We start from the raw sequence: 72,089 nt of genomic DNA, 5'->3' as shown, positions 1-72,089 counted from the left end.
TAGCAATCACATCAACATTAAAGTAAACTGCAGATAGAACATAAACATGAATCACAAAAGACAAGCCAAGACAACAGGACACAAGATGTGGTGCTAGCCAGGGACAAACCCCAATGTGGGGAAACCCTTGATCTATTCTTCTTATATGTCCTTCAATAGTTCAGCAGAGAGAGAGATAGTACATTTACAACAGAAGTCAACACTTTGACTTATTTAGATAAGAGCAGAGATCATCCCTAAGAAGATGATACATGAGATCAGTTGAAGACATGCTGCTTCAACTGATTCTCCAAGGTGACTCCTTCACCTATCGTTGTGTTGCATTTCATCATCATGCTACACCTCACCACACTGCACCATGCTGCACCCATCATCACTATGCTGCATCTCATCACACTTCATTAATCATCACTGTACCCATCACTGTATTGCATTATGTGCCATTGTTGCACCATGTTTCCATACTGACCTATGTGTTGGTTGCATCTTGCTTGCTTGTTGTCCCTTGCTTGCTTGTTGTCCTTAGCATGCTTGTTGTTGCATGCTAGTTGTCCCTTGTATGCTAGTTGTAACATTGCATGCTTGGTGTATTTGATGCTAAGTACCATACAATTGCCCCAATGTTAGTTATTTGTCCCTTGCATGCTGCTCTCCTTCGGAGACAGATGCTCTGGTTGTTCCGGCAGTTCCCGGCAATTCCAAAAATTCCAGTTGTTCCCTGCAGTTCCGGAAGTTCTGGTTGTTCCCGGCAATTACGGCTTCTGCCCTCTGTGTCAGCTTTCCCACTTGTTTCGGCAGTTCTGACAGTTCCAGAAATTTCGGAAATTTCGGCAGTTCCTCGCAGTTCCGGCAATTCCAACTATTCCCAGTAATTCCCGCAATTCCGGAAATTCTGGTTGTTCCCTGCAGTTCCGGCTTCTGCCCTCTCCGTCAACTTTCCCGCATGTTCTGGCAGTTCCCGGCAGTTCCGGAAATTCCGGCAATTCCAACAATTCCGGCTATTCCCGGCAGTTTCGACTTTTCTCGACAGTTCCCGGAAATTCTGGCTTCTGCGCTTTGCATCAGCTTTCCTAGTTATTCCGGCTATTCCTGCCAGTTCCAGCTTTTCCCAGCAATTCCTAGCAATTCCATCTATTCTCGACAATTTTGATAGTTCCGGCTCTTCCAGGCAGTTCCAGCAGTTCCTGTCAATTCCCGCTATTTCCGACAGTTATGGCTTCTGCCCTCTGGATTAGGGTAGCATTATCCCTTAGGATCTCTCCTCCTACTAAAACCTAAAGACCAGTAGAGAGGAAGAGATCCCGAGTGTGTTGAAATGACTTGAAGGCCACCTCTATTTATACTGAAACGTTGAGCACAAGTGGGATTTATTTGGTTGTTGGCCGACCTTGACGAATTGTCCCATAACATAAATAAATTCATATCTCCATGAATACTTATCGGAATCGAGTGATCTTTAGATCAATCCTACACCTCTCAATGAGAGTGATCCAAGAAAAATATCAACTTCCATTAATAAGATGACCCACATGGAGTTTGGCACTAGTTTCCAATTTTAACACTCCCTCTCAACTAAGGAGAACTCTATTCGCTGATCCATATGTCTGATTGTACTATCTCTGCCATCAGTGCCCTGCATGGCTTTGCTCTGCTCTACTCCGCTGAACCATGAAGAAGAAGAATTGATCGAGAATGTCTTGTACCATTCTCTACTGACCCGAAGTCAATTTCATCTGAAGAGAGTGTCACATCACTCTTACTGGCCCGAAGTCAATTTTATTAATCCCATATCAATATCACAAGAGAGTGTCTCAAACCACTCATACTGATCCCAGATCAATGGAGGTCATCCAAGCATAGGGAGTACAGTAGATACATCGATGCATCCATCAATAGTACGACTATGGTCCCTAACCCCATTTCTCTGCTCATTGATCAGATGAGAGGTACTTCCCATGAGTTCCAGACTACATGGGTAGGATGCCTCGATGGGAGAACTAATCATCTTGTCTACAGTAGAACAAATCATCCTGCCCCACAGATGCCACGGGAGAACTAATCAGCTTGTTTCACAGTTTCCACGGGAGAACTAATCATCCTGGCCCATAGGAGAACTAATCATCTTGTTCTGTAGTTGCCACGGGAGAACTAATCATCTCGACTCACAGGAGAACTAATCATCTTGTTCCACAGTTGCCACGAGGTATCACAAGGGAAGGTTGAACCAGTCATCTTCTACATAGCGCACCACCAGGGGAGGGTGAGTCACCCTGTGGTTGTATGTTGCTCCAGTAAGTACCCCAAGCCCCCCAGAGCTCCCAGATCTCAATGCATGCAACATGCAGGACCCTTATATGAAGGTATCTCAACGACTCCAAGTCGTTCAAGAAAGTCACAGATTTGACCTTTCCCCGGGGCTTTGACAAAATGTCTGCAACCCGTACATCAGTCTCAATACGATGGAGCCTCCTCGCTCATCGACTTACCATATACCAAATAAGGCAGTATCTGATGTTTATCTGCTGGAGAAATCATCGAATACAGGATTCCTCAATAATCGAATCCCCCCTCTGGTTGTCACAGAGAATCACAGTGGTATTCATCATGTGTACAAACATCTCACTTAAGAGCTTTTGCAACCATGCAGCTTCACACGAGATCATACTCGTAGCTATGTATTTGGTCTCGACGGTGCTTATAGCAACTGACTTTTGCTTCCTGCTCATCCATGATTTCGAAGCAGAATCCAAAGAGAACCAGCACTAAGAAGTGCTCTTGTGATCCTCCACACTACCTGCCCAGTCAGCATTCGAATAATCATGCAGTTTCATATTTCCAGCAATGTATCTCAATCCATGAGAGATTGTGCCCCGCAAATATCTCAGAAGATTCTTGGCACCAATCCAGTTAGGCTCCACCAAATATGAGCTCACCACGCTAACTGAAAAAAAATATTCCTGGACGGAAGTTCACCAAGAACATCAACGCGAATGAGTTTATGAAACTCAGAGGCATTTCCCAAAGCTGGTCCGACATCACTACCATATAACTTCTTAAAGTTAAGATCCTCGAGGTAGTCACGGGGTTGCAGTTTATCATTCCACATCTGCAATCCAACTCCCTCTTACTTCTACAAATGAGAGGGTCTGCACCTATCAAAAATTGGTCGTCCTCATAAGGTGTCGGTATGAGAGGTCTATCATCCACAATCTTCGGGTAATGGTTTGGATCGGTTTCACTCCTAGTGAATCTCAGCTTCATCAAATAGCTATCAATCCTCTCATACTACGTCCGGGGTGTTTTGCTTCAAGCCATAGAGGTATTTCTTCCACCTGTATACATGAGATTCCCGATCATGAATCTCAAACTCCTCGGGTTGTTCCAACCTATGGACATGCTACATGAGGGGAATGGTCCCCTTATAAGATTTTTCTTCGTTACATCTCAGACATGTACCTTCATGCTCTTCTTAAATTCAAGCATTCCTATCCCCATCTGACTCACATCGGGTAGAGCCCCATAGGTAGACCTCCGGTGTTATAGATGCGATATGTCAATTGACATGATCCCAAATGGACAATCCTACAACTTGATACAAATTGCCAACCCTGAACCCATGAGAAAAATCATCTTTGAAAATTCTATTTTTTAACACGTACCTTCCATCGATGAATGCCACCCTGAAACCTTTGACTTTCATTTCCTAGATGGACACCAGGTTCTTCTTATGATTAGGTACATAAAAGAGATTCTTGTAAATGAATAGAGTTACCCTCATTCAATTGAGGGGTAACATTCCCTACACCCTTTCCGGGATAGGTGGCATCAACTCCAAGTATAATCCCACGGTTGTTTCCGTCTCTACCAAATTCGAGAGAGTACCCTTCTATCCCATGAGGTGCCTTGAAGCACAACGATCAATAAGCTAGATGCCCAAAGAATATAAAGAAGAGGGCCAATACAAGATAACGCTTCTTTATCTTATCAGAAACAACATTTGATTCTTCATACCTGGGGTTCCTTGCTTTCTTTGAAGAGTCAGCCATTTCCTTAATGACCTGCATTACTTGTCATTCCTTTGATCATTGAAGATGTCCCTAGAATGATTGTTATCTTCATCAAGAGATGTTTCTCTGCCATTCAGACACTCCTTCGCATAATGGTCGAACTTATTGCAACCAAGGCATTTGCCTTTCCTTCCACCCTTAGATCCGGACTTCCTAATGAAATGATCTTTAGGTAGGCCATCAGAAACTTCCGCTGCACCATTCTGATAATATCCTCTGCTTCGACTTCACCCTTGGTGAATTTGAAGAGGGATGAGGAATCCATTGATCCTTTTTTTTTTCAATTGTCTTCGGTGATTGCTCTTTCACTCTTGCTTGGGCATTGCCTTCACCTTAGCTCCGATACCATGTTAATTTTAGGTATGTTCTATGCTTAGAGCAATTTATTTCAATTTTCATAGTTAGCTCAATATCTTTTCCAGATTAGCAATCACACCAACATTAAAGTAAACTGCAGATAGAACATAAACATAAATCGCAAAAGACAAGCCAAGACAAGAGGACACAAGATGTGGCGCTAGCCGGGGACAAACCCCAATGTGGGAAACCCTTGATCAATTCTTCTTATATGTTCTTCAATAGTTCAGCAGAGAGAGAGAGATAGTAAGTTTACAATAGAAGTCAACACTTTGACTTATCTAGATAAAAGCAGAGATCATCCCTAAGAAGATGATACATGATATCAGTTGAAGACATGCTGCTTCAACTGATTCTCCAAGGTGACTCCTTCGCCTATCGTTGTGTTGCATTTCGTCATCATGTTGCACCTCACTGTGTTGCACCATGCTGCACCCATCATCACTATGCTGCATCTCATCATGCTTTATTAATCATGATTGTACCCATCATTGTATTGCATTATGTGCCATTGTTGCACCATGTTGCCATACTGACCTATGTGTTGGTTGCATCTTGTTTGCTTGTTGTCCCTTGCTTGCTTGTTGTCCCTAGCATGCTTGTTGTCATTAGCATGCTTGTTGTTGCATGCTAGTTGTCCCTTGCATGCTAGTTGTAACATTGCATGCTTGGTGTATTTGCTGCTAAGTACCATACAATTGTCCCAATGTTAGTTAGTTGTCCCTTGCATGTTGCTCTCCTGGGAGATAGATGCTCTAGTTGTTCCGGCAGTTCCCGGTAGTTCTGGCAGTTCTAGTTGTCGCCGGCAGTTCCCGACAGTTCCGGAAATTCCGGCAAGTCTAGCTATTCCTGGCAGTTCCGGAAATTCCGGTTGTTCCTGGCAGTTCTGACTTCTGCCCTCTGCATCAGCTTTCCCGCCTGTTCCGGAAATTGCCGGCAGTTCCAGCTATTCCCAGCAGTTCTAACAATTTTGCCTGTTCCTAGCAGTTCTGGCTTCTGCCCTTTGCATCAGCTTTCCCACCTGTTCTGGTAGTTCCTGGCAGTTCCGGAAATTCTGGCAGTTCTGGCAATTCCGGTTATTCGCAGCAGTTCCGGCGTCTGCCCTCTGCATCAGCTTTCCCAGCTGTTCCGGCAATTCCAGCTATTCCTGACAATTCTGGCAATTCCAGCAATTCCTGGCAGTTCCAGCAGTTCCCGGAAATTCTGGTTATTCCCGACAGTTCCCGGCAATTTCGGCTATTCCCGACAGTTCTGGCTTTTCCCAGCGGTTCCAGTAGTTCCCAGCAATTCCAGTTTCTGCCCTCTAGATTAGGGTAACGTTATCTCTTAGGATCTCTCCTTCTACTAAAACTAAAAGACAAGTAGAGAGGAAGAGATCCCAAGTGTGTTGAAATGACTTGAAGGCCACCTCTGTTTATACTAAAACGTTGAGCACAAGTGGGATTTATTTGGTTGTTGGCTGACCATGACGAATTGTCCCATAACACAAATAAAATCATATCTCCATGAATACTTATCGGAATCGCATGATCTTTAGATCAATCCTACACCTCTTGATGAGAGGGATCCAAGAAAAATATCAGGTTCCATTAAGAAGATGACCCACATGGAGTTTGGCCCTAGTTGCCAATTTTAATAGTCTCTCTCATGAATAGGCCTTAGGAATCAATCCTTATCTCTTCATTCATTCATCCTTCTAGTGATTCTCTTTATATCGGGTATCCTCCCATCAATGAAAGTCTGTAAAGAGCAAGGAGCTTTAACTGAGGTGTCATTGGGCTATTGCTCCATTGTTTCCCTTGACCTAGTAGTTTCCCTTTTAGGACCCCTGTTAGTTTGAGCGGTAATAGGCTCAACCACAACAAACTTTGTCAAATCAGTTTAAATGCAAGCAAATGGTGGGAGGGGGATCTCCCTCCGACATTCTCTTGTTCGCAATTTTCAGTCGTCGGGGTGGTGTCAGAGGAGCATCCACCTCGGCTGCTCCAATCGAGTCGTCGGGGTGGTGTCAGAGGAGCATCCACCTCTCGTCGTTGGCATCTATTCGGTTGGCACGCAGTGGCTTACCGCTTCGACTTTGTCCCCCCATATGTGAGGAATGAGATCCTTCTCTTGGAAGCCAAGGAATTTGGCAATCGAACATATTTTTCCGATATTGAAATCCGTGGCGACACCTTTAGGTGGACTCTGAATCTTGTAAATTTTCGCAAAATGAGACTTCATTTTCTCCACTTAGTGCCTCTACATTGTCAACTAGAAACTTTTCTTCATGGTCATTCGTGACAAGCAAGTCGACCACTACCAGTTCTTTGCAGGACAAGAGGAGATCAAACAGATCCTTTGGGACATCAGATACAATCTTGACGATATTGTCACCAGAGTAACACCGGTGGAATGTTACGTGGTGTCGATTTAGACTCCAGAGCGGACTCGCAACCTCACACATCAATTGTTATCAATGCACTAGCAGAGGATTCACCTCCAAGGCAACTCCAATGCTCTTTCTCCATTCATTATATTAGACTAATAGTCTTTTATGGCACTTGGAACAAAGTTACCATTTAAACAAGAACTGTTACCTCAAAACGAGAACTCTAATGAAAAAAACCCCAAAAAACCATGAAAAAACAACCCGAAAATGAAAAGTGTTGATTCTGCATCGGCACATTTTTTTCAGGGTAAATTTTCAACATTTTCTAAAAATGACAGTAAAAGCCAACAAAAGCCACTTTTTTTTAGTGAAAAAACACCCTAAAAACGAAAAGTGTTGATGCTGGAATAATATCTTTTTTTCGGGGTAAATTTTCAACATTTTCCCCACGATCAACCTCCTCGACTTGTTTAGTGAGCAAAACTACAGTGACCTCGGAACGCTTCTTTCCCTCTTTTTTTATCACAGAAACAAAATTTTAAATAATCTCAATTAACCGCTTCTTTCTTAAGGTTTTATAGACCATATCAGTCTTAGTGGACGTTAATTATCATCATCATCGACAATGGCATTAAAGATAAAATATCATGACTCTGAAAACCCTTAAAATTCTAACAATTTTTAGGAATGGCATTAAAGATAAAATATCATGTCTCTGAAAAGCCCTAAAATTCCAACAATTTTCATCCATAACGTTAAAGATAAAATACTTATAACTATTTTCAAACATAGCATTAAAGATAAAATGTCGTAACTTAGAAAAACCTTAAAATTTTGACAAATCTTCAACCATGGAATTAAAACCAAATATCACGACTACAAAAAACCTTATGTTTTCAATATATTTGAACCATGGCATTATGGAAATATTTTATGACTAAAAAACACTTTAAAATGAACACCTAAATGAAAGAGTCGTTACACCAAGAATAATTTCTTTTTTAAATGCTAAAAGTATAGTTATTTTAAAATCTTAGCCTAAGACCCCATGGAGGCTAGAGTGGGAGGGGTAATTGTTAAACTCGAAAAAAAACCAAAAAGAAAGTTTGCATGGGGACATGGTAACGCGACAAATAATCAAATTGAAGCCCTTTCTCTTTGGCAGGGTCTGAACATCAGTGTGGCTAATGGTATCAAAATATTGACTATAGTTGGTGACTCTATGATGATTATACAAAAATGTGTGAAGCTCTCCAAGAATGAGAACCTTCTCGAAGATGAAACCTCCTCAATCATGGTTAGGATTATATATTATTAAAAAAATTGAAAAGGTGGATTTGTTCCATGTGTTGCGGGCCAACAACCACTTGGCGGATGGTCAGGCCAATGTTAGGGTGGCGCTAGAGCAAGGTAGTTTAAGTATCAATCAAGACATTAAAACATGTCATATCCCCTGAACTGTAGCTCCAGGTCGGTGTTGTATTGTTGGGGTACGGGTCTTCAGAGTATTAAGTCGGCAGTTAAGATGGTTAGTCCCCTGATGGTCCCTTGCAGCGCTTTGGAAGTTGGGATGGTAGGTAAAGAGTTAAGGCACAGGTGTGGCAACATTAGTATGAAGTTCATGTGTGAGGACAGGTGGGCGTCAAGGTCTTGGTTATTCACAGGAGTTGCAATATAGTTACATCTGTAGGAGGTTGGTACCATCGTAAATCATTCCTGGTTCATTTTGGCAATGGATGAAATGGAGGGTCGCTGCTTTGACATGACTCAAATCGTCTAGCATTTATGAAGGATAAGACCGGGAAGAATGTCGGGGTTCAACAGGCCATTATATATTGCAGTTGGCTACAGTTAGTTAACCAAAGGATAGTGATTATTCAGAGCCGAATTGCTGCGAAGATGGCCTCTGCGAGTAATGGCAGTGGTGGAGGCTCAGGGTCAGGAGGCACAGGGTCAAGTCATGGCAGTGGTGGAGGCATCAAGAGCTTGGTAGATAGCTCGTGTAAGCAAGTTATTAAGGAAATTGTAAAGGAAATAAATGAAAATATGGCAGTTCTTTACGCACAGTTATCAGGACTGGGCAAAGATATGGAGTTGTTGCAGAAGACAATGGAAGGCATGTGCACTGATGTGTTGAGCATGCAACAGAAGGTGGAAAACATTGAAATAACAGTGGAAATTTCTACAGTCGGGGTTCTAAAGGAAGTTTTCGGGTTCAGGGAAGCCACAGTCCCCAACGATGTTGGTGTTGCGTCGCTGCTATTGAGCGGGATCTAGATACTGGAGAGGATGATGCCGAAGAATTGGCAACGACAATGGATGAACCTTCGGGAGAAGAAATCGATCCCGGTAGTAGCTGAAAGATTTCTTTTTAATGTTATTTTATGTTATGTTGAAGTATAGAATACTATGGAGTTTTTTGGAGAGTTTATAGTTATAGTTATGTACAAAGCCTTTATGTAAATAAAGTTGGTAGCAAGAAGGTCCTACTTCAATGTAAAATGATGAATATTGCAGAGAGCATACTCTTGAATTTTGTACGGGACCTAGCCCTTTTCCAGTTTACATAATGAAAATATTACCCATTTCTTTAAAAAAAAAAAAAAACTTTAGCCTAAGTCAACTTGACACGTTGCATCGAAAAATTTAAAAATCAACTATCAATTTGACATGCAGTGTAAGCGAACTTGACCTATTACAATGAAATCTTAAAAATTAACCATGAAATTGACACATTGTGGGGGCAAACTTGATCAATTATAACAAAAACTTTAAAATCAACTAGCAAATTGACATGGACCCTCCAAAAAAAATAAAACAAAACAAAATAATAAATAACAATAAAATCTCGGATGTGGGTGTTTAGGCACACAGGTACTTGGGTTGGCAAGTGGCGAGGCCACCTGGCCACCCACGCTTCCACTCAGAAGCATATACAGCAAGCCACCTTCGTTATTAATGGCACATTAATGAACTGCACGGGTCGAGGCTTCATCAATTTGGTTGTTAAGATGCCCTCTTCAGACTGTTTCCCCCTCGCTCCGCCTCCTCTGAACTGCAATTGTCTCCCTGCTACTGCAGAGCCAAGCTCGTGCACAACAACGGGGAGACGCTGCCAAGTTCTGTGCTACATTGAGATGGTGGATAGTGCACATTTCTCGCAAAGTCTTCCATGCTGCCTACGCACTGATTCTTCGGTCTTGAATCTCTGCTCTGAACCGCTGATTATAGGTCTTTCTATTCCCATTGACCACTCATTCTTTGGCACTGCTCCTTCTCGTCCCCGTCCGCTCAATTTTGCCCAGGTGAACATGCCTCATCTGCGTCATCGAATGCGCTGCAGGAGGGGCAGTAGCAGAGGAAAATTGCCCCCCTCCTTGTCCCTCTCTGACTCGTCCCCCTCTGACTTATCCCCCCCTTCGACAGCTCATTTATCTAGACGCTACCCAGCCACTCGCAACGGTCAGGGGCAAGCTCAGACTGCAAGTCCTCAGCCTGTTGACGTCGCTCCCCAGCCTCCTATTACCTCTGTATCATCTTTGCAGCCCAGTCATTCTACACAATTTCAATTTCGCTACTCGCTGGAACGTCCCTGCATAATAGCGACTATCTTGGTGGCATTTAGAGAGGAGCCACAAAACTCTGAAGACCCAGCCCGCAATACTCAGGCAAGAAACACCACCAGCAAGAGAAAAGCCCCTGGAAGCAACTCTGGGACGCACCAATCCAGGCCGCTTCAAGAACATGGAAGAGACTCCGAGAGATAAATAGGATGCAGAGGATGACATGGAGGCGTACAGGTGTCTGATAGTGGAAGAACCTCTTCCTAACGACACCTAGCTGGTCAATGTTTTTCAAGTTCTAAGTTCCCGACTCCCAATACTATGGGTCTATTCTGGTGTTTTTCTATGCAATGTTGTTAATTTTGATGATTGTTCAAAAAATTGTTCCACTTTGGCATTACAGATTGTTACCCCTGCGTGGACAGCAAACTCTTATAATTTTGCACTGGTTTCCCCGATGCGCACAGTCTCTTTCCAGTCTTTTGTTAATAAACATGGCATAATTTGGGGCTTGCTCTGTAGAGGCCGATGCCTCCTTGTATTATTTTTGTCACATTAATAGAATTAGTCTAATTAAAAAAAAAAAACAAAACAAAACAAAACAAAAAACAAACAAACAAACAAACAAACAAACAAAACAAAACAAAAATTGAAAAAACAATTAAAAGTAAAACAAAAACAAAAAGTTAAAAAAATAATAATAAATAAATATATTAAAACATAAAATAAAATAAAAAAGATAAAAAAAATGACAATAAAAAAAAAAATATATATATATATATAGAAATATCTTAAATCACAAAGTAGCTTAATCCCAAAAAAAACCAAAAACAAACAAATCAAGCACAAAAATTGTTTTAAATAAAGTAACTCACAAAAGATACAAATTTGAAAACTACAAAAAAAAAAGGTAACTTATGGGAAAATATTTAAATATTTAAGACTAAAAAAGCAAATTGGAAATTAAAAAATAAACAAACAAAACAAAAAGAAATTAAAAACAATTTAAAAAAAAAAATTAAAAGAAAATATTTAAAGCATAAAATTGAAATTAAAAATACATTTTGAAAAAAAAAATTTAAAATAAAATTAAAATTAAAATTAAAACATTTAAAAAAATATTGTAAAAAAATTAAAATTAAAAACATAAATTAAATTAATTGTTTTTAATTTTCGTCAATTGACCACAAGTTGTTCGGGGGCTTGAGGGTCGCCTTACCCTACAGGTGTGAGGCGTCGCTCAGGCCCCGAAACAGTCGGGGCTCAATTCTAGGAATCAACCCTCGACCATTCAGGGGCATGAGGGACACCTCACACCAACGGTGTGGCCTATTCGAGGGTCTGAGTGTCGCCTCATGGCCAACGAAGGGAAATGTTGGCCCCTCCGTTGGCCATGAGGTGGCCCTCAAGCCCCTGAACAGTAGAGGGTCAATTCCCAAAATCGACCCCTGGCCATTCGAGGGCCCAAGGGCCGCCTCACGACCAACAAAACGAGGGCCTCGAGATCCCTCCAGTGCCCATGAAGCATCCCTTAGGCCTTCGCTTGGCTGGGGGTTGACGGAGAATAGGAAGAATTTTTGTTATTTTTTATTTTAATGCTTTATTTTATTATTTCAAAAAAATGTTTTTATTTTTTTTTCAATGTATTTTTTAATTTTGTTATATTTATAATTTTTTTTATTTTTCAACTTTTAAATAAAAAATTTGTTTTTTTTTAATTGTATGCTTTATTTTTGTTTTACTTCTTCTTTTTTTTTTTTACTTAAAATTTTGTAATCATTTTATTTGGAAGAAAAAAACATCAAATGTCATCATCTTTAATATAAAATTCATAAAATTTTAATAAATTTTGTTATTTTTTAAGTTCTTTTATTTAATTTTATTATAAAAATATTTTATTTAACATATCATTTTTAGGGAAATTATATCTATCTGCAAAATGTGTATTTTTTAGAGTGTTTAAAATTATTAATTTTTAGTGACAATTTTTCTCTGTGTATTGAAGTATTAATGAATGATATATAAACTTATAAAAAATCATAACCTCAACATATTAATTTTATTATTTTTTTTTAACTTTTCCAAAAAAATTAAAAACTTCATCCTATAAAAAAAATATTGAATAAAAAACACACAACACATGTTTGGAAAACACTTAAAAAACAAACATCTTAGTATGAAAAACAAGAAGAATAAGACATCTTGAAAAATAGTTAAATAATAAACATTTTTAAAAAATTATCCACACTTAATACATTAGAAAATTTAAAGTGTCAAAATAAGCCCTCTATATAAAAAGGGGTTGACACTGCATAACACTTTTCAAAATTAGCATGAAAATTATTAACATTTTTAAAAAATATTCATACTTGATATATAAGACAATGTAAAGTGCCAAAACTATGCTCCAAAAAAAAATGTATTCTGAATTACCACTTTTCAAAATTGGATGATTTTTTTGCTACCTCAAAAAAAACAAGTAATCAGTAATTTTCTTGTTTGATCGATAACTATGTTTTCGCTTCTCTTTTTTGTATATGCTATGTCTACTTCTACTATGTTTCTATGGCTCTCAATATGTCTTAGCATGCTATATGTGAACACGGTGTTGTTTTATTGCCCAGCACGCACCAATGCATGTAATTACCAATGGGTTAGACAGTCTGAACGTAAGTAAGTTTTTCTTCTTTTTTTTCTTTGTTAAACCAAAACATGGTTTTTTCTGTCTACTTGTCTATAGGATCCAGCGTTTTTGAGAAACAAAATCTATCAATGTAATACCAGTTGTTTCGTAATATAAATATCTTTATAAAACTTCTAAAAAAAAATGATCAAAATATTGATCTTCTGCTCATATCTTGTTCTAATACTTCACACGTTCCAAAAGAATTAAATTCACTTTCAGAGCTATGAAATTTAAAATCGTGCTTATTTAGGAGATTGTTTATCTTCAAAGAATTGAGATAAAAATAAAAATGCGCTGATGAAGAAATTTCATGCACTACTTCTCACAGTAGCCTAGGGGATTTGGCCATCCAAAAACTCAAGTTTGTTTGAGCATTATTCCTTTGCAATGTGCTATGAAGTGAATGAATACTTTTGATAATTTTGTTCAATGCAAACTAGCCAACCCTATAAGGCAGCACAGGGAAGAGGTAATTGACAAACCTGGGGCTTGGTTTTATTTTGAAAGATCAGCCCAAGGGTACACAGGTTTGTTAAGCTAGGGACACTGCACTTTCAAATAGTCGTTGGTTGAAATTCAAAGCTGGGGTAGGCAAAGATTCCAACAACTTCACTGAGTCGATGGCCCTGAAACTTGCTCTCGAGCTATCTTTGATTAAAGAGCACACAGGTTGCAGGTATTTGGTGATTAACAATTTATTATAAAGTGGTTGGTTGGAAAATTCTCATGCAATAATATCAATCTACATTGTTTATTTGAAGAAATATTGGCATTACAGTCAGCTTTTTACTGCCATGTCTTTTTAACATATTTACAAGGAAAAAAATACTCAAACTGATGGATTTTCCAAAGCACTGGCTCTAACTCCAGGTAGATGACAAATGTAGGACTAAGTTGGACAAGTTCATGGCTTCACACAGCCTTCAACCTTTTAGTTGGGATCTCTGCTTATTATGTTCTGTTTTTATATCAATTTCAAGTTTCAACTACTCTACACGTCATAGCTTTTGAACTATCATCTAAAGTTGGTGATTATCTTTCTATTTTTCTATCAGTTTCAAGTTTTCACTACTCTACAGGTCATAGCTTTTCAACTATCATGTAAAGTTAACGGTATACAGGTTTTTATAAAATCTGGAAGGAGCAATGATTTGTTTCTATGCCAATTCACAACTTAAGGAAATTATAAAGTATCCTTTAAAAAATGTTAATGGAGAAATCAGGATGACAAGATCATATACAACATATGCCTTTGAGAGACTTTTAACAACGCTATTAAAAATCTATTGAATTGATTTTCATTATTTATATTAATAGAATTAAAATATATATATATTAATTTATTGTTTTTGTACTTATCATCATTCTAAATATAAAATTTGAAAATTTAGAAATGAAGATAAATAATCCATTAAAATTAACAAAATTTCCGGACTCAGGACTCGTACATAAAATATATCACTCTTTTTTCTTATTCAGAGAACCATTTAAGGGTGCAGCATTTTGTGTTAGCAAAGAAACATAACTACCACCTTGTCCAAAAGAAATGAAGACTATAATACAAGACCCAACCATTGTAGTCCTAGCAAAGGCCAAATAGCAAACACAACTTGTTCCCAGTATGAAAATTAACATCCAAGCAAATATAAATGTTACAGATAATTTACGTCCTTCAGTTTTATCTTGCTCATCAGATTCCTTTAACAAGCAAAAGACCACAAGTACCTTGATATCAGCACTACCAAATATATTTACAGCGTCTTTTGTACAAATAAAATTACTAACTTATTGCAGTTGCAGATCTGTAAAATGGAAGACTACGAAGATGCATAGCCTTCAGTGCCAGCTGCAGGAACACTTACTAAATTCTTCGTTGAAGGCATGCCTGCGACCACATCTTCTTCTATGCTACATTCATTAGAACCCCTAACAATTTTAAAATAACCATCCTGTCAACACAAGCGAAACGCAATTCTATCAGTCATTGCTCCACAAAACTCTAATTGTTTTCTAGTACAAACATAAAAGGTTAATTGTACTCAAATCTATTCCATAATTCTCTAATCAAATTCTCTGGAAGTAGAGATCTTCATGAAAAAAATGTGCAGTTAATGGGTTAAAACTCGTTCAACCATATCAGAAAACGGAAGTGGAGCTGGCTGAAAATACAGAAACATACCTCACCCCATGCTGTATTCCATGAGTTTGCCACCAGCTGTACAAGTCAATTCAAACAAAAAAATGGGCAAAAGTGCAAACAAACAAACATGAATTGGAACGAGTACGTTAAATAAGCATACATTGATAGATTGTGAAAGATATTCCTTACCCAATAATCAGTTCCATTCTCAGTTCCCCAACCAATCAGCTTCACAGCATGTCCTCCCAGGTAGTCACCCTTGATGTACTTGTAAACACCGGACTTGTAATGAGCGAAGTCCTGGATATACATGCCATCATCAAGCACTCTATCTCAGAAATTGTATATTTAAGAATCACTAAAAATAAACCATAGGAGTTGTTGATTTCTAGCAAAGAGAATATTATCGCCCAAGTATGAAGGTAAAATACAGATATCAAGCGAAATTATTAACAGTGTTTCACAAGGAGGCGACCCCAGGGTCGGGTGCACGCACCCGGGACAGGGGACGTCTAGGCGTGCATTTCTCCACGCACCCATTTTGGGGAGTCGTCAGCCTGTGTGCTAGCAAATGTCATTTCGTAGATTATTAATGCGCAGAATAGCTTTGTAATGGTTTCTAGCCTTTTAGTTGTAATAGTGAAGGGCTGTGGTATGCCTTGCTGGCATGAAATATTGGTTATTTTAATTTTTTGTTATTTCCATGGTATTGTTGTGCACTCTCAGAGGCAGCCTGTAGCTGCATCACTTTTTAATGGTTTGTCGACAATTTACTTTTCACTGTGCTCGGGTCAACCCAGTGTTGATAAATCCTTATGTAGTCAGATATGAACCTATATCTATCATTTTGCAAATCAGAATTTTGGAGGGTGCAACTCTTCTCAATAACTACAACATAAACAAAAGAATAGAGCACACACACATCAGTAAATGACTCGTGAGAAGCTAATTTCTCACCTCGTAAACTTGGAAATCAACCTCCACCGGGCCATTTGTATAGACCTCCGCCATGATATCATATGGCTTGGAGTTAATTCTGTAAGCAGTTGCGCTAAAGCGTTTGGAATTGCCCCAGTCTTGGTTTTCATCTTTGCATTGCTTCACACACTGGGGAGTTGGATATAAAGGCTCGCAGCCTGGATGTTGGCAACCGGCTTCATCAAAGTAGGGGTCACACTACAAATTGACACAAAATTATTAGTCACTAGCCTACTCTAAATTCAGTGAAACACAGAATTCATAACAAGCTGGTGACATGCTGCTTATTAACTGAACACTACACTTGGAATGCCCTAAATGGCCTCTAATTAAAATTATAGCTAATGATAAAAGGGGCCTCTTAGACCTCGGCAGTTACAACACCAGTACTGATGAAGTATTGCCATGCGGATAATGGATAACCACCATCACAGCCGTCCCCACACCGGAATCCACAACATGCCACCAGGTCATTTTCGGAGAGAGTAACGTTCTGAAATGGCATAATAAGGCAAAAGAAAACAGAATAACTAGTGAGCTGGATACACGGCCAGAAATCGATAAAAGATAAAACGCCATAGTCGAAACATGTTTGATATTTATGGAGGCCTACCACTTCATAGTGAATGCAAAACCTATCAGAAAGTGCTTCCACTGCACCAAATGCCCAGCAAGAACCACAGTGCCCCTGTCCAAGATAACACCACTTAGTTATCCACGGTCTGCCAGAGGGTAAATTTCAAAATGATGTTTATAACAAAGAATTACTATGCACAGAAATGGAAGCAAATAGCCTGCATTTACCTGATCTGCTCTCAAGGGGAACAACATCATACCAATGGCCGACATTGGCACATTCCACAAAGATATGGAAAAATAAATAAAAAGAGAACAAGTTAGAATCCTTAGTCATCTCCATTTATGATAAATTTAAAGTATATCATGAAGGAATAGAAATAAGTATTTAATTCTTTTCGAACGAGATTAAAGAAGCAAATTACAAGTCTACTGAAGAGATTACAACGAAGGGTACGGACCTAGGATGGTTCGAACAGAAGTACACTGCGGCCAAGCTTTTCGTGAATCGAATTCCTTTGGCAAGTCCAAACCTTTCGGATAAGTTCTGAGTGGAACACTTTCTAATAATTTCCTGGGGGTAGGAAGTACTCCTAGGAGACGCTTAAATTGTCCTACCTTTAAAAACAGGGAATTTAAAAGTCAATAAAAGTTCTACTTATTTTTTCCTGGGGTTATAAATAAGATTGCACACCACCTGGTACTAGCGCACTTACTGTGTGATTGGAAAACCGAGGATTCATGCCAGCCTTCCATCCAGCATTTGGATGCCTGTTAATTTCTTCTACCATGGGTTCCTGCAATTAGAAGAAGCTTAGTGAATCTTTCCTTCATATCATCATTTTTAAACAACAGGGCAATATTCTTGATGGAATTGAATCTTGATGACCAAAGATACCTTGAGGATTCCATCTTGGCTCTGTGTGAGAAAGGACTCCGGCAGAGATGCCTGTAATATTCAAAAAACACTTGCTTTAGCAATTTTACCAGAAGGAATTACAGATTTGTTGTGACCCCAGATTTCTATAATCAGTTTATAACCACGTATGATGCTTAAATCTTGTAAATTAAAAGGCAATAAAAATCTGTGCGCGAATATTTGAAAAAATGAAAAACACAACAATCTCATGACAAAGATTTCTACAAGACTCTTGAGCCTCTCTGAGTATTAAAGATAAAATCAAATCGTAGCCATAGTCTACTGTTAGACCATATCTGGTACAAATAAATGCAGATTAAAACTGGAAAAAAAGAATAGTTTCCCATTATTTATATTTGAGGTAAAGAGGCACAAAGACCATCAGCATGGATAAGAGAAAGGAAACTGACAGCATGAGAAGATAAAAGGGTGCCTTACCCACTTAAGTTTATAAAATGGGGTGGTGCTATGTAATGTCCCTTTCTATTCCATAGTAGTAGAAGGGAGAAGAGGGGATCAGCTGGTTTAATTCCTAATTGACATTATAATTGAAGGATAGCATTTTAATAATATTGCATAATTAAATAGGAGGATGGTAAAAATGAAGTGATCCATGGTATTTCTAGCCACATGGTATTAAGGAGGAAATTATTACAAAAAGAAAGAAGGGAGATCCAGGAAAATATGAGTTGATGATTTGAGAATTGAACTTGGAATTCAAATAGCCTACTTTGTGAGGGGAAACCCTTGTGTAGAGCCCAGTTTTGGCAGTGTAACTATCCACCCTAGCTGGTGTTGATTAGTTTCGGTGGTGAAACATCCACCCTGGCTAGCATGAAAGGGGAATCATTTCAGGTTTTCCATTGGCAATTAACAGAACAAGGAGGATCAAATCGAAGCAGTTTCGAGGAGTCCGGAGAAACTAAATTGCAGCAACTCGTATCACCAGAAAGGGCCGAATTCTACAGGTTAAGCCGCATCTTTGAGGAGGGCCAAATTATCCTGAATAGAGGTCGAATTGTTTTGGGTCCGAGGAAGTCAAATTAAGGAGGCCAAATTGCATTATAACCAGCCAAAGGAGTGCAAGAATCATGGAGACCAAAATTGCACCCATAAATTCAGGCATTGAATTGAGAAAGCTGAATTGGAACAAACTCAGTTTGCCAGTGAAATTGTGCCAGTGTTTCAAACTGAAAATCTTCCAAGGGTGGGCCAAATTATTTTCCAATGGCCAATCTACCAGGTTTGCCAAAGGAATTCATATAAACCTTGGTATTTTTAATAAAAATTGGTTGGGTTTTTGGCTTTGGCAGTTTCTACAAAAATTTTGTGAATTTATGGTTCCACAATTTATTGTTGGAATTTATAAAAATAATTGGCAAAATTATTTCTGGCAAATTTTTAAGTAATTTGGTAGGAAAATTATAAATTAATCAAAAAGGATATTTCAGTGGTATCAAAGTTGGTGCTCCTGTCAGCGTGAGGGTTTGTATCAATTTATGAAACCAAAACACAGGGAGTTCGTGACATACAAGAAAAAGAAGAAAGGAAAGGAATTTCCCTATCCAGAATCAAAGAAGTAAGAATGGAGGATCGAGAAGATCAACTGTGGGGAAGCATCATGCATGCCTTGAGCAATTTAGCCAGGGGACAACAAGAGTTGGTACAAACGATGGCCAAAGGGCAGCAAGATTTAGTGCAAGGTCTCAATCAGACAATAGCGAGCATCCAAGAAAACTAGCCCAACTTCAATGGTAGCAGTACAGGAGGCTCGAACAGACAGCCAGGAGGGTCAAGTAATCGGGAAGGACATCATGTATAAACTAGTAATAATTCCAGTCTTGTCCCTCCACCATCAAGCAAATTCACGCCTAGACCTTTTTTATCGAAATTTTTGAAGAAACAAGCAGATAATCAAGGCCAACCAAGGCGAGATGAGGATTTTTTTGACTATCTGAGGTAATACAAGAGTTGTCACGCAGCTATTTCTCTTCACAACTACTACACGATCAAGTATTGGAACAAGACCAAGGATTACAATGGACGAATGCAAAATTATGAGATCCCTAAAAAGGTGGGGAAAATAACTATTTCTTCCTTTGATAGCACATCTAGTTGCACAACTCGGCCCTGGGTCCAGAACTTGGATACTTATTTCCAACTTAACCCAATGGAAGAATCAGAGGCTATACAATACGCTACCTTACATTTGGAGTGTGACGCACGCTAATGTTGGTATCATAGATTGACCATTTTGGGTCACTCCAGTATCACTTCCTACTTGGAAAATACAAAGAGGTTGATTAAGCAATTTGACAACAAATATCCCAAACTTCATTTTAGGGGCTTGCACAACTGCGGCAAACGAGTACTCCAGACGCCTATATTTTAGAATTTCAGAAGTTGGAAGTGATGGTTACAGATATATCTGGGAGGAGGTTGGTAATGTTGTTCCTGGAAGGTTTGTTTGAGCCATTACGAGGTTGGGTCAAAGCATTCAACCCAAACACCCTGTAGGATGCCATAAGCCCGAACCAAAGACATGGAGGACGCAATTCCAAAAAGGGCTCCAATAAAATTTACTCCTTCCCATAAATACAAAGAGGATAAACCGTGGCAGGGTAAGGGCAAAGTGGAGGACACTAGGGACAAATTAAGGAGGAAAAAACTTTGCTTCAGCTGCAAGGAACCATGGGTATCAAGACATAGATGCATGGGGAAAGGTAAGGTCCACTATATAGAGGTGCTATCTGACAGTGAAGAAGAGAAGGAATTAGAGGTCATGCCGGATAGTGAGCATAGCAGTGGTGATGAGGAACCACTGCAGACGTTGACAAAGGGACTACTATAGCCCAACTTTCTTGTGTTCCGAAGTATAACACTTTCAAAGTTAGAGAGGGGTTGTGCAAGCCCAATGAGTCATTGTCCTTATCAATGGGGGTTCCACCCACAATTTCGTAGATGAAACTTGGTTAGCCAAAGGTATCTGACTACAAAATAGTTCAAGGGATTTGATGTTGAAGTGGCAGGTGGTGGTCTCCTGGTGTGTACAAGGAGGATCTCATAGATGGGGCTCAAGATGGGGAATTATTCCCTTACTGCCAATTTCTATGTGGTTGACTTATCCGACACCAATCTGGGATTGGGGATCTAGTGGCTTATTTCCATAGGGAGACATTAAAAGGACTACTGAACCATGTAGATCTAGTCATCACAATTGATGGACAGAGAATAATATTGTGGGGAATGACCAATGGTGCCCCAAGGGTTGTCTCAACCACCACGATGGAGGCCATTTTTTGACATGGAGACATATCATGGGTAGCGGAATGCATGGTGACATTGTTATTTTTTGTAGTATTGGATGTGTTCTAGCCTTGAAATTTTGTGGAGAGGCTAGAATACATGAGATCTCTAAAACCCAAAAATCGTTTCAAGAAATTCCGCCTAGAAATGACTTAATTAGATTATTAACCAATTTTTAAATATTTCCTAAGTCTAAACTTAGGGAATATGGTTAATTAATCAGAATTAATTAAGTCAAGGTGAAAATTGAAACTCACATGGATCGACTTCAAGATGATCCTAGCCATCGATTAATATATAATCTTGGCCGTTGGAGTCCCAACAGAGGATTATAGGAAGAAGTCGATGGACACTTGGAGAATACACTTGAGCAGTTCGATTTCATGAGCAGATCAATTTCCTGTGTAGTAGCAGTCAGTTATCGAAGAGAGAGCTAGTGAGATCGAAGCAATGAGAGAGGGGCAAAGACAGTGAAGCCGGAAAAAGGTTTCCAGATCCGATGAGTGCATTTGTAAAGAGGCAGGAGAGCCACAGAGAGGTTGACATTGGGGCAGCGCACAAGCCTCTAGAGGCAGTTTCGATTCTGCTGGGGAAAGACGAGTTTCAGTGCCCGAAGCTAGACAGAGGTTCTGGAGGCTAGGAGAGACATTTTCCCAGACAACAGCAGACCAGACAACTTGAGGAGAAGTTGGTTCGAACTGAGTGCAGAAGGGACTGCGCTAGTGTGACGCAGTAGTTGCGCAGAGCCAGTTTGGACGACTCACCTGGAGCTGAGGTCAAAGCCCGGATTTGCCTACTAAGTGAGGAAATTTCCTCACTAGATCTTTTCCCTGTATTTCTCTGTAGGATTGCCAGTTTCAACACCCAATTGTACTCAGATTATTTCACTGCTGCTTAATATTAAAACCCTCAACTGCTGCATCGGTTTTCCCAAGTTGGATTTTTTCAGGGACATTTGTCCAAAAATAATTGTGTTATTTTATGTGTGTGCTAGCATTTCTTCCGGCGTTTATTCTTCCGCAATTTTATTTGTGAAGGTTGCAGTGTGATTTATTCAATATTTGTTGTAGCAAATAGTAAATAAATTGTTAAATTAAATTAACAATTAGGAGAATAATTTCCAATTGCTGCAATAGGATTCCAGTTTGGAATTTTCACATCGCATCAGAGCACAATTGATCAATCGGAGAGCTCAAAGTCGAAGAGAGAAGGAATTTCGCTACTCATTGTGGGCAGCAGATCGAAATTTCCAAGGGCAGCGTAGTCACTTTGCCGAGAGACCGAGTTACTTGAGGAGATTCAATTTTACTGAGTGGGGCAGAAAAATTTGATCTCTCCAGATCGAGTGATTCCAGAGGCAAAGGGAGCGACTCAATATTTTCGTGGAGCAAATCTCTAGCTGGACGCAATGGTTTTGCAGCAGTTTGCTAGAGCAGCGCCAGCACCGTGTGGAAGGAAGAATAGCACACACTGAGGGAATATTTTCCTCAGGGAATTTCTAGTCTCAAGAAGTTCAATTTTTCCTTCAGATCAGCAGTCGTTGTAAGCAGATTTTCTCAATCCAGAGGGAGTGTGAATAGCTGAGCAGATGGAAAAGAGGAGATTTTCGACATTTGTTGAGATGGCCACTGTTGGGCTTCGTGATCAGGACAGGTTGGTTGGAGCTTCCAACTATGTCATCTAGAAGGCAAGGATGTCCTTCCTTCTGAATAAGTTTGGCTTGAAGATGTATATAGATGCAGTGGTAGCAGTTCCCCAAGACGCAGATCAACTAGACTACAGAAAGGAAATGGCACAGGCGAAGAGCTTGATCCTAGATGGTGTCTGGGATCATGTTGTTTCTCAAATGGATGGCAAAGATACTTCCAAAGAAATGTGGGATACTCTCTCCACGCTATACCAGGGTACTTCCGCGCAACGGAAGATATACTTAGAGGGGAAGTTGAGATACATTAGGATGCAAAAGGGGGGAGGCATAGACCCCTTCCTCACCAGGATTCAGGAGGTCTGGGACCAGTTGTCACCTGTTGGGGCAGCGCCTCAACGCTCAGAACTAGTGTGATTGGCACTTAACAATGTCTCCGAGGAGTGGCAGGTATTCGTCCAAAGTATCTTGGGCCGACATACCTTGCCAAGGTGGAACAAGATGCGAGTTGATTTGCAACAGGAGGAGTTGAGACGAGCTCTATTAAAGAGCTCCATCAGTTGCAACAGCAGCGGATCGAAGAAGGTGAAGGAGGAGGAGAATGTAGCCCTCGCATCGAAGGGTCCCAGTGAAGGACAAGGGGAGCAGAGAAAGAAGAAGGACTTGTCAAAGGTCAAGTGCTTCAAGTGTGGTGAGCTCAGTCACTACAGTACCCAGTGTCCTCTCAGGAAGTAGGACAAGGAGGAGAAGCAAGACCAGCAGGCAGCATCAGCAGAGATGGATAGGCTTTCCTCCAGGGTAGAGGAAGACTATGCCATGTTTGTTGACATACCTCCAAGAGTAAGGTGGGGAGATTTGGTGTTGTAGCCCCAGAGTGCTACAGATGGGCAGGGTCCTTAGGGTTCCACCTCATGGATCAGTGCCTTGATACGAGGGCCCACAATTTTTCAGTGAAGAGATGGATTAGTGAGAGTAGATGCAGACAGAAGCCAAAGTGAGATGCAGAGACTAGTAGCAGTCGGATGCTAGGGAGTGTAGTGCAGAGTTGGTAGAACTTTAGAAGTGCAGTTGGCACAGTGCAGAGTTAGCTGCAGCGCAAATTCCTCAGTGACAGTGCAGATACTAGCAATAGTCAGAGACTCGAGAGACAAATGCATCATACAGATCACAGTTGATTCAGTATTTAGGATGGTTCTCAGTTGCAGTTGTTGCAATTGCAGCAGCAACAGATGAGAGGGAGTTGCAGTGTAGATGCAGTGTTGGCAGCAGTTCAACCGGGTCAGTTGCAACACAGATGCAACGTATATCAAAGTTGCGCAATGGTTGGTGGGCAGATGCCCAGACATGAATAGCGTGACAAGAGATGATGCAGAGATAGGGTACTGCTACAGGGTGAGCAGTAGCACAAGAACACATTCCTCGCTAAGAGGGAGTGTTAGTTTTTGTAGCATCGGATGTGTTCTAGCCTTGAAATTTTGTGAAGAGGATAGAATACATGAGATCTCCAAAACCCAGAAATTGTTTCTAGAAATTCCACCTAGAAATGACTTAATTAGATTATTAACCAATTTTTAAATATTTCCTAAGTCTAAACTTAGGGAATATGGTTAATTGATCAGAATTAATTAAGTCAAGGTGAGAATGATCTAGAAACTCACACAGATCGACTTCAAGATGATCCTAGCCATCGATTAAGATCTAATCTTGGTCGTTGGAGTCCCAACAAAGGATTATAAGAACAAATCGAAGGGCACTTGGAGAATACACTTGAGTAGTTCGATTTCATGAGCAGATCGATTTCCTATGTAGTCAATTACCGAAGAGACAGCTAGTGAGATCGAAGCAGTGAGAGAGGGGCAGAGACAGTGAAGCCGGAGGAAGGTTTCCAAATCAGGTGAGTGCATTTGCAGAGAGGCAGAAGAGCCACAGAAAGGCTGACGTTGGGGCAGTGCAGTAGCCTCTAGAGGCAGTTTCAATTCTGCTGGGGAAAGACGAGTTTCAGTGCCAGAAGTTGGACAGACATTTCGGAGGCCAGGAGAGACATTTTCCTAGATAGCAGCAGACCAGACGGCTTGAGGAGAAGCTGGTTCAAATTGAGTGCAGAAGGGATTGCGCTAGTGTGACATAGTAGTTGCGCAGAGCCAGTTTGGATGGCTCCCCTGGAGCTGAGGTCAGAACCCAGATTTGTATGTGGAGTGAGGAAATTTTCTCACTAGATTTTTTACCAGTATTTCTCTATAGGATTTCCAGTTTTGGAATCCAATTATACTCAAGATAATTTCACTGTTGCTTAATACTAAAACCTTTAGTTGTTGCACCAGTTTTCCCAAGTTGGGTTTTTCCGGAGACATTTGTCCAAAAATAACTATGCTATTTTATGTGTGTGCGCTAGCATTTTTTCTAGCGTTTATTCTTCCACGATTTTATTTGTGTAGGTTGCAGTGTGATTTATTCAATATTTGTTGTAGCAAACAATAAATAAATTGTTAAATTAAATTAACAATGAGGAGAATAATTTCCAGCTGCTGCAATAGGATTCCAATTTGGAATTGTCACAAACAGTACAGAAAACTCCAAATGGCAACAGGTGTTACCTAGAGGATATCCAAGCATTATTAAGCAAGCATCATAAGGTATTTGGATAAATTCCACCAAAAGACCTCCTAACAAGGGATTTGAACACACTGTAGAACTAGAGGAAGGTGTGAAACTAGTTATAACAACCCCTTACAGGCATCCCAAGAGATTTGAGGAAGAGATTGAGAAGACTATCAAGGAGTTATTGGATATGGGGCACATAAGGCCTAGCTCGAGCCCATTCGCTTCTTCAATCATGTTGGTCAAAAAGAAGGATGGGTCTCTAAGGATCTGTATCGACTATAGGGCCCTAAACAAGACGACATTCAAGAACATGTACCCGATACCCCAAATTGAGACCTACTAGATGGAATACACAGGGTTGTTTATTTCTCCAAGATTGATTTATGATCGAGATATCACCAGATCAGGGTACGTGAGCAAGATGTGCATAAGACTACTTTTAGATATGTCATTATGGACATTATGAATTCTTGGTCATGTCGTTCAATTTAACCAACGCACCTGCAACCTTCCAGTCATGCATGAACCATATTTTCAGAAAGTAGCTACAGAAATTTCTATTAGCATTTTTCGATGATCTCCTCATATATAGCAAGTCCTGGGAGCACCTTAAACACTTAGATGAAGAGTTGAACATACAGGAGGAACAATCCATTTTCGCTAAGGAGACCAAATGTGAGTTTGGAATGAAGGAGATTCTATACTCAGGACATATTATCAGTGCGCATGGAGTACAAGTGCACCAAGAAAAGATTTAGGCTATATACTTGATTGGCCAATGCCCAGGAGCATCATGAAGCTACGAGATTTATGGGCATATGCAGCTACTATAGAAGATTTGTCAGAGGATATTCACAGATGGTGGCAGCCTTAACAAATTTAACCAAAAAGGGAGCTTTCAGATGGACTAAGGAGGCACAGTGGGCTTTTGAGAGGTGCAAGGAGGTGATGAGCACTTGCCCAATCCTAGCTCTTCCTGACTTCTCTCACCCCTTTGTACTGGAATGTGATGCATCAAGGGAAGGCATAGGGGTCGTGTTAGAGCAAGATAAGCACCCAATAGCTTTCGAGAGCCAAAAGCTACGGAAGCTAGAGAGACTTTATTCCATCTATGATAATACAATGTTTGCCAACATGCATACATTGGTCAAATTTAGACAATATTTGGTGGGTGGAAAGTTCATGGTCAAAACCGACCACAACAATTTGAGGTACTACTTACTTAGAGCAAAAGAATCTGAACGAGAAGCAGCAAAAATGGATTAGTAAGATGCAAGCCTATGATTTTGACATTGAATATGTCAAGGGGAAAAATAATGTGGTAGCGGGTTCCCTCTCAAGAAAACCAACACCTTGTTCACATATGGTAGTCGCTATTAATTGGAAGGCACTATTGCTAGTAGAGTACTCCAAAAATAAATTTGCATGTGAGTTGATGGATGGAATGATCCAAGATGATAGGTATAGGGTAGTAAATGGCATCATTCTCTACAAATGCAGGATTTATATAGTCCCTAAGTCAAGGGTCAAAGAAAAAATCATGAAGGCTTCCCACGATTCACCTTTAGCAGGTCATCAGTGATATTTCAAAACATATCGACAGGTCAATGATAGGTTCTCTTGTAAGGGCTTCAAAGATAATATACGGAGGCACGTGACGGAATCTACTACTTGTCAGCAATACAAGGCGAAACATACTCATCCTGCAGGATTGTTACAACCATTAACCATCCCAAATAAAAGATGGGAAAGTATTTCCATGGACTTCATTATAGGCTTACAACAGTAAAAGGCAAATATTGCATCCCGGTGATAGTTGACAAATTGGCTAAGTTTGCACACTTCATGGCCATCCCATCAAACTGCATAGTGGGGTAAGTAGCAGAATTTATTTTCAGAGAAATTTTTAGGTTACATGGAGTACCCACACATATTGTGAGTGACAAGGATAATTGATTTCTCAATGCCTTCTAGCAAATATTATTTAGAATGGAACGGATAGAGTTGACCTTGAGCACTAGTTATCATCCACAGATAGATGGCCAGACATAAATCGTAAACAAATGGGTACAAGGTTATTTGCGGAATTATGTGGTGGGTCAACAAAAGACATGGATTTGGTGGTTGCACCTGGGGGAGTGCTGCTACAACACTACTCATCATATGTCCATCGGTATCACACCATTCCAAGAATTATATGGGTATGACACTCCATTCATTGAGATAGATTTCGGGGACAGCTGGGTGCAAAAGGCCAAGGATTGATTGCAAGAGAGCTAAGACATTCTTTCAGTCCTTAAAGAAAACTTGCAAAATGCATAGAATTAGCAAAAGATGTGAGCAAACCGCAACAGGATCGAGCGCAGTTTCCAAGAGGGTGATTTAGTTTACCTGCGCTTGCAACCATACAGAAAATCCTCTCTAACAAGGAGCGGAGCAAAAAAGTTGACGCCTCGTTTTTATGGACCCTATAGACTCAAGTCATATGTACGATTGGGGAGGTGGCTTATAAGATAGAGCCTAGAACTACTTAAGGAGAGCAGGATCCACAATGTGTTTCACCTTACACGGGGACATGGGACACGCAGGACATGCAAATAAGAGAGTCTGACACAGGACATGAAGACCCCCTAGAACAAGACATGTAGGACATGTTATATATATATATATATATATATATATATATATATATATATATATAAAAAATATTATAGATACATCATATATGATATTACACAAAATCTCATGATGATACAAATTCAATCATACATGCACATCATGACATTATGCATATGTTTCATCAATGATACAAGTTTACAACTAGCACTTACTGGTACATCAATGACGATAAATTGGCATTGCACAAACACAATAAATTAACCATAAACTTTAGTTTTCTCATTAAGTCATCAAAATCAAAATGTATTACATAAGAACCGAGTCTTGAGGACTCCTAACTAGGAATGCCAATGGAAAATAGCAAATACAAAACACGATAGGCACTAGAACTCGGAATTGTATAACACAAAGGAAGAATCTAATAGGCTACTCCCAGAAAGCTCTATGTTATGACTATAGCTCATCAACATCAAAATCGACATCAATCCCACCACTGCTCTCTTCTACATCCTCCTCCTTTGTATCCAAAGTAACCTTTGCATCTCTTGGTGTGGAGGATGACCCCTCAAGAGTATCACCATCATTAAAAATGACAAGCTCTAGCATTGGATCATTAAGATCCAAGTTGGCCAATGCCAACTCAACGTTTTTGTCCAAACCCATATCATCAAGAAACGCATCGCACATCTTTGTCTTTCCCTTCAACCACTCCTCCCGTTCCCTGTAAATAAGACGAAGGTTGATGTGCACATATACCATTGTCTCTTCCATAGAATGCTCAAGTATGATCTTCTTCAAACTATATGGATTCTCATATGTGCTCTGATTCCTCTCGCAATAAGAAGATGAAGTAACCTAAGAGGGGAGCCTCATGGCTAACTGCTGTTGAGGAAGGCATGTTGCCCCATGAGTTTCCCACCAAGAATAAGGCTTCTTAGCCCCCCTGCCTCTAATCATGTCATAGCCTACAAATCACCCAGTGCCAGTGGAAAACCATGTAAAGGCATCCTCCACCTCATCAAGGGATACTCCATCCTATAATATTTGTCATAATGCATCCTTCCTCCCCCGTAAATCTCACCATCCATGTGAGGAAGGAATCTGCATGAAGTTCCCCATTCAACCACTCATGGTTGTAGTATTTTGGATTCAATGAGTGAGCCAAGCAATGCAAAGGTGCACAATCCTTGTCCCACATGCTGACAAGAATATCTTGTATGGAGGTGAAGAAGGCCTTTATTGATGTCTCATACTCAGGGCACTCCCTTCAAAAAATAATTGTGCTCACAGTCTCAATCATGGAATCCCATCCCTCATAAACCTCTCCTAGGATGGGTTGGTTTGTATCCCCAAATCGTAACAAAGCAATGAAAGGGTTCATCACCTTAATAGTACGATCTACCCTTTTCCACCAAGCATCATCTAACACTGTGTCCTTGACTCTTTTTGAGGTCGCTTGATTTGTCTTTCTCCAAAAAGACCAAAACTCTGAAATAATTTTGGCCTCAAGAGCAATCTTGAGCTCCCTCAACATCTTAGTATGATGAATGCAAAGGCAAACTATGTATCTACAATCTTCAACAATGACAGATGTGTTTACTCATTGTAGTTTGTGAGGGCATTGGTATGATTTTGTACAAAATTGTGGATATGTCATGCATCCTCAATAAGATTTCCAATCCAAGGCACATCAGAAGCAATAGATTTATTTGCTAAATTCAAGGAATGGACAATGCAAGGTATCCAAAATACTTGTGGATATTTAACTTCCACAATCATGCCAACAACCTTCATTGTTTGTAATGATTTGCACACAAGAATCAACACCTACATCTTCAATAACTTTAACGAACAACTCACCCATATATTGTGCATCCTTGTATTTTCCAAGAGCATCCACTGCTTTCAGGAAAACTGGTCCATTCAAGGAAGACATCATGAAGTTGATGAGTGGATGGCACGCTGCATTTGTCCATCCATCTAAAATAATACTAACCCCGAATGTTGGACATGCTGATTTATTAGGCTCAAGCATTTTATCCACCTCCTTCTTTGCCTTAGTCAACAATGTGGTTCTAAGCCTCTTTGACCCAGGAGGCATATACCTCAATGGAGCCCCTTGAGTTAGAGCTCGGCACATCTCAATAAATAAAGGTGATTGTGCAACATTAAATGATCTAAAGTTGAGATAGAAAAAGAAGGCAACGGTGATATCAATGTCTTCTCGCCTCTCTCGCTAAAATATCTTGTCCATTGGACCAAGTTCCCTCCTTTTTGTTGCTTGACCTGCACCCCCACCAAAACTCCCAAATGGATAATTGCTTTTCTTCAAGAATGTAAGGGGATCCTCCTTCTTGTTTTTCTTAGATGATGCAACCACATTTCCACACCAACATTGGCCTCTCTTTCTAATTCTTTCCTCTTATAGATGCAGTCACTCTAAACATGCTACAATTCCACAAGTGGTATGCCCAACAAATGCGCTTTCACACGAAAATGGGTGCTCTTGAATTGAGTGTTGCAAAAGTTGCATGTACAATGAGCATTGCTTCCCCCTTTAACTTGTTGTTTGAACCTTGATCTCTTGTAACATACTTCCACAAGGGATATTTACTTTCTTGACCCTGTTGTCTTGCTAAATTGATGTTTCTCTCAACATTTGAAGTTGTTGTTGCAGCCCCACTTCCAACAGATGGAACACTAGTAGACCCTGATGAAATTAACAGACGAGGGGCATTACTAATAGGGACATTCCTCCCCTTCTTTTTCCCCTTCCCTGTTGCGCTTGATTGAGCCATGACTGCTGTAAAAATAAAGAAAAATGCACTACTATAAGGTTATGCATGTTGTTGAAGAATGTAACTAGTGTCAATCTTCATAATTGTATTTGAGTCATAATGAAATGTATCTGTCAAAAGAAAAAAAGAAAAAAAAGAAAAATTATATAGTGGTTTCGACCTATTTGGGAGCCAGAAACCACTATATAAATACATCAACTCAACCTCATTTGTAGCACAAGGCAAGAAGTTCGATCTGCAGTAGATGGAGAAGAAAAAGAAGAGCAAAATTCCCAAGAAGTAGAGGAAAACCTTAACGAAGAAGAGGACACTTGTCAAGCAAGAAGAAGCTAAAATTCTCTCTTTTGACTCACACGTGTGAAATTTTGAAGCTGCTGGGGAGGCGAAATTTCAGATCTACAGTAAGGCCAAAACTCTGGAAGTTGGGGGCCGAAATTATTTGTAGTTGGGTTGAAGCTAGTTGACAAGAAGAGACTACTGAAGTTTGCATAATCACCTTGGAAGGCTGACTTGGTGAAGTGAGAAGGTCTTTTGGTCTAGTCAAAGGTCTTGGTTTGTCTCAATTTGATTAGACTCTACTAGTGGAAGAGTTTGACTAGGTTTTCCCCTTCAAAGGGGTTTTTAGCCCTCACTGAGTGCCTACTTTTGGTGCAATTGATTTTCATGCTTTTGATTTGATGACTGCTTGATGAGAAGAAGACAAAGGAGAACATAAAGAAAGTTAATAAGAATACAAGAATATCACAAGTAATTGTCAACATAAGAAAATATTTCTGTCTTTCTAATTTTCTAAAATGGTATCAGAGCTAAGGTGAAGGAGTAAATAAAAGGCAGCTTGAAGATTTGTTGAAGGGGAAAAAGAAAATCACAAGGAGAAGGACCATATAAAGAAGAAGAAAACCTACTATCCATATCAAGTAAAGGAGACATTGTAAAATCTATGGCAACTTCAATGAAGTTTGAAAACAAGCTAGAAGGAGCCTCCAATTATAGAGCATGGAAGAAGTGAATAGATCTCATCCTAGTAAAACACAAAGTATTGGATTTTGTACTAAGAAAAGTCAAAGAACCAGCAAATGATGCAGGAAAAGAAAAGTACAAGGAAACTAACATTTTGGCCATGAATCTAATTATAGATGGAGTGAAGGACAATCTAATTCTCTACATATCCAACATAGATACTGCACAGGGGATGTATGAAGCTCTCTCCAAACTATTTACCATCAAGAACATTGCTCAAATAGCTAGTCTCAAGAATGAACTAAGAACAATAAATATGATGAAAGATCACACTGTATCTTCCTATTTTGTAAGGATCTCTCAAATAAGAGATGAACTCCAAGCCATTGATGAAGCTAAACCAGAAAAAGAGCTTTTGATTGTTGCACTATTAGGTCTACCAAAATCATGGAGCTATTTGCATCAAGTATTAGTAGTTGGAAAGACACACCATCCTTTGAACAAATGTAGAATGCATGCAGTCAAGAAGAAGCTCGCATCTCTTTAGTAAGTAACAAGAAGGAAGAAGGAGAAGACAACACTTCAAATGCCTACTCTACTCATCACAAGAAGAAGGGAGTGTACAAGAAGTTTAAAGGACCAAAGTAGAAGGATGACCTAACCAAAATTGATAGTTACAATTGTCAAAAGATGGGGGACTACAAGAACCAATGTCCAAAGAATCCAAGGAACAAGAAGAGAGAAAGAGAACATGCAACAATTGCTAAAGAAGCCCCACCTAAGAAGAACAAGATTGAAGAATCCGAAGTCAAAGACTTATACTATCAAGTCTTCTCTTACATATCCTTCTAAGTCTACTATTTTAAAGTTTTGTAAAGTTTTTTTTTATGTTTTGATTTATAGAATTCATAGATCTAATATGTCTCGTTAGAAATTCTTGAATTGTTTTTGGTAAGTTGTAGGTATCCCTCAGAAAGATTAGATTAAGAGGGAGCCTTCACATTTGTACCAACAGATATGTATATTGTTCTTTGTTTCCTCTTTCATGGTTTCTCCCTCATATCAAGATTTGTATGTATTGCATACTCATAATCCTTTCATTGTATTTTCCTTGATAGGAAGGGTTATGGAGAAAAACTTCAAAGGAAGGCTTGAATCATGAAAAAAACTCTTCAAAGAAAATGATGTCCTATAAGGTTTGTTAAAGAACAACTCAAGGTATGTCTTAAGACTACATAATTTGTTGCAAGATTTTCTTCATACAAAAGGTATGATCATTCTCATTTGAAATTTGCTTTATATTACTCTTTTATGTCTAGGGTTTTGAATCAAAAAGATTCTTGTTTAGGTGATTAATCTTTAGATTGAATCTACCCTTATCACTCTATCTCTTGTTGTTTGCTCATTTTGGTGAAACCCTAACCTTTAGGGTTCACTGTAAAACCCTAGCCTTTCAATGCTTAGGATATGTTAATGGTGAAACATTAGTCCACTTAGGGTTTGTTGATAAAGTTTGGATCTCATAATGAAATCCTACTCTTTTGATGTTTAGGGTTTTGGTAATGTTATGGTAAAACCCTAGCCCTTTTAGGGTTTGATGAATTAGGGTTTAGGGTTTATGAACAAAACCCTTGTAATAGTTAAAGTAAGGTCCTAGGAATGAAACCCTAAGTGTTTGTGCTACTGTATGATTTCCTAGCCTGATTAAATTTGTTGTATATCTAATTTTGGAATTTGATCTAAGGGTTTACGACAAAACCCTAGTAGAGATTGATATTCTAGGGCATGATAATGAAACCCTAGAAGTATAATGTTTTCACTATGATTAGAATGCTAACTTGATTATTGATATGATTTAGTTTTGATGATGAAATCTAGGGTTTGTGACGAAACCCTAGTAAATGTTGTTGCAAGAAGTCTAATAGATGTAACTCTTGATTAATTATAAAACCTAACTAGGTTTAGGTCTTGAATGTCTAAAATATGATTTATTATGCTCCTATTATAATGACATGCTAACCCTATATTGATAAAGTTGACTTCATGCTCTTGTACATATATATTTGTGTTTGGTTGTACTTGTTATTGAAGGTTTACAGGTACATAGTCTTCAAGATGATGAAGATGCTTACCTCATATTTGATGATAATTTGATGATGATGTTGAGCATGATGGAAAGAGGGAGCTGTGAGAACCTCGATGACATTAAAGTTCGATAGATGATCTTGTTGCCATGTGAAGGAATGATGAAGTTTTGGAAGGTCTAAATTCTCCAATGAATTGTTGATGCAAAAAGGAAGAGCCTGTGTGACTGGAAGAATAAGATAGTTGATGGACTTGTCCCCTAGTTACTTGGATAAAGGAAAGTGTATATCTCCCTAGTTGAGAGGGAGCTTGAAGAGAAGTGAATGACTTGATGAAAAGGCCATGAGGATGTTTGAAATCGGAGAATAGTTGAAGCAATACTAATGGTTATTCGTGATTGATAAAGTTGTGAACAAGACTTGGATGTTTTTGGAAGAAGTGTTGAGGTTGAGTTTGGTGCAGCTAGAAAAGTTGAAGTAAAGCTTACGACTACATGTGTTTGATATGATGATGACCTAAGCAGCATCAATGTATTTGAAGATCCCAAAGGTTTGTGTTAACTTGTATATATATTTGAAAGTTTATTGCTAATTGGGATTGTGATTGTATAGGTTAATCTCTCCATAAAAAAGATTGAACATTTTGAAGCATGTTGGAACTAATGGACATATCTGATTTAGATTATAAGGAGAGATGAAGCTTCTTGGGGCGACAAGACGCTTGGGAGGACATCTGGCCAACCTATGATGATGTCTAGATCCCGAAGTAGGGAGGGTGGCGTTGGTCTTGGAGCTCTGACCTTGGATACGCACCTAGATCCCTAGGTTGGTGTTAGAGCTAAAGCTTGATGGTACCTAGAGTGGTTAAAGTTTGGAACACACCTTAGTCCCACCTGATTAGATACATTGGTCAAGTATCTAATCTATGGCACCGCGTGTGTTGTGACTCTTCATAGAGCACATCATTTTGAGATCTTCCATGTACCTCCCGAGTTAATTATGAATACCTCCCTAGTTAAGAGGGAGTGTTGAGGAATGTAACTAGTGTCGATCTTCAAAATTGTATTTGAGTCATAATGAAATGTATTTGTCAAAAGAAAGAAAAGAAAAATTATTTATTAGCATGGGTTTCATGCTTTATTATTTTATTTCTAGGTCAAAGCCTCCATTGTAGGCTTCTAGGGTTTATGTCAAGAGTCCTTGTCCATGTCATCATGTAATAGACCCTTCTTGGGCTTTATCTATCAAGAAAGAAATATATTTTGATGTAAATTGAGTCATTTAGGCCGCCTCCACCAAGTCGGCTTATTTGGGAGAAAGAAACCACTATACAAAGACAGCAACTCGACCTCATTTGGAGCACAAGACAAGAAGTTCGATCTGCAGTGATGGAGAAGAAAAAGAAGAGTGAAATTCCCAAGATGAAGAAGAAAACTCTAATGAAGAAGAAGGAGACACTTGTCAAGCAAGAAGAAGTTGAAATTCTCTCTCTTTTGACTCACATGTGCAAAATTATGAAGTTGTTAGGGGGCCAAAATTTCAGATCTACAATAGGGCTGAAATTCTAGAAGCTGGGGGCCGAAATTTTATGTTGTAGCTGGATTGAAGCTAGTTGACAAGAAGAGACTATTGAAGTTTGCATAATCATCTTGGATGGTTGACTTGGTGAAGTGAGGAACGTCTTTTGGTCTAGTCAAAGGACTTGGTTTGTCTCAATTTGATTTGAATCTACCAGTGGAAGAGTTTGACTGGGTTTTCCCCTTCGTAGGAGTTTTTAGCCTGGCTGAGTGCCAACTTCTAGTGTCATTGATCTTCATGCTTTTGATTTGATGATTGCTTGATGAGAAGATAAAGAAGAACATAAAGAATGCTAATGAGAATACAAGAATATTTCAAGTAATTGTCAACATAAGAAAATATTTTTGTCTTTCTGATTTTATAACACATGTAAACAAAATGGACAGGTAGACGATTGTAGCAAAACTCTGGAAAAAAATGCAATGGAAATCCACTTACCTGTAGCTTGAATCACCTCCAAAACACACCTATCTCCTTTGTTGGTCGCTCCCACGGTCCCACAGTACCCAAACAGCGAATGCAAATGGACAAATGTGGCCCAATTCTGGCTTTTATCAAACCTGTGGGTCGCTTTTTGGTGGACACGTGCCCGAAAATCACAACTCCTCCTAGGCACAATTTACAAATCAGGTTCCTTGTGGGCACAAATCCCCAAACTCTAACACACATCAAATGAGAATCTAACACATGTCACCAGCGAATCGTGTCCAACATGATGGATTTGCAACACGTTTGGGGGGGGGGAGAATCCAGTGACTTAGTTCCACGCATCGTGCCTCAAGAAGGTGTTAGGGCAGTAGATCACAGCTTCCACAGAATTACTCCAATGGACGAGGAAGAGGAACTCATTTTAACCCCTGAGGAAATTTTGGATACTAGGGAAAAGAGAATAAGGAGAAAATCATCAAGGAGTTCCTAGTCCATTGGAAAGGCTTGTGAATAGAAAGTGCCACATGGGAAGGAGAACAAGTGTTGCAACATCCCAGCTTGCAATTGCTTGAGGACAAGCAATTTTGAGAAGAGAGGACTGTAATGTCCCTTTTCAAGCCATAATAGTAGTAGGGAGTGACTTAGTAGCCTATTCTGATTCCCATAGGCTATAGTTGGAGAAGAGGGGATCAATCGATTTTATTGCTTGATGACATTATAATTAAAAGGTAGCATTTTAATAATATTAAATAATTAAATAGGAGGATGGTAAAAATAAAGTGACCCATGGTATTTCCAACCACCCATGGTATTCTGAGAGGAGGAGATGATTACAAAAAAGGGGTGCTAAAGGAAAATATGAGTTGATGATTTGAGAATTGAACTTGTGGCTCGAGTAGCTTACGTTGTGAGGAGAAACCCTTACGTAGAGCCCAGTTTCGGTGGTGGAACTATCCACCCAAGATGGTGGCAATTAGTTTCGGTGGTGTAACATCCACTCTAGCTAGTCTGCAGGGGGTACCATTTCAAGTTCTCCACTGGCATTTAATAAAGCATGGAGGAACAAATTGCACCAGTTTCTAGGAGTTTGGAGAAATTAAATTGCAGCAACTTGCATCACCAAGAAGTGTTGAATTCTACAGGGTAAGTCGCATCTTTGAGTAGGGTCGAATTATCGTGAATAGAGGCAAATTGTTCTAGATCTAAGGAACCCAAATTAAGGAGGGTGAATTGCATTATAATTAGCTAGATTGCAAGAATCGTGGAGACCAAAATTGCACCTAGAAATTCAGGCATTGATTTGAGAAAGCAGAATTGAAACAAGCCAAGTTTGGAAATGAAATTGTGACTAGGGTTTCAAGATAGAAAATTATCCAAAAAATATAGTGGATATTCCACTGGACAGTTCATCCCAACAGATCTAATAATATTATGCTTAAAATATGAAATTCTACACTATTACAGTTTTATTAAATTTCTAGATCTATAGATTTTACTATCAATAGTGCATGCATGTGAATAGAAATTATGCAGGAAATAGAGAATGGCAAAATAAAAACTCACACACACATAAAACACAATATTTTATCTAGGAAAACCCTTTTAGGAGAAAAACCCAGCTAGAAGGTCAGGTCGCTCCGCTCTCTTTCTCTGTCTAGAAATATGGTTACAAGTACAATGAAGTATGGCTTGTGGCTCGTGGGCTACTACAATGCACAAATCCTTTCTGTGTGCTCTACCTCCTATCCCTCTTGGCTATTTTTGCTCAACTATGCAACAAATGCACTCGAAAGAATGGAAAATCCATTTTCCTCCTAGTGGCTCAGTTATAACATAGCCATATAGCCTACAAGTGGTTAGGTTTGACTACCTCAACTCTTAACCAAAGTTACAATATGGACTCTTCTAAAGTCTTTTACATCATAATCACGTGGCTTGACCCTTTTCTATGAATAATGGGGGCTGAAGCAACATCCTCTCGAACCATGGTGATGAAAACAAGAAGGTCAACTTCTAAGTGGCATAACTTTCGCGTACAGACTCTGATTGATGTGCTTCTTGAGTCGTTGGAAAGATCTTTGTGTGTAGAATAGCATAACAAGATGTTACACTAAAGCAGAAAATTTTACCCCCAAAAAACGTTGTTTAATGCCTCAAAACACTCCTAGAAGGTTTCAGACTCCGTCTTGCCAAACTGGGTCCCACTGGTAAAAATAGTTCCGTGAGTTGATTCTTCCATTTTTTCCACTCTGAATGCATCAAAATGGATGAAAAACAGTATAATGATCCAATCCAGATCAAAAAATATTCTAGGAATGGGCCGAATTATTTTCTAGTGGCCAATCTACCAAGTTTTTCCAAAGAAATTCATGTAAATATTCCTCGGTATTTTTAATAAAAATTGGTTGGGTTTTTAGCTTTTACATTTTCTACAAAATTTTGTGAATTTATGGTTCCCCAATTTATTGTTGGTATTTATAAAAGTTTTCAGCAAAATTATTTCTGCAATTTCTGAAACAATTTTTAGTAGGAAAATTATAAATTAATTAAAAGGGATATTTTAGGCTAAGGTGTTTGTGCTGATGAAATAGTTTTCATGTCAACCGCGGCAAACCCAAAGAAGAAAGCATCAAATGCCTCAATCCAAAAAAGAAATAAAAAAATGTTTCAGTTAACTATTGGAATTTGGAAATTGCACTTACTTTAAAACATTGAAAATCAATTAAAGCGTCCACACTGCGTCAAGGCCACAAGATATACTATGATAATTTAATTTACTAACATTGAAAACATTTACAATGTCAGCACTAGGTCATGGCCACAAAATCTTAAGGATGCATCTTAGGATGCTTTGTTAGGTCCCTATAATACTAGAGTAGCCCCCGTATTGTTATTGTTGTGCTCCATAGAAGCTCGTTATTGTTATTGTTGTGGCCTTATATTATGATTGTTATGTAGGCCCTAATTATATTTTGACCTCTTAAACTCCCATATATATCAAGAAGGTCTTTTCATTTGAATCATCCTAGAATTGTTCATTTATGTGATGTAAAAAGAGGTTGTCCCCTTGAAGAGGCTTATTTTCAAGTCGTTGATCTATCTTTTCTTCTGTCTTGTGATATGGTTACATAACATTTGGTATCAGAGCTCCATATCTTAGGGTTTCGCTACTTCAAACAGGTCATATTGGCATCTAAGTCCACTGACACGGGGACACAAACATGTAGGACACGAAGATTCGAGTGCCCGACACGGACACGTTGACCCCCCCAGAATAGGACATGTTATATATATATATATATATATATATTAAAATTAGATATTTCTTACACAAATTCTCATTCATGATACAAATTCAAACATAGATCTAGATTCTACATTGTAAATTTAAAATTTATCAGTTTTACAAAGTAACATTATGCATACAAATACAATTGTGACAAATTCATCAATAATGATCCAATAGGAGAAAGATAGGAAACTTCAAACTGCAGTTTTCTCATTAAGTCATCAAAATCAAAATGTGTTACATAGGTAGTAGCAATGCCAATGGCAAATAGAAATAGAAAATACAAAACAACTACAAGCCTCGAGGTAGTAGGTAGCTCATGAGTCATCAATCATCATCATCAAAATCAGCATCGTTGTCATCATCATGGTCACCACTGCTCTCCTCCGCTGCATCCTCCTCTTTTGTATACAATGTCATCTATGCATCTACTGGTGTGGAGGATGACCCCTCAACAGTATCATCATCATCAAAAGTGATAGGCTCTAGCATGGATCATTAAGATCCAAGTTGGCCAATGCCAACTCAACACTGTTATCCAAACCCATATCATCAAGAAAGACATCCCACATCTTTGTCTTTCCCTTCAACCACTCATCCCTCTGCTTGTAAATAAGACGAAGGTTGGTGTGCACATACACCATTGTCTCTACCCTAGACTGCCCAAGCCTGCTCTTCTTGACACTATAAAAATTCCCATATGTGCTCCAATTCCTCTCGCAACAAGAGGATGAAGTCACCTGAGAGAGGAGCCTCGTGGCTAACTATTGTAGAGGAGGGCTTGTTGCCCCAAGAGTTGCCCACCAAGAATAGGGCTTCTTAGCCCCCCTATCTCTAATCACATCATATCCTACAAATCGACCAGTTCCAATGGAAAACTCTACAAAGGCATCCTCTGCATCCTCAAGGCATGCTCTATCCTTCAAAATCCGCCTCAATGCATCCTTCCTCCCCTGTGAAATTTCACCATCCATGTGAGGAGTGAATCTGCGAGAAGGTCTACCATTCAGCCACTCATGGTTGTAGTAATTTGGGTTCAATGAGTGAACCAAACAACGGAAAGGTGTGCAATTCTTGTCCCATCTACTGACAAGAATATCTTGTATGGTGGTGAAGATGGCCTCTGATGATGTCTCATACTCAGGGCACTCACTCTGTAAAATAATTGTCCTTATTACCACTCAAACTAGCAAGGGGTCCTAGAGGGGCACTTGCTAGGTCAAGAGCAACAATGAAGCTAAAGCCTACTGTCACCACAGCTAAAGCTTCCTACTCTTTACGAACTTTCACCGATGGGAGGAGACCTAATATATAGAGAATCACTTGGAAATGATAGATCAACTAAGATGGGTGTGAAGTGATCTCGGGGATCCTTTCCTAGGGGAGGCTCAAGAATGGGACTTGCTTGCTTCTTAAGCAAAGTACAATGCTTTCTAAGAGAAGGGGGTGAGGATTTAAGGGCTAGCTTTAAGGAGTGTGAATTGAAAAGAAGATTCCAAAACCCTAAAATCTTTATTGAACTTGGTTTCCCAAATGGTTTTTGAAGTGTTAACCTTGATAGTGCATGGGATCACACGGGACAAATTGGACCCAAGGTTAGGTCAAGAGGATAAGGTTTAGCAACCAATGATATACTTGACCTAATTAGGAAGGGGAAAGGGATCAAGGAATGAATTTTCACTGAAATGCAATGTAGGGATCCCAGTGAGGTTTCTAGCCTAATGGAAACCAAGGGCAAGAATTGGTCTTCGAGCTAGGGCTTGCGATATCTCAAGATCCCATTGTCAGAATCTCATGAAATTTGGATGGCTTCTTGAGGACACACTAACGCAGTTGTGGACCATAAATCGAAGTATTTGGATGGCTAGATTGTGAGATAATTTCCCTAGGTGACCTATGTAGGCTAGGCCTAGAAAAAGAGGGGAAGGTGAAAGAAATAAGTTTTAAAGTGATCACCAGAGGAGGACCAGTGCCTTGTCCTTTGGGAGAGATGGAGTCATGGAAGATTTAGAGTTTGAATTGCTTTCCACTTGTCAAGGAGACCTAAAAGACAACTTCGCTGGCCATTAGGGCTTAATGGAAGTAGCTTCAAGGTCATTTATACTTCATTCAACAATATTTGGTGACTTGTCAAGACAAGGATGTCTCTAGGAACATTCATTCAAACATGGCCCAATCATGATACAACACTATTTAGAGATTTAATTTCCACAATTTCATTCCAAGAAAGAAAGCAAATTAACCCTAGAATAGTGAAAATCCCAATATCATGAATGCAGCAAAATAAAGAATCAAAATAGCATTAACATAGTACTTACATGTAAGAAGAATATATCCAATCACCAAGATATGCCAATCATAGAAGCTCCAAGGCAAAGAAGAATAACCAAACATCGAAATTCATCCATTCATCCAAAAAGTCTCATCCTCAAAAGATAGCGAAAATCTCACAAGAAGATATGATCCAATCCAAGTGATGATGATAAAATGAATTCACATCACTTGTATTTATACACTTCTAATGAGTTTGATTTAGCTAATTAGGCCTACGTTAGCCCCTACAATAAAATAATGTGCAAAATAACTAACTTTTGCTGACAAGCCCACCAAACTAGCTCATAAACAAAAGAATAAACCTCTCAAGAGGTCGAATAATGAATATTGCATGTCGTTGGGCCTTGGAGGAGGCCTAGTGAAGTCCATATGTGACATAATGTGTAGTTGAACTCCCAAACATAGGGGAGAAGGGGTTGGCCCCTTATAATATCTTGTGGTGCTCCAAATGACATGTGGGGGCACACAAGTGTCCTCATGGGTCTCCAAACAAATCGAATATGCTTGTAGATCGCCTGCAAGGGCTAGAATGATGGTGTAGGTGATGTCACATCATCGTGCAAGTCCTAGATCATCTGCCAAGTGTATGGTACAACTCTAGGGCCAGCTGAGCATGATGGATCAGGTGCATCTTCCTCTTCCAATAAAAGAACCACAAGCAATCTTTGAATGGTTGTGGGGATCCATGGAGTGTTGTCTGCTGTTGTGGAGGCCCATGCTTTCTACACACAACCTACATGTGCCAATGTAGCCCTCTAGGGTCAGGACCCTGTATAGTGAGACCAAACCCAAATGGTAACAACTTGCAATCCTACATAAGATCCAATGCATCCCCGTGCCTTCCAACACACCAAGTCATTAAAGAAATAAGGTAAAAGAGTTTATAAACCATGGATAACAAGTGAACACTTCATAATGGCATGCCCTTCCATAGTGGGCTTTGGCATGTGCTAATATCTCCCAGCTCCAAATAGGGTTAACTAGGCATCCTATTAGGTGGTTTCTACCTCTAAAGGGGGTGGTATGTTTGTGGTACATCATTCAAATGGTGGTCGCATGTGGTATAATGATGCAATTGGAGTAGGGAATGAAAGGGGCAACCTTGATCACATGCCATGGTACAAGGGTAACTAATAAAAGGGAAGCCCACACTTGGGTAAATAATGTGTAGGAGGGAGCAATCGTGGTGCATGAGTTACCCCAACCTTGATTTTTCCACCCTTCTTCACATGCCTTTTGCATTTTTATGTTTTTATTTGGTTAACTGCTCGGGGCTTTAAGTAATGAGAGCATGATGCGTAAAGTATAGCAGTGGATACCCCCTTATAAGGTGGGGCATTTCATCACCCACTGGGGGTTGGAACAATCATGGATTCCTGAATGATAAAAAAGACTCATCAAGGGCCATGTAGGAACCAAGGTGATGGCCATGGAATGGGGTAGAGTTCATGTCATGACTTTTTCCCACGTGCTAAATGCTTTTGTCCCGACCATCTTTTACATTTTGTGGTATAATTCCTTGTTGAATGTGGCCAATTATGCTTTTTCTTTTTCTTTTAGCTGCATCAACCTCTGGGCATCATTCCATGCCTGACACAAGATGTAGGGCAAGGGGGGGGATGGCTGACCCTATGTGGACCCAGTTAAGGAATGTGGACCCAAGTGGGAGGAGAGATGATTGGGGGTGTAATGAGCGGAAGGGGAGTAATATATGCGAATCGGGGAGCAGGACCACGTAACCAAAATTAGGGTTTCCCATGTAGTACCATCCCTAAAACCAATAGGTCAATGAAAGAGATCCCACGGGACTAGGGTGCAAGGTTAACATCCCAAAAGAGACCTAGGGGACAAGAGCACAGACCTAGACCACTCTTTCTGCTGAATCCCCCCATTAATCCATGCCCAAAGTTTCCATGATAAATAAACTAGAATACTCAATTACCAAATAACAAGGCATACCTTTAGGTTTGGGAGGCCCACCTTCAAACATACAATCATGACAGATGGGTGAGGGACCACATGGCTGGCTCAGGTGGCAGAGAAATGGCACATCAAGCTAGTTGGTGGTTGCGAGGGGTTGTTGGCTGTCGGCTGAGGACCATCATGGAGAAAAAAATTCTCCTAGGGATATCACCCACAAAATGGTGGGTAACAATCCTCACAGACTCAATCATGGAATCACATCCCTCATAAACCTCTCCTAGGATGGGTTGGTCTGTATTTGCAAATCGTAGCAAAGCAATGATAGGGTCCATGATCTTAATAAGTAGAACTAGCCTCTCCCACCAACCATCATCTAACATTGTGTCCCTCTTTTTGAGGCTGCTTGATCTATCTTTCTCCACCAAAACTCTAAAATAATCATGGCCCCAAGAGCGGTCTTGACCTCCCTCGGCCTCTTCAACATGATGATTGAAGAGACAAACCGTGTATATGCAATCTTCAACAATGATAGATTGGTGTACTCCTTGAAGATTGTGAGGGCATTTGTATGATTTTGTACAAAGTTGCGGATATGTCGTGCATCCTCAATAATACTTCCAATCCAAAGCACATCAGAAGCAATAGATTCAAGTGCTAAATTCAAGGAATGGACAATGCAAGGTGTCCAAAATACTTGTGGATATTTAGCTTCCACGATCATGCCAGCAGCCTTGCAAACAAGTGAATTATCTATAATGATTTGCACACAATAATCAACACCTACGCCTTCAATAGCTTTAATGAACAACTGACCCATATATTGTGCATCCTTATATTGTCCAAGTGCATCCACTGATTTCAAGAAAATTGGTCCATTCAAGGAAGACACCATGAAGTTGATGAGTGGGTGGCACGTTGGATCTATCCATCCATCAAAAACAATACTATCCCCAGACGTTGGCCATGATGATTTAATAGGCTCAAGCATTTTGTCCACCTCTTTCTTTGCCTTTGTCAATAATGTGGTTCTAAGCTTCTTTTACCCAAGAGGCACATACCCTGATGAAGCACGTTGATTTAGAGCTCGGCACATCTCAATAAATAAAGGTGAGCGTGCAACATTAAAGGACATGAAGTTATGATAGAAAAAATAAAGCAATGGTGAAATCAAGCTCTTCTCGTTTCTCTTTTTGAAAAATCTTGTCCATTGGACCAAGTGCCATTGCCTTTCTTTTTGTTGCTTGACCCACACCCCCACCAAAACTCTCAAATCAAAGCAAATTTAAGGGAGGACGCATAGCCCAATTTGAGGGGGGGCACCTAGGCATTCCCCTTTTGGGGAGTCGCGTCATCCACATTGGGGAAACGTCCCCCCTGCGTCTCCCCGCGTCTCCCCAAAAGGGGGACGTAGGGAAACGTTTCCCCAAACGTCCCCCAATCCCGAGTGCGTGGGGTGCGAGGGGTGCGTGCACCCGACCCTAGGGGACGCGTCCCTGTGGAACATTGGATCTTTTTCTAACTAATCCATTCGCATGTTTATGGGACACATGCCATCCTATGTCAATTAATCACCCAATATACAATCAAATTAAGCTCATGGCAAGTCAAGCTGACGGTTTTCTGAATGTCAAGGTCAAGGTTTCCCTTTTATTGGATGCACAAGCATGAACGCCAGGCAATGAGATAAAGCCCACTGCCGAGAAGTATCCTTTCATGAATGTCAGTATCTGTGTTAGACAAAAGTAATACTGAGAGGGGGGGGTGAATCAATATTACAAGAATATTATAAAATTTCTACAATTAAAAACTTATTCAGAAATTCACTTCAACAAATATAATAATATCATGCACATGAAACACATAAGCAATCATCACATGTAGACACATAGATTTTAGGTGGAAAAACCCCCCTCCAAGGAAAAAACACCGAACTATTTGTTGCTTCTTCTTATTATCTATTACTTCAAAATTATTCTCATTTACATTACATCAGCTAGCCACCACTAGCAATGGAGCACCCACCCCGTGACTGAAATGAGAAATGTTGGCTACAACCAACTTGGAGCACCCACTCCTACAATAGACAATCAACATGAACTTAGCTTGAAGCCCCCACTCCAAGTACAAATAATTCTTGTTGCAAAATGATATGATTTAGAAAAATATTGTTGCATAAACAGAACATGCAACAAATAGACACACTCATGCATCAACAATCCACACTCAAATAGAAAGAACAATTCTCTCCATTCACACTCTCCAAACTAATCTTCAACCTTTGCACACAACTCTAAAACACTGCTAAAGAATAATCTTTGAAGCTCACTGCAATTCTAAAACTCTAAACTCACTACATAATTCACTGGATGTGCACTAGTAACACATGCACACTTACTCACACTACAAGAGAACCAACCAAATGAACTTCCTTTCTTATCATATTTGTAGAAAATGGAGATGGTTAAGTCAATTAATTTTTCAAATGATGGAGCTCACACAAAACCTTTTCACACACTTCAGAAATGATTAAGATTGGCATCTTGACCATATCAAACCACTACTTCCACTAGCCCTTTGATAATTTCAAACTTGATCAATTTCTGGAGGCCCCACAACTCGTCCCGACCTTTTTCTGGAAAATTTCGTCAATAAGCTCCACCAAAAACAATTTAATTCCACAGGAACACAAGAAATCTAGAGAAAATCTCATAAAACCTCCTAATTGCACGCACAAGCCTGGACAAATTTGACTAGAAGGCTAATCTCTCGCATGGGTTTGTCCTCCATGCGACCGGGTTGTTCCAATCGCTCTGATGAGCCTCCTTCCATGCGACTGGGGCAAAGCATGGCTTAAAACAAGGATCCAACCCTCAAACTTGCCACAGAGCTTCAGGGGAGTGAAATGACCTGTAAACCATCCTTCCAAACTCATCTTGACATCAAGAACCCAACTGCATAACTTCAACAAGACATCACACTCAACATCAACTAGACCTCTAGAACAAGTGTAGCTCAGCTTCAGGTGAGGCCTTGTTACCTCATGACACCTCTCCTATAGACCTTTTGAGACTTATTACAGCAAGTTACATCAGCATGACAGTCTTCAACAAGTATACAACAGACTCAAGACTTGACATATAGACTCATGAGTACATGACTTCAACAAATGACATCAATGGCAACACAAATAGGCCAACAAACTCCCCCTTTGCCAATGATGTCAACCTGTAGCTTCTCAAAATAAATATTACATTTACATACAACAATCTAAAGCTGAGCACATACACAACTCACTCTCTCTCCCCCTTTGACATCAATGGCAAGGGGTTTTACATGGCAAGATAAAATACATAAAAACAATGTGATACATAGCCAAAAATGAGATCCTCCCCCTAAAGAGGTGCAACAAATACTCCCCCTGAGCTACTAAACATTCTCCCCCTGAATATATATGAGACCACACCATCTTGAAGAAGCAATATACATGAAGAAGCAACCCATCTTGAAATGAAGCAAGAAGAAACAGTTCATAATGCCTTGAATAGCATGCAAACAACCAATCACCACCTATTCTCCAAATTCTGCAGCTGAAAGTGCTCTTGGTGGCAACCATATGATAGCAACAAACTCTGTGAAAAACTCCTCAATGCCTTCGAAAAGGCACAACACCCATCTACTCTCTAATATATTAGAATTGCTCTCTTGGAAGTGGCTTGGTGACGATATTTGCAATTTGTTCATTTGAAGCAATATATTCCAACTTCAAAACTTTGTTGACCACTTGTTCTCTTAGAAAATGATATTTGATTGGTATGTGCTTGGTCTTGGAATGAAGAACCAGATTCTTGGAGATGCTTATTGCACTTGTGTTGTCTACCATGATGGGAAGAGGCTCTTTATACTCAACATGCATGTCTTGAAGAGTTTGCTTCATCCATAATATATGTGTACAACAAGTGGTTGCTGCTATATATTCAGCTTCAATTGTGGACAAAGAGATAAAGCTTTGTTTCTTGCTTGCCCAAGAAACCAAACAATCCCCCAAAAAATGAGCTGCTCCTGAAGTGCTTTTCCTGTCATCAATACTACTAGCCCAATAAGCATCAATAAAAGTAATCAAATTGAAATTTTTACCTTTGGGATACCATAATCCATAGTCAAGAGTGCCTTGAAGGTACTTGAAGATCCTCTTTACAGCATTAAGATGAGTCTCCTTGGGATTAGCTTGAAATCTTGAGACCAATCCAATAGCTTGCATAATATCAAGTCCAGAAGCACTTAGATACAATAAGTTGCCAATCATGGAACGATAAATGCACTGATTTATGTTTGGTGATTCATCATCTTTACTCAATTTACAACCAGTAACCATAGGAGTGCACACTGGTTTGCAATCTTCCATGCCAAATTGTTTTAGTTTCTCTCTAAGATACTTTGATTGAGAAATGAAAATGCTTTTATCATCTTGAATAACTTGCAAACCAAGAAAGAAACTAAGCTCACCCAATATTGACATTTCAAATTGCTTTTGCATTTCTTAAGCAAAATTTTGGCCCATCATCTCCAAATTGCTCCTAAGGATAATATCATATACATACACAGCAATTATTAGAAAATGATCATCCTCAAATTTGATATATAAATTATTTTCCATAGATCCTGTTATCACTCCTCCTGATCTCCAAGCCTGAGGAAGAGTCCAGCTGAGGTAACCACGGACCAAGCTTTTGACTTGGTAGCTAACCCTATCAAGCCGGAGAGGGCTCTCTCCAAAGGATCACAGCCAATAGGGCTGGATAGATTAGAGTTTTAGGCTAGATATGATGTGCAAAGGTTGTTTAATTTGATTTTGGTTAGGTTGTTGGAAGAGGATTAGGTCAAAAGACTAGGTCAAGGCAAATGAGGGTATGATTGCAGACATCTAATGGAGCAAGGTAGATAGGCACTCAAACACTTTAAGGTTATGATGTGAGATGGATAAGACTAGTGAGGTGCTAGAAAGAGCAAGACAAGCATGTATTCTTTCTAAACTAAAGAAACTAGAAAAACTATGTAAATTTCCCCAAAACAGAGCATATAAAATGTATTTTGCTTATCAACTTGAAAATCAACATATCATAGAAGTGAAATGCGATATGGGAGTACAAGACATTCAAACATATGCAACATAAGAAGAAACTAAGTCAAAATTCTATACCACAAGTATTCCACCAAAATAACTGCAACTCATTTATTAAATTCTGCCAAATACTGATTACACTAGTGTCTCTGATCAATAGCCAAACATCCAACTGATTCCAACCTGTAAAATGACTAAGAAAATACATAATATAGGGCTCAAACCAACTCATCCTAGCCTCAGAGGTCGAATCCATGAGAGGAGGAGTAGTTGCAAGAAAGGTTGAACTGATAGTTGGAGTATAGGGTGGTCAAAGTGACTCATCCCTAAGTTAAGCAAACTGATTCATTACATGCCATGTAGGCCATTTAACTTTGTATTTACCCTAGATAACAGTAAAAAACATAATAATTACATCATCTTGATCAATTACATGAGTAAAACATCAATTTCCCCTAGGTGAAAGTCAATTTAGAGTGAAACAGTGAAAATTGCAAAAGACTGTCAAATGCGCCCTTCAAGTCCAGGGCTGCTTTTGGGTGCCTTCTCGGTGTCCAAATTTGCTCCAAGATAGCTCGTTGGAAAGCCCTTCGAGTCTACTTTCCAAATATGCCTTCAGTTTTCCATTTGGAGGTCATTTTCCCTGTCAAAATTCCAATCTCCCAAGACTGGTAAAGGCGCAGCGACCAGGCCAAAAAAGAGGCAGAAAGGTGGTTTTTTTATGGTTTTTGACCCTTTTGGCTGACCAGTTTTCCTCCAAATGCTTAGCAAATGCACAGGGTGCACATCCTCATCACTCTGTATTCAAAAATGTTGGCCTTTTGTCCATCAAATGCCTCAAAAAAGAGCGCAGCACCCTAGGTATTGCGCGTTTGACCTTTTTACTGCCAAGAGCGCCCTCACAGTGTCAAATGCACCCTCCATCTTGCAGCCTGATTTTGAATGCCTTCCCGGTGTCCAAATTGAACCCAGGATAGCTCGTTGGAAATATAATCCTGTCTAGTTTCTTGATCTACCTTTATTTTGCCAATGGACTTGATTTGACCTTCCAGAAATGGATTCTCCCAAGACTGGTCAAAAGTGCAAAATGAGGGTGCAAAAATGAAGTGTTCTCTTGCAAGCAACTTTTGGAGGTCTTCCTCAACTCCAAATTGAGCTCATGATAGCTCATTGGAAATCTCTTTCTGTCTAGTTATCATTTGACTCATCAAGCAAGTCATTTGGACAATCCATCTAAGAGAAAATTGGATTTTCCCAAGGTCACTCCAAAAATGCAGAAAACCTCTTGTAGCAACTGTATTTTTGACATTTTTCCAAAACCATAACACCTGTGTAAAAACTGAAGGAGTTTTTCATCCTTGGCCTATGATGGGCAAAAACCTCTCTCACTTTTGCCAAATTCATCCCTCTTTGGTCTAAAACATAGTTTGAAGAAAAATCGGCCCTATGTGTGGCAAATGATTTGTCCCTTGGAATGACTTCTTGAAAAATGATGGAGACGTGATGTCTATGAGTTGGAATGGCCTCATACTTGCTGAAATGACCTCCCTTATTCCTCCTCTGCTAAGATGTCTCTGATTCCATAGCCAACCGTAGCTCAATGGGAGAGGAAATTAGGGTTTAGTGCTTGTGGAAAATGATGATTTGGACACCCTTGGGAAAAGACAACTCCCTTTGGCATTCACTTAACTTTTTCAAACATTACCCTTTCACTTGACTATTTCCTTTGACAAATTTATCTTTTGATGGTCTTTGAGAACTCTTTGAATTATAGAGATTGAGTTGGCAGCTTAGGAACAATACTTATTACATATAGTGAACATAAAATTACATGATGAAATAAGCATTTCTCTTTACAAATCACCTTCATATGGTGAAGAGATGTTATTTGATCACCCTTTACTTTCTGGCCTTATGCAATGGAATGGAGTTTTATTGGAACCTTGGACACCCTAATGACCTAATGAAACCTTGAAAAACCCTAAAAGACCTAATGAGACCTTGAAGGACTGAATTTCAAGATGACATGACTGATGTGATGGCATGATGTCATTAACTTTATGGACAATGGATACTGAGCAAGGTTGAAATGAGCCAGCAAGGGGTAAATTTCTAAAAGGAGTAAAGGAAACCCTAATTCAACCTTCAGTGACCAAATTTTTGCATGAAAACCTAGTGGAATGACAAAAATTTCAGAATGGGACCCTAATATGATATGAAAAGAGGATTTTTGATCACTGATGGCAGTATGCAAATACTAACTCTAATATCGGCCTTTTTTGGGGATGGCAACTCCTTGGAGGTGTCAAGAACACCGTAGACCAAGTGCCTAACTATATGGGCCAATACGGTCAAAAACTAAGAACCAAACTGAACACTGAAAACTTCAATCCAAACTATCAGATCATCAAAGCCTTAGGGCCTTCTCCTCGGGCTTCAAACCTTGATGAATTTTGTCATCACTTGCTGAAAACTGAACTTGAAAGAAAGTTGTTGCTGAAACAAAATCCACACCCTATTCTATTCGCAATGCTGAAAATGACTACTAAATCAGGGAAAGGAAAAATGCCAATGAAGCCAATCAAGCAACTAGATACCTGGTTGTCCTCTATTTACACTATCTACAAAAATCTTGAAGATTGGCAACTCAACATACAACTGAAGTTGAAAACTATGATTCGAAACAAGATAACCATCATGATCTGATGACTGCAGCCAACTAGTAAAAGGATCTTGAAAAGCATGTGCAAAGGACAGATCTTGATGATTAGCAAAAAGATCAGAATAGCTGTCAAGTTGAATTGTTTCCTCTTCATGAGCCAGAGGCAACACATTGGCATGTTCCTCCTCTTTTTTCCCTTCTTCCACCATTGCTGATTGGGTGAAATGATCCTTCCAGTGTAACCAATCCAGTAGATGGTTACTGAAATTCTGCTCTCACTTACCTCGAGCAAGCAGAATGATGTATATGTAGGCAACTCACAATGAAAACTGAAACCAAGATTTATGCTGATAAACAAAACAACATTCATCTTCTCCAATGCTTGCAAAAGATTGTCCAAGGGATCTTGAAAATTATGAAGCATTACCTTTTGTGAATCAATAAAAGGAGAAGAATAAGCATTATTTCCATATGGTTGTAACAAATTAGCAAAGGGATCCTCCATAATATTTTCAATAGCATAAGTGTCCATATCTATAGGATCTGGGGCAAACTCCTTTTCATCAACAAAACTTTCATTTTCTGAACCTTGAGGAAGATTTGTATATGCAAGGGGCTCTAAAACAACTTCTTCTTTATCACTGTTCTCCTCTTCATAGTCACTTGGAAACTAGAAAGATTGTACAATAACATCATCATTCTTAATGGATGGAATATGGATTTGCAAATTAAGAATATGATTTATTTCTTCTTCAGTCAAAGGAGGAAGTACTCTTTGTTTTCTTTGGACAAAACAACAATTGTCTTCTTTCCCTCCTAAAGTTTGACAAGGATGTTGAATATCTTCATTAATTTCAAGCAAAGGAGTATATAAATTTTCATCAGACTGTTGATTCATTTCATGTGATTCCTTTTGACTATCAAGATGCAAAATTCCTTCATCTACAAGCAAAGAGGAAGCTATTGTATGTTGACTATGATCTTGTGTATCAAAGTGACTGGCTTCTTCAGACTGTTGTTGAAGGGAAAAATCAGAGAAGGCTTCAATGATTTCTTCATCATCCATACATTCGATATCATCAATACTTTCAAGATATGAAATGAAACCTTCACTATAATCACAACAGCTTTGTAAAGAAAGATAAGAATCACATTATGGTTGGAGAACACATTATGGAAATCTTTTAGAGAACATAAGCTTCCTTTTCGTAACCTTCATACCATACCCTAGCTTTATCTTCAAGGGTAGCCATAAACAACTTCATGAGACAGTCCTCAGGAAACTCAACTCTTAGTCTACATACATGTACATGAAACCTTACTAAATGCAAAGTAGCATCATCTTCTTGTTCATTTTTAAATATGAGTAGATTTGTAAACCAATCAACATGAGGCATAGGATTTGGAAATCCAGGGATCTGAGATCAATCCATAGGAGCATACCTGGGATTTCTTCTTGCAGCAGAACTCATCTTGACAAAAATGAAGTCACCAAGAAGGTTTTCAAACTACTGGTTCTTGAAAAGTGGAGTCGCCATGAAGTGTTGATTTTCAGGATCTTTCAGTCAATGGTGCCACCAGGTGAATGGTATAGCCTTCCTATGTGTCCAACTATTGTTCACCATCAACAATTAGATCTAAATCATTGTCGTTCTTTCCCGGGGAAGATAGAGCTTTTGTCCCCGGCAACAGCGCCAGTATGTTAACACTCCTCCGGATCTCCAAGGCTGAGGAAGAGTCCAGCTGAGGTAACCACAGACCACGCTTTTGACTTGGTAGCTAGCCCTACCAAGTTGGAGAGGGCTCTCTCCAAAGGATCACAGCCAATAGGGCTGAATAGATTAGGGTTTTAGGCTAGATAGATGTGCAGAGGTTGTTTAATTTGATTTTGGTTGGGTTGTTGGAAGAGGATTAGGTCAAAAGACCAGGTCAGGGCAAATGAGGGTATGATTGCAGACATCTAATGGAGCAAGGTAAGTAGGCACTCAAACACTTTAAGGTTAAGATGTGAGATGGATAAGGTTGGTGAGGTGCTAGAAAGAGCAAGACAAGCATTTATTCTTTCTAAACTGAAGAAACTGGACAAACTATGTAGATTTCCCCAAAACAATGCATATAAAATGTGTTCTGCTTATCAACATGAAAATCAACATATCATAGAAGTGAAATGCAATATGGGAGTACAAAACATTCAAACATATGCAACATAAGAAGAAACTATGTCAAAATTCCATACCACAGGTATTCCACCAAAATCGCTGCAACTCGTTCATTAAATTCTGCCAAATACTAATTACATTAGTGTCTCTGATCAATAGCCAAACATCAAACTGATTCCAACCTGTAAAATGACTAAGAAAATACATACTATAGGCCTCAAACCAACTCATCCTAGCCTCAGGGGTCGAATCCATGAGAGGAGGAGCAATTGCAAGAAAGGTTGAACTGATAGCTGGAGTATAGGGTGGTCAAAGTGACATCCCTAACTTAAGAAAACTGATTCATTACATGCCATGTAGGCCATTTAACTAATGTATTTACCCTAGATAACAGTAAAAAACATAATAATTACATCATCTTGATCAATTACACGAGTAAAACATCAATTTCCCCTAGGTGAAAGTCAATTTAGAGTGAAACAGTGAAAATTGCATAAGACTGTCAAACGCGCCCTTGAACTGTCAAACGTGCCATTTCTGTGTCAAAACGCGCCCTTCAAGTTCAGGGCTGCTTTTGGGTGCCTTCCCAGTGTCCAAATTTGCTCCAAGATAGCTCATTGGAAAGCCCTTCGAGTCTACTTTCCAAATATCCCTTCAGTTTTCCATTTGGAGGTCATTTTCCCTATCAAAATTCCAATCTCCCAAGACTGGTAAACGCACAGCGACAAGGCCAAAAAAGAGGCAGAAAGGTAGTTTTTTTTGGTTTTTGACCCTTTCGGCTGACCAGTTTTCCTCCAAATGCTTAGTAAATGCACAAGGTGCATGTCCTCATCACTCTGAATTCAAAAATGTTGGCCTTTTGTCCATCATATGCCTCAAAAAAGAGCGCAGCACCCTAGGTGCTGCGCGTTTGACCTTTTTACTGTCAAGAGCGCCCTCACAATGTCAAACGCGCCCTCCATCTTGCAACCTGATTTCGAGTGCCTTCCCAGTGTCCAAATTGAACCCAGGATAGCTCATTGGAAAGATTATCCTGTCTAGTTTCCCAATCTACCTTTATTTTGCCAAATGGACTTGATTTTACCTTCCAAAAATGGATTCTCCCAAGACTGGTCAAAAGTGCAAAATGAGGGTGCAAAAATGAAGTGTTCTCTTGCAAGCAACTTTTGGAGGCCTTCCTCAACTCCAAATTGAGCTCATGATAGATCATTGGAGATCTCTTTCTGTCTAGTTATCATTTGACTCATCAAGCAAGTCATTTGGACAATCCATCTAGGAGAAAATTGGATTTTCCCAAGGTCACTCCAGAAATGCAAAAAACCTCTTGTAGCAATTGTATTTTTGACATTTCTCCAAAACCATAACACCTATGTAAAAGCTGAAGGAGTTTTTTCATCCTTGGCCTATGATGGACAAAAAACTCTCTCACTTTTGCCAAATTCATCCCTATTTGGTCTGAAACATAGTTTGAAGAAAAATCGGCCCTATGTGTGGCAAATGATTTGTCCCTTGGAATGACTTCTTGAAAAATGATGGAGACGTGATGTCTATGAGTTGGAATGGCCTCATACTTGCTGAAATGACCTCCCTTATTCCTCCTCTGCTAAGATGTCTCTGATTCCATAGCCAACCCTAGCTCAATGGGAGAGGAAATTAGGGTTTAGTGCTTGAGAAAAATGATGATTTGGACACCCTTGGGAAAAGACAACTCCCTTTGGCATTCACTTAACTTTTTGAAACATTACGCTTTCGCTTGACTATTTCCTTCAACAAATTTATCTTTTGATGGTCTTTGAGAACTCTTTGAATTTGACTTTTCTTTAATGAAGTCAGCATATAGAGATTGAGTTGACAGCTTAGGAACAATATTTATTACATATAGTGAACATAAAATTACATGATGAAATAAGCATTTCTCTTTACAAATCATCTTCACATGGTGAAGAGATGTTATTTGATCACCCTTTACTTTCTGGTCTTATGCAATGGAATGGGGTTTTATTGGAACCTTGGAAACCCTAATGACCTAATGAAACCTTGAAAAACCATAAAGGACCTAATGAGGCCTTGAAGGACTGAATTTCAAGATGACATGACTGATGTGATGGCATGATGTCATTAACTTTATGGACAATGGATACTTAGCAAGGTTGAAAAGAGCCAGCAAGGGGTAAATATCAAAAAGGAGTAAAGGAAACCCTAATTCAACCTTCAATGACCAAATTTTTGCTTGACGGCCTAGTGGAATGACAAAAAGTTCAAAATGGGACCCTAATCTGATATGAAAAGAGGATTTTTGATCATTGATGGTAGTATGCAAATACTGACTCTAACAGATCCCTTTTTGAAGCCTTGCTTTTGTAGATGTTTGTCAAGCTTTGCATACCATGCTCTTGGACCTTGTTTCAAGCCATAAAGATCATTTTTAAACTTGCACAATAGATTCTCATCATCACCCAATAAAAAACCTTCAAGCTTCTCTATATACACTTCATCTTCTAGATCACCATTCAAGAAAGTTGATTTTACATCCATTTGATAAACTTTAATTTTCTTGTAACATGCAAAGGCCAAAAATATTCTTATAGCATCTAATTTAGCTATAGGTGCAAAAGTTTCATCAAAATCAATACCTTCTACTTGAGCATACCCTTTGCACACAAGCCTTGCTTTGTACCTTACCACTTTGCCTTCTTCATCTAGCTTGTTTTTGAACACCCACTTGGTTCCAATGATGTTTTTATCCTTTGGCCTTGGTACAAGCTCCCATGTGTTGTTTTTCTCAATCTGATCTAATTCTTCATTCATTGCTTTGACCCAAAATTGATCTTCTTTAGCCTCATTGAAGCTTTTGGGATCTACTTGAGACAAAAGTGCAAAATGTGCTTGATTGAAGCTATCCAACAACTTTCTCCTTGTTTGCACTCCAAGATCTTTGCTTCCAAGAATTTGACTTTCTGAGTGCTTCTTTTGAATGTGACTTGGTGGAGCCTTCTTTATAGTGGAGCCTTCTCTACTTCCTCTTCTTCAGAAAATTCATGGTCCTCATATTCTATGAAATCATGATCAGCTGCAACATCTTGGGAATCATTAGATTTAGGCAAATTTTCATCAACAACAATATCAATACCTTCAATTACCTTTTTGGTTCTCTTGTTGTAGCATTTGTATCCCTTGCTCTTGAAGGAATAGCCAAGGAATATGCCCTCATTAGCTCTTGGTTCGAATTTTCCAAGCTTGTCTTCAGTCTTCTTGATGTAGCACTTGCTCCCAAATATTTTGAAGTGATCAACTTTTGTTGGTCTTCCTTTCCACAACTCATATGGAGTTTTGTCACTGTTAGGCCTAAGAAGAACTCTATTGGCCAAATATATTGTTATTTGAGCTACTCCCCAAAAAGTATCTGATACACCAGCTTCATCTAACATTGCTCGTGCCATGTTTTGGACCAACCTGTTTTTCCTCTCCACTACTCCATTTTGTTGTGGTGTTCTAGCTATGGAGTATTGCCTCTTGAACCCATGCTCTTCACAAAAGTCATCAAATTATTTGGAAATGAACTCGCCTCCTCTGTCAGATCTAAGACACTTTATCTTCAAATCAACTTCATTTTCAACAAGTGCCTTAAAATATTTAAATTTGCTTCAGATTTTTCTTTCATAAGCATAATCGAGGTGGCTCTAGTGAAATCATCAACAAATAATATAAAATACTTCTCACCTCTTGGACTTTGCTTCCTTGTAGGACCACATACATCTGTGTGCACTAGCTCCAATGGTCTGCTTGTAGTGAACTCCTTGGATTTGAAATGCACTCTTGTTTGTTTCCCAAATTGGCATGACTTGCATATTGTGCTTTCTGGTTTGGCCAATCTTGGTAAACCTCTAACTTCTCCACTCTTGCTAATTTTGATTAGATTATCAAAATTAACATGTCCCAATCTTCTATGCCATAGCCAAGACTCTTCTATTTTTCTCATGCAACAGTTGTGTCTAGTGTCATCAAAAACATACATGTTGTTGTCACTTCTAATAGCCTTTGCCACCAACTTTCCTGAATTTGCATTTCTAATCTCACATTCTTTAGATCTGAAAGTCACCTCATGCCCATTATCACACATCTGACTCACATTGAGGAGATTGTGCTTCAATCCATCAACATAAAGCACATTTTGAGCTTTGGTCTTCTTATCCAATCTAACTGTTCCTTTGCCTCTGATGGGAACTGCTGCATCATTTCCAAAACTGAAATTGCCTTTTTCATACACTTTTAGCTGCAAGAATTTGCTCTTTATCACCGTCATGTGCTTGGAACAGCCACTATCAATCAGCCATTGTTCATGTTGATCATGAGCTACCAAAGCAAGCTCACAATTTTCAGCCTTTTCCTTCCATCTTTTTTCAACTTTCTGCTGATTAGATTTCTGTTGAGTTCTGTTGAATATGTTGCATGAAAAATTTGGAAGGCTAGATCTGCACTCACTAGCTTTGTGACCAAAGTCATTGCATCTGAAACACTCGATCCCATTCATTAGTGGAGCAAAAGAATTATTTCCATTAGCATTCAAAACATTTGGCCCTTGAGAAATTCTTGATCTATCAACATTTCTTCTAGGAAACGTCTTCAACCTACAATTTATGGCTTTGTGTCCAAAATTATTACATGAAAAGCAATAACCATAAAATAATGTAGGATACCTGACTTTTGTTGCCATGATGGGGAAGTGAAATTTGAGGACCTTGCTTGCTTGACTTGCTGATTTTCTACTGATTTGATTTCAGCTTCATTCTTTGGCACATTCTTGCTAGTTGCAGCAATATTTGATTGATTTTATTTTCCTTTCAAAGCATCTGCATAACTGGTACTTGGCTGATCTTTGGCATTTTGTAGAGGAGGCTTGTATCCCAAACCAGTTTTGTCCTCCGGTGACCTTTGCATGTTGAGAATATCTTGCAAGGTTTCAGATCCCTTGACAAATTTCTGATTTAAACATGCTTTAGTTTCTGCTTTTGAAAGATTGACCCTTAAAGCAACAATTTCTGCTTCAAGTTTGTGACAATTTTCTTTCCATTCTTCCACCTGATTGGTGAGCACATTTTCTCTCATTTTTGCTTCTTCCAATTCTCTCTTTAAGCAGATGATGTCTTCTTCATGAGTGCATGCAATAGGAGCTCCTTCAATATTCTGCTTCAAAGATTCATTTTCTTTCTCCAACTCAGCCAAATTATTTTGTTGAATCACAATTTGTTGTAGCAAATTTTCTTTGAATTTCTCAAGCTCATGGAACTGAGTCTTCAAAGAATTATCAACCAAAGAAGATTTATTCTCCTTTAACTTGCGTATTTCCTCTTTCAGCAGCTTATTTTTGTTTCTAGCTTTGCTTAGCTCATCAAGTGCAGTAATGAGTTCACCTTCATAATCAATCTCTCCATCCTCAAGATCTTATTCATTTTTAGAATCAAAATCCATGAGAACACATTCATTGTGCTCTTCTTCTTCTGATGAAGATTTCTCACTGCTTTCATTTGAAATATCACTTCCTTCTTTTGAGTAGAAACTCCTCCTCTTTTGGGCTTTAGCTTTTCGAAATTTCTGAGTTTTATCCTTGCTCTTCATAACCTTCTTCTTTCCTTCCTTTTCACTTCTTTTGTGTGGACATTTTGCAGCAAAATGTCCAACTTCTCCACATTCAAGCACTTGAAAGGAAGCTTGCCCTTATACTTTCTATAACCTCTTTCTAATCTATTGGAAAACTGAGCAAATTCATCATCAGATTCACTACTAGAATACTCTTCCTCTTCCTTGATTTTCTTTGGAAGTTTCTTGAGCTTTTTGGTGACAGCCTCGACCTTCTTGGAGGCTTTGAAAGCAGCTTCACTAGATTCAGATTTCTCTTCTACCATGCACATCTCATAAGCTATAAGAATTCCAAGCATTTGTTCCATAGTAAGAGTGTTCAAATCAGCTATCTCCTCAATAGCAGAAACCTTTTAAATTAAATCTTGCTAGTAAAGACATCAAGATTTTCTCAATAATGATTTCATCTTGAAATCTTATATTTATGCTCTTGATCAGATTTGTTACTGATTCAACTCTTCGAAAATATTCTGCAATAGTTTCATCTTCCTTCATTTTCAAGCTCTCACACCTCATCCTATAGGTTTGGAGCTTCGCTTTCTTTGCCTTCTTATCACCTTCATAGCTATTCTCAAGTTTGTCCCAAACTTCTGTGGCTGACTTACAGCACATGACTTTTATCAGCTCACTCTCACTAAGTGCAGCAATAATGGCATTTCTTGCTTTTGCATTGTTTTGAAAAATCTTCTTTCCATCAGGGTCTGAAGGAAGAACACATTAGGAATAGTATAACCAGTCACCATAGTAGAGAAAATATCAACACCTAAACTCATGAGGTGCCCCTCCATTATCATCTTCCATAAGCTGTAGTTTTCAGTGTTCACCATAAAAATTTGGTACTTTCACATCATGACCAGCCATTGTCCCTTCTTGAATTCTCCTTTCAGCAGTCAAGCTACACCAAAGGAGTCGGCTATGATACCAATTGTTAGACAAAAGTAAAAACTTCTCATATTTGTAGAAACTGAAGATGGTTAAGTCAATTAATTTTTCAGATGATGGAGCTCACACAAAACCTTTTCACAAAAATGATTAAGATTGGCATCTTGACCATATCAAACCACTATTTCCACTAGCCCTTTGATAATTTCAAACTTGATCAATTTCTTGAGGCCCCACAACTCATCCTGAACTTTTTCTAGAAAATGTCGTCAAAAAGCTCCACCAAAAACAATTTAATTCCACAGGAGCACGCGAAATCCAGAGAAAATCTCGTAAACCTCCCAGTCGCACACACAAGCCTGGACAAATTCGACTAGAAGGCTAGTCGCTCGCATGGGCCTGTCCTCCATGCGACTAGCCTATTCCAGTCACTCTGATGAGCCTCCTTCCATGCAAATTGGGTAGAGCATGGCTTAAAACAAGGATCTAGCCCTCAAACTTGCCACAGAGCTTCAGAGGAGTGAAACGACCTGTAAACCATCCTTCCAAACTCATCTTGACATTAGGAACCCAGCTGCATAACTTCAACAAGACATCACACTCAACATCAACTAGACCTCTAGAAAAAGTGTAGCTCAACTTCAAGTGAGGCCTTGTCACCTCGTGACACCTCTCCTACAAACCTTCTGAGACTTATTACAACAAGTTACATCAGCATGACAGGCTTCAACAAGTATACAACAGACTCAAGACTTGACATATAGACTCATGAGTACATGACTTCAACAAGTGACATCAATGGCAACACAAATAAGCCAACAATCTGCACAATAGAGAGCCGAGAGTGATCTTGCACGAAGAAACCTGAGCGTTTTAGTTAAGCCGAGCACATTTATCTGAAGGATCCGTGTTTGTGAAGAATTTCTTGTGCTTATTGGAGGATCCGGTTTGCAATTATAGAAATCACAACAGATCATTCCGTGCACAATTGTTGGAAGGTCGAAATCTTTGAAATAAAGACCAAAGTCAAATCTGAACCATATGGAGTATGAATCCATGAATTAAGAAGACTAAAGACTGCTTTGAAGAACCACGAGTTGGCTAGAAGAAAGGAAACAAATCTCACTGTCGAAAGTCTTCCAAACCCATCCATGGGCACGAATTTATGCAAGTTGTTAGGTGCACTGCTACAGATGTGAGGGTCGAGCTACTTTAAAGAAGTTGTAATATATTGCTGAAAGGGATTGCGCGGCCTTTGCCACATTGACGTGTTACCTTTTTGAAGAAAGAGCGTGGATTAAGGGACGAGTTTTCCCTCTGCTTTATTGTGCATGCTACCACAGTTTGCTTTCTGCCATGACCGAGCTTTGCTCAACTAGTTAAGGACGAGTCTGCAATCATCTTGGTGAATGAGTCTATGTGTGAAATATAAAAACGAGTTTAGTTGTACATGTGGGACGAGTTTCCTCACAAATCTGGGTGTATTCTCTTGATGGTCGTGTTTCCTGTCCTCCAATGGCTGAGCTTTTTACACCATCATAGGCTAAGTCAGTGTGGTGATAACAAAGAAATTTCATGCCCTTTTTTTTTATAATGTGGTGCATTGGTTTATGCGTTGGAGGTTTATTAAAATAAAGTAAGGTGATTATATTAGTTTCAAATAAAATAAATTAAGATTAAAGGTTTGGTGTTAAAAAGTATGGCAGTCTTTTGCCATATTCTCTATCATATGAATTTATTTGCTAGTAAAGCTTCAGCATGGCGAAAAATTGAGGCATAGTATATTTCTGTATATTTTCCTGTTTTGCTATGTGAAGATGGGACCTTCCCTAGAAAATGCCCATAAAATTTTGGACAAAATTCTAGATGAGATAAAAGAAACATGGGGAGCTTTTCTCAGTAATACCACTTTAGACCAAAATAGCAAGCCTTTCTCAAAAAACGTCTATGCCATTCTGCAGTAAAAACGCCCATGGGAAGCGAAGGAAGGACAAGGAAGAGAGGCTAAACTCTTCACACTTGGATTCGAGCTACAACGAATGAAGATAGTCATAGACCTTCCTAAGTTGGAGAAATTAGACACATGTTTGTCCAGGGTGGGACAGCCACAATGGAAGAAACTAAGTTGGGCTCTCAAGCCATCCATGCTTGCATTGATACAACCCAAATTTAGGGAACATCCTTGTGAAGAGGTCAGGCTCACAGTTGCTTCTTGTCTCGGCAGGATCATAGCTTTAACATCCCCTCTACCACCTTACAATAATGATCTCATGAGGGAAATATTGCAGTTGATAGTGGAAGCCCTTCAAGGGTTGAACAACATGATGCATCCTAGTTTAGAAGCAGTGCAAAATCTTAGAACTCATGGCAAAGTTCAGCTTTGGCACATTCATGCTGAATCTAGAATGTGACGAATTAATCTTTCAGGTGTTCCAGAACTTTTATATTGGGCATTACATCAGCTCATCTCGACAAAGTCAAAACAAGCATGCAAAAGATAGTGTCCTTGTTCTTAGATGGAGATGTTGACATCTACAAGATTATAAGAGCCAAACTGTTGACCATTTGGAGAAAGGAACTAATTGTTTCACCAACCGCCTATGATCTAGTCAAAAAGTTGGTCATGCAAAACATAAAATTGCTCAAAAAGATGCTAACTAAGAAGGAGCTGAAGAGGATTAATGGAGGAAGAAAGAACGAAGGAAATAAAACTTGCAGCAAGAATGAACTAAGAAGGAGAGGACAATGCTTTATCTCCAAGGGGCCTTGGGCACTTGACCATTCATGTCTAGGTGATAGGAAGGAGTCAAAACGGACAAAAAAGAGGAGATTCCTTCAAATCATGGGAATTCATCTGCAGTTGGGTTCAGCAGTTTTCAGAAGAGCACCCACAAAGGATCTGAACAGTTAAGTACATATGGTGAGCAGCAGCACAATGTTTTTCAGAGAGACTTGCAGGACAAGCCAATGATAATCAGCCAGCTTGACAAAGTACATGGGGAAAGGAAGGAGGTAATTCTTCATAATGATGTGGTAGACTCTTGTAAAACTGAGTCCATAGATCTCCAAGAGGACATTCAGGAAGAGTATTAGCAATCAAGTGTAGATAACAGTCCACTAGTGCATCCATGTTTGACAACCAGAGAGGATGGACAACAAATTGTCCCCACAAGTGGAGAAGGCCAGGAAGAAGACATTCAAGGAGACCTAAGTGAGGAGCCAGTAGTGGTAAACCAGTATGATGAGCATGATCATGAGGGACAACATGACAAATATAGTATGCAGGGTAAGCCAAATCTAGAAAGTCGGTCAAAGGTTCAAGCTGGAGCTATGATAGTTGAGCATCCGATGCACACAGATACAAAGGCATTTAGGAGGGCACCAGAATTGCCAGTAGAGGACTTTCGAGAAAAGATCATGCATTTCAAGACAGATCTTATGATGTTGAAGCAAAGAGTTTGGACAATCCAAGACACCGTCTTATAGGAGAATAGGAAAATTGAGGAGCTCATAGCGGTATGTGCCAAATCAACGGCCAAGTTGTCTAGTGTTGAGGAACAACTCAAGTCCCTCACAAGGCAGCAAGAGGAGTACAGTTGGGAGTTCCAGAGTAGCCCTCTACAGGAGTACATAGATAAGGCTTGCAGCACTACCAACCCACCTTTATACATTGGGGAGAGCAGGGCAAAGTTCTCCAAATGGATCATGTTAGGTGATCGAGTGGAGCAGCATGAGTTGAGCATCAGGCAACATCAACATAGTAAACTTATTCCATGTGCGCCTGGCATTCATGCATTAGATCCTTCCCATGAGATGGATTGGCAAGAGATTATGAGTTGGAACTCTATTGATGGGATGATTCCTAGGAGGATACCCTTAGCCAAGGGCATATTGCAACTTGGGCCCTTAGGCATGGACAGTGATGGAGGGTTGAGATGGTATCATAACCCACAGGTCCTAGGACTTAGGTGGCATTGGGATCCAGGTGAATCTATTGAGGGCAGGATTGGTCGGAGGATTGTTTGGGATCCAGGTATCGAAGGATCCATTCAGGATCATTTAGCATGGAGGCATGGAATAACACATTGGTTTGTATGGGATCCTGGTATCAGTATACAGATGCTTTTTTTGTGGATAGAAGTGGATTGCTTGAGGGCAAGCAATCTTTGGGCGGGAGGATTTGTAATATTCCCTTTTCTTGATATGGTCAAAATGGACGGAATCTGCCCATGGTATTTACCATGATATTTTCCCATGGTATCTACCCATGGTATTTGCCTTCATTTTTTGAGGGAAAATAATAAAATAAGGCTTCTAGAGAGTCCATCAAGCCTATAAAAGGGGATAGGAGCTAGTCACTTGGATTATCCTGAGTTTGTCTGTCTTATTGTGTTTTGTTGAGAACTTAGCATGGCCAGTTCCACTTGATCCCGGGACAAAAACTCCGCGGAGACTTTTGTTGGTGGATCCATCCAGGGTTCACGTTTGTGCTTCAATGTCTTTGTTTTCTTGTGCATTGAGCAGCCGTGTATGCCGAGGCAGTGGCTCCATTATTTTGCTTGTATTTGGGCATGTCTCGTTTTCTAAGTATTAATTGAAATAAGGGCTGCATTTTTCTAGATCCCTTTGTGTTCAGTGTTTTGTTGAAAGTATTTTTATTAGAACACCTAAATGTGCCAGATCTGTTGATTATTTCATTGTCTAGGATTTTTCAAAATACCCCTAAAAGTTTGCAAATAATTTTCAGTTTACAGTCCTACCATGTGACCCATAGTGTATGCTCTTACATAAGTTTTGACTGGAAGTCGCTGGGTATGGGTTATCTTCCACTACTTCACTTCTGGAGCATGACCTTTCGCTGTCACTTTTGAGGAATTCTTATGTGGCAGAATCCTCCATGTTTTTAGACTCTTCCATTCTCCCTTTGTTTATTGTTGGGTTTGAGGACGCCATTCAGAGCGTTTACCTTCCTGCGTGAAACCCTTTTCGTTCGATCCAGTGACTCTTCTTTTTTTTGGTTGTATTTTCTTTCCTTTTACTTTCTGTAACCCTTCTGGGTCCATAACTAATGGTGTGGATGATAACTTCTGCTCCTTTTCCTGAAGCGGAGTTCTTCTCAACCAATCTGCCATGAGATGCCCTCTCTTGGCATGTCCTATCTCTGATGTTGTATTCACATAGCCCAGCACCTTGGACCTGGAAAAATACTCCATTTCCAGCTTAGATCTTTTTGGTAAAGTTTTGCTTAGATCCAATTCAACGCAGATCATAGCACAGGTGTAGATTTGGTATTTCTTCAAATTTATTTTCCCAGGCAATGAACCTGTTCAGAGTGTTGCCAATTTGATTAATGACTTCCTCAGCCAAGTAATTAAATTGCAAGTTTGCCTAACATGCTTTAACTTGGTAAGGTTATTCATATAGTTTTGCATGAAAACCACGAAAATTAAGTCCTATACAAGTAGATTTATCACGATATTATGTTTACAAAATTGATAAGATTGATAGAATGAGATGAGACACCCAGTCCACAGAGTAAGGTTTAAGTCATGAAGAAACAAAGTGCAAAAAGGATAGTTAATTGAAACGGTCCAGGCAATAGGACGCAATCACTGAAAATCCTCAGAAATGTAGATAAACTTCTGCAAAAATTGACATTTTACGCGTTGAAATCAGGAGAACTAGTCAAATTCACCTATTGAAAGTGTTTAACGCATATAGACCACTACCGAATCGAGGCTTGAGACGATGCAAGATTTGCTTCATATTTTCGTAAGGACGGACAACAATGATCGCCCAATTTTCGAAATATGGAGATAGAATGTTGTTGAATAACTGGAAGAGAACCTAAGTTGTGCGAAATATTTTATAGTTTCCACTAAAATGTTGTCGAGTTAAGAAAATGTTATGTTCACCTGACACGGAGATGTAAAATGCAAATCTAAGAAAAATATTTAAAGAAAATTATCAAAGACCTAAAACAGATTCTAAATTGTGCGAGCTTTAGAGAAAATTCTCTATGCAAATCTTTCTAGATTAAAATATTGCGCGCACAATTGAGTAAGCCATTTTCTAACAAAATCGCTAACACTGAAAGAAAGTTTTACAATAAAATAAAATTTCAAAAAATATAATAAAATCATTTTGCAGTATACAAAAAGGATCAAATAATAATCCTACATGTAAACAAATCATAGATAATGTGATCAAGCCAGTTGAAATGAGCGTAAAGATTTAACGCCAGACACGAACATAAATAATGAGGCGTCAAAACATCTTCCGTAAATGAAAGAGATCCCCAAAGCAAATAATCGCGGAAAGATAATGAAATCTCAAATAAGTCAAATTTAATGGCACGACCGTAAAGATCAAAGCCGGATAACAAGAACCGAAAACGAAAAGTTACACATGATCCAGAAAGATATGGCCGATAAAACCATGAAATCCGGAACATCACGCCATTTCTTATGGCAACGCCGAAAATTAAAACTCTTCCTAACAATAAACAAAATCTCCAGCCATTTATGTCCCCAAACCATTAAAAAAAAAAAAATTCTAAAAGTAAACTTAAAACAGAGACAGGGAATACGAAATAACCTCAAACGAGATAAAACTTTCCTGAAAAGGGTTCGAAACAAAACAGAAGGGAGGGCAAAAATCAGATGTAAAGTCTATCATCTAGTTAAATTTACTAACACGGCGGCCACGATCAAATCAATAACAAGAATCAAAATTTGAAGGCGCGCACGTCACGACGAAACTTTATGGATAAATCCACAAAGAACAAAGAAATGCCCGATAAAATCATCAAATCGTAAGCATCGCACCAGTTCTTATCTCAACTCCAGAAATGAAACTCCTTTTAGGCATAAACAAACTCTCAAACCATTTACATCGTTTTTGTTGGCCAAAGAAGGAAGGAATTCGAAACAACCTAAAGATAGCAGAACAATTTCTTTGAAACATATTGAAAATCACAGAAACCAACCTGAATTGTAGCAACCATGGCCACCATGACCATTGAACAGAAAAGGAATCTCCATGCCATAGCCGCTCACTTTTGCAGTACTACTACCTCTCGTTGGATCAGAGTACTCTTTGGTTCCTCTTTTTGAAGCTCCTGGGATGCAACGATTCGGCCGGTTCTCAGCCGGTCGCCGATGGACACGTGGCCGTTTCCAGATGGCCCCGATAGGAACATTTGTTCAGAATTTAGTGACTGGTTGTAATGTTCTTTTCTTGGACTGTTCCGCTTAATTTTTGGGTTTTATTTAGAAATTATGGTGATAATAATGAACATTGTTTTACTGCATTTCGGGGTTTTATTGAGTTGTTTTTATTTTTTATTTGAAAAAAAAAAAACGACATTAATGACGATCAGTGTATAAATTTAATGGGTATAGCCGTTTAAGTAAATTTTCTAGGACGACCTTTTTATTCATTATCTATGTTTCATATATATTTATTTATGTCATTTAAATGTAATTATTATATATATTTTATTAATTTTTTGTTAGAGCAAAGTGGGTTGATATAAGTTTGTGTTTTATTTTATTAATTCTAGTTTGATTATAAAGCAAAATAAAACCAAGTAAAATTACAGATATATATTAATGAATAAATATATTTTTTATTGTGAAATTAGTCAATAGTTTATGAAAAATATGTATGGTCATTATTTATTTAATTTTGGAGATAAATAATTTTGGAGCTTTTGTAAGTTATTTTGAATTATTTTTCCAAAATTCTCAATTAATATGCTCAAACTTATTAGTTGTGATGTATTTTGAAGAGGAGCAATTGATTTCAACTTTCAATGTGATGAGTTGGATTGAAAAATGACCTTATGAATAATAAAACAAATTTGAACTTACTATTATTTTCAAATACGGATTTGGGAGGATTATAATATTCCAAGCAATAATAATATCTAAAGGTATGTGTCAGAAATTCATGACTGTTTAACAAGGACATATCTCTCTAGTAAACATCTCTAGATTTGAAAGGCCCAACTAGACATGAGATTCAATTATGAATTTATGGAAGGCATAGGAGCCACAACTATTGTCCATTTGGTATTCTCATTTCCAACCACTAAATAGATCATGCTAACATTATCTATCATGAACATACTACCATTGAACAAACTACATGAAAACTCTCAAAATCAAACAATAAATTTGTTATGACTTTTATTATTTGTATTGAACAACTAAAAGACCTTTCAATCTAATTACTCTATCATTATAGGTTTTTTGTATACCATACCTATGGCAACCTTCGATTTTATGGTGCATGGTGTGGGATTGCATGATGTCAATTAGGACAAAAGCAAGTTTTTCCTAGCATGCCCAAAGACCCATAGTCTATATAGTGAGTGCATAACTTGTGTTTATCTTAGAGTCTATAACCACCATGCAATATGTGTTTATCTTGGAGTTTCATCTTGTGCCTAACTTCTTTATTTTCTCTAGTCCAATTTGGAATTGCTTATATCTAAGATATAGAGTTATAAATATATATGTAATAAATATCTTTATGCCTCATGCACAAATTTGTGGATCTCCCTTATATATATATATATATAACAGATTCATGAATACCTCTCTCTCATTAATATAAATGAGAGAGATATTCATGAAATTGTTATGTGTGTGTGTGTGAGAGAGAGAGAGAGAGATATTCATGAATCTGTGCATGATAAAGAGAAATATATTTATTACATATATATTTATGATTTTAAAAATTAAGTAGACATAAGTGATGAAGTGTTAATTTTAAAATGACCAATATTTGATAGGTAAAAAGACAAAAAACGAGTAATACTTGTCAAATTTAACTATTGATGACGATAATGATTAATATTTCATTTTTATTAGGGGTGGCAAGAGGGGGAGGGATTCTCTCTAATCTCGAAGGAATAATTGTTGATAAGTATGCTTGGGGTCTAGGAAGGAAAACCAACAATCAAGCAGAAGCTTATGAACTCTACTTGGGCATTCTTTTAGCTAAAAAATGAGGAATCAAGGACATTTTCATTTTGGGAGACTCCCTTTTTGTAATCTGGCTATTGAGAACAGATACCCTTCCTAGAGACAATGTGCTAAGTTTGTTACTTCATCGAATCAAAGGCATCTTATCTTCCTTCTCTTCCTCGCAACGTTTCCACATTCTAAGAACCCTCAATGCAGATACGGACCAAATGGCCAATAAAGCATGTTTGCTAGATGAAAGTGAAATTAACATAAATGGTGAGGTGGGCCAAATCCCCACCCCTAATTACATTAACTATGATTAGCCATTATCCTTCCTCTTTACATTATAGAACCCATCTCAATTTGAAATTTAGGAAAAAACTCACCTCACCATCAACTTTTCACTCGTACCTCCCTCTCCCTCAACACCTTCTCCCCTTACAAAATCATTCAAGCATAAAGTTTAATAATGGTTCCATGATGGATCCACCTTGTTGGCTGGCGTGTGATGCCATCAAAAGGCTCAATGTGGGGACTCACAAGTTTCGGATTCATGTAAGCATGCTACTCCAAGTTGCAGCGTCTTCGTTCAGGATTCACATAAGGTGAAATTGGTTGTATTAGGTGTATTTCAGCTTTATCTAAGGTGATGCATTTAATCTCTCAGGCAAGGATTAGACGAGCGGTTCATTTGAAGGGTAGGTTGGACATCATTTCACACAACATAACGATGATGAATTTGCATTGGGACCCTGGTAATTTTGCATAGGAAATCCATCCTCATACATTCTTCCTGACAAGAGAATGGAATAAATAGGCATCATGTTACATAGCTTGCTTTGTTTTGGAGGCTTGGGAGAAGTCTGGGCCCAAATGGTTAACACTGTGGTGGTGGGTTGTCAGGCTTGAAGGAGTCAAGCCCTCTAGAAGGTAGAGGAATGCATTTCACTTCAGGAACACACCTTTGTTGGGCTCTTCCGATTTTAACTCTCAGGTAATGTTAATATCCCAATTATTCAAGAAAGAAAGGTATTCATGGTTGAATGTTAATTTCCCCGCAACAACAGTTGTCACCCTTGGTTGTGGTAGAGTGCATCGTCTCCCCTCTCGCGTGAGAAACTCTCCTCTCCAAATAGCTTTGGTTTTAATGGCGACGGGATCTTGGACATGTCGACAACAGTGGACTAGACATGGTTTAGGAAGGGAACGTAAAAGGTATAAATCAACGGGTGGCCCATCGGATTCTAGCCCCTAGGCCCCTGATGCACGTGAGCACTGTAGAATGGAACTTGCAGAGATGAGGGCCGAGATGTATTATTTACAGGTGATGTTCCTTCAGGACAGCAGCACATTAGACACCGTGGAGAACCAGCGTCAAAGAATTTCAACTTCAGCAGAATCATCCGAACAACCTTGTGGAAGAAGTGAAACTGAAAGTTGATTTGAACTGTCCAACGAACCCTCTAGATTAAGTTAGTTAACGGATGATTGGGTTTAAATGCTTATTTCTTTTGTCTAAATTTTGTCGGGTCTATACTAATAGTGGAATAAGAATACTTATTAGTCCTGAAGTTTTGGGTGTAATATGGACACTGAGACAACAACAAATGCCAGTCAAGAAGCTCAAAATTTCTTTTTGCAATGAAAATCTCTTGGGATTTTGCTGCAACCGGGCGCAAATTCAATGAAAAATTATTCATTCGGGTTAAAAAAAAACTCAATTTTATTTAAGAAATTGAAAAATATAAGGAAAGAAATTTATTTTTTTAAGTTTTTAAAAAATTAGAGATAGTAGTGGTTTTTGGGTGGGTGTTCCTAGAAAATTCTTATGATGAATTGCAATTGAGGTTAATTGAGGGATTAAGGCTTCACACTTTTTGTTATGATGATGATGATAAATTATAAGTGGGTAACTAAGAGAATTAAACATAGATGTTATTTGAATGTATATGATTAGGTCTTAAGTATATGTGTTACTTAAAGGTGTATAATCCATGATGATGATAAATTGATACTAATAATGATGATAGCTTAATAAGATGTAAAATTAATGTTGAATTACAGTAGGGAATAATATTTGGTCTCATATATGAGATTAAGGATAGATGTTACTTGAAATCATATGATTCAATGATGACGATAAAATTCATATAACTTAAATAGATGTCAAATAAATGTCAAAGTACAATAAAGGCTAGTGAGATTAAGCTTAAATGTTATTTGAAGGCTTTATCGATGACATTACTAGATATCAACCTTCTTGTAAAGAATATCTACCATGATGAGCATGACTTAAAACTCTTTATAACTGGGTAAGGGTTGTAAAGACTATCTACCATGACTAGCATGACCTAAAATTGTTTATAACCGGGTAAGGGTTAGGGAAAAATTTAGGGGTTAATATTCATGTGTGGGCTAATTTTCCACCTTTTTTTTTAACTAGGGTGAGTCCGGGACCAACCCATTTATTGGATGGAAGAATGATCTACCTACAATGGAATGTTATCACCAAAATTATGTGAAGCTTAATTAAACTTTAATACACAACAACAATATTACTACGCATCTAGGATCAACATCAAGGTTGAACAATAATGAAAATATATATGTTATTTGCACTCATTTTTTCGATGTATTTTGTTGGCACTGCCATGTCACATCCTCTTGTAGGGAAATTTTGATGTGTCATGGTCGAAGCCAGATACATGAGAATGAAGCTTGCCTATGTGACGTATCGCATTTGCAACCCACAATTAAGAAGGGTTTATGCAAATAGCTATTGAAATAGATAACAAGCACCATTGATTTCCTCGGATTCAATTGTGTTTGCTTCACACAACTTAAATTCATGGTCACTAGGCTCGCAAATAGAACCTGATGGTGGAAGATTCCTTGAATTTTTCTTTTTAATATGAAAGGCATAGTATTCGTAATGGCCATCAGCAACCCATATTTGACATTATGCTCATGGACATGTTAAAGCAAATGGTCGTGTGGATGATGGTGATCCTTGATAATTATTGGTTCCTTTGTTTTTATGAGTAATTTTTATTAATTTTGGCAAAAAAGAGCAGTGGAAACAAGAAAGCACAAATGGAAAAGAAGGTATGGTCAAACCGTTCGGAAAGCGACAAATAGAAAGAAGAAAGCAACAAGCGATGGAAGAGAGCAGTTACACTGGAACTCGCCAAGGTCGCGGAAGAAGGATCAAGATGTTGAGTTTGTAGGAATCAAGCAAAAAGTGGACCAAACAATTAGATTTCGTCAAGTTGGCTAAGTCAGACCAAATCTAGTGAGCGTGGACAAGATCAAAGGAGAAAAATCTATATATATCCTCATAGGTCAAGTTGCAAAGGGGAGACCAAGAACAGGGTAGACATGCTACTCAAATGAGAATTGAAGTCCATTTGACGTATTTTAAAGACCACTATA

The 72,089-nt window shown here is 38.9% G+C and overlaps 1 protein-coding gene across 1 annotated transcript; it reads right to left on the bottom strand.

Moving 5' to 3' along the window:
* Positions 1-14,489: 14,489 nt before the first annotated feature.
* Positions 14,490-66,802, bottom strand: LOC149246300 (cathepsin B-like protease 3). The gene is made up of 11 exons (XM_089457861.1): positions 66,671-66,802; positions 17,637-17,687; positions 17,455-17,535; positions 17,200-17,356; positions 16,967-16,971; positions 16,776-16,850; positions 16,530-16,655; positions 16,142-16,360; positions 15,374-15,484; positions 15,224-15,259; positions 14,490-14,993 (listed from the first exon to the last, which is right to left on the bottom strand). Exons 1-11 carry the CDS (start codon positions 66,728-66,730, stop codon positions 14,862-14,864), a joined length of 1,053 nt encoding a protein of 350 aa, XP_089313987.1. The 5' UTR covers positions 66,731-66,802; the 3' UTR covers positions 14,490-14,861.
* Between the last annotated feature and the right edge of the window lie 5,287 nt (positions 66,803-72,089).

The sequence above is a fragment of the Pinus tabuliformis genome, chromosome 7 (genome assembly GCF_031772625.1).
Source record: "Pinus tabuliformis cultivar Carrire ecotype Pingquan chromosome 7, CPIR1, whole genome shotgun sequence".
NCBI classification, from domain to species: Eukaryota; Viridiplantae; Streptophyta; class Pinopsida; order Pinales; family Pinaceae; genus Pinus; species Pinus tabuliformis.
Note: the sequence above shows the minus strand (reverse complement) of the source record. Positions and strands in the feature narration are given on the sequence as shown.

Coding starts and splice junctions, on each gene's coding strand:
- LOC149246300 (XM_089457861.1), bottom strand. CDS start 66,730: ATGGCATGGAGATTCCTTTTCTGTTCAATGGTCATGGTGGCCATGGTT. Junction 15,260..15,373: donor AGAATGGAACTGATTATTGG/GTAAGGAATATC, acceptor TGACTTGTACAG/CTGGTGGCAAACTCATGGAA. Junction 14,994..15,223: donor GGAATACAGCATGGGGTGAG/GTATGTTTCTGT, acceptor TTGTGTTGACAG/GATGGTTATTTTAAAATTGT.